General features: G+C 44.7%; 2 protein-coding genes across 2 annotated transcripts; both read right to left on the reverse strand.

The window, feature by feature from the left end:
- Positions 1-2,122: 2,122 nt before the first annotated feature.
- Positions 2,123-25,904, reverse strand: SNX31 (sorting nexin 31). The gene is given in 9 exon segments (XM_061995894.1): positions 2,123-2,199; positions 2,771-2,926; positions 3,609-3,701; positions 4,063-4,132; positions 5,945-6,070; positions 9,945-10,105; positions 16,995-17,059; positions 18,158-18,272; positions 25,800-25,904. Coding segments are annotated over 9 exon segments (912 nt in total). The 3' UTR covers positions 2,123-2,178.
- Positions 25,905-29,559: 3,655 nt separating this feature from the next.
- PABPC1 (poly(A) binding protein cytoplasmic 1) lies at positions 29,560-45,395 on the reverse strand. The gene is made up of 15 exons (XM_061994520.1): positions 44,639-45,395; positions 39,770-39,963; positions 39,552-39,667; positions 37,525-37,664; positions 36,368-36,462; positions 34,751-34,888; positions 34,575-34,670; positions 33,857-34,129; positions 33,576-33,669; positions 33,279-33,389; positions 32,280-32,434; positions 31,822-31,906; positions 31,516-31,646; positions 31,248-31,343; positions 29,560-30,000 (listed from the first exon to the last, which is right to left on the reverse strand). Exons 1-14 carry the CDS (start codon positions 44,829-44,831, stop codon positions 31,251-31,253), a joined length of 1,914 nt encoding a protein of 637 aa, XP_061850504.1. The 5' UTR covers positions 44,832-45,395; the 3' UTR covers positions 29,560-30,000; positions 31,248-31,250.
- Between the last annotated feature and the right edge of the window lie 26,531 nt (positions 45,396-71,926).

Consider the following 71,926-nt stretch of genomic DNA (forward strand, 5'->3'; position numbering starts at 1 on the left):
ATGAGCCAGCAATGTGCCCTTGTGGCCAGGAAGGCCAATGGCATCCTGGGATGCATCAAGAAGAGTGTGGCCAGCAGGTCAAGGGAGGTTCTTCTTCCCCTCTGCTCTGCCCTGGTGAGGCATCACCTGGAGTCCTGTGTCCAGTTCTGTGCTCCTCAGCTCAAGAGGGACAGAGAACTTCTGGACAGAGTCCAGCACAGGGCCACCAAGATGATCAGGGGACTGGAACATCTTTCATATGAGGAAAGGCTGTGGGAACTGGGGCTGTTTAGTCTGGAGGAGATTGAGGAGGGATCTTATTAACATTTACAAATATTTAAAGGGTGTCAGGAGGTTGGGACATCCCTTTTTTCTGTTGTAGCTAGCAACAGGACAAGGGGTAATGGGATGTAGCTGGAACACAGAAAGTTCCACTTAAATATAAGAAAAAACTATTTCACCGTGAGGGAGCCCTGGCACAGGCTGCCCAGAGGGGGTGTGGAGTCTCCTTCCTTGGAGGTCTTCAAGACCCATCTGGACATGTTTCTATGCGACCTGATCTAGGTGAACCTGCTTCTGCAGGGGAGTTGGACTAGATGATCTCTAAAGGTCCCTTCCAACCCTACCATTCTATGATTCTAAGGTTAATCAAATGTGGCACTACCAGCATCAAAACCACTTCAATAAGTGAAGCAAACTGGAGTTCACAGGCACTCAGCATTGCCAAAAATCAAAGCCCTGGTCATTATAGGGCTGCAGCTGTTTGTAGACCACCTCAGAGTCACACCTTTCAGAGCTAATATGAACAGAGCAGTATGCATTCTTCCCACATACTGGGCATCTGGCAAAGGTGCCTCAGAGAGGAGTGGAGATGTTCTTAGCTCCTTGTGCTGTCTGATGGATGTGCACAACTCTTAGGGTGATGCAGCCCAGGTTCAAGACTGAAATGCACCCTGGAAATACACCTCACTGCTTGGTTTCTGAAGAGAAGAATCTCAGGTAGGGTGTCAAGCACCAAGAGATGAATTCAAGACAAAAATATCCTACAAGATCAGTAGCAGAAGGAGAAACTATCTCTGACTAAGCTCCAAATCATCCAGTCTTTTCATTTTCTGCAGTGGGCTCTAAGATCAAACCCTTATTTCTTCCACACAACAGCACATTTCTGGCCTTTAGCCCTTCCTCACACTTCTGCAGAAAGTGGGACACAAGTTTTCTGATCAACAAGTCTCTACATCAAGCACAACCCCAATAGATTTCACAGAAGAATTAACACTGAGGTAATTTCAGAGGTTTTTTTTGTTCTCCAACAGCAAAGAAACTAGAAAGCTTACTGCTTATGGCTCATGTTCTCACAAAACTTAAGCATGTCAGGAAATTAACACTTAGCAAATAGCTGTGTGAACTGCTTCATCACCCCAGAATTCAGAAGTCATGTGTGAGAAATCAAGCATTTTGATTTTACTTGAAAAAACTCTTCTCTGCTGCTAAGTGGGTCTCAGACACAGAAGCAGTGTACTTGGAACAACAGTCTATCCTCTTTTTATAGAGGCTCTATACCTAAACTGAGATGAGTGCTGTCTTTGATACTGCACAGCCTAGATTATTTGCTAGGCAGCATAACCACAGATGGATGACTTGAATTCCTGGATACTTTTCTCTTTAAAGAGCTGCCTGAAAATAGTGGGAGGAATGCCACCCTACAAATAATTCTTAAATGAGATTTTACATTTAAAAAAAAACCCAACTGTGATGTCACATACTCACACTCTCCGTTAACCTGTGTTAATATGGCATATATTTATATTTTAACAACAGGATTTTTTAATGGAAAATGGAGTGCCCTTGACCTTTGGTGGGCCTGACCAATTAATGACTTTGGATACTTACTGAGCCCAGAAAGGCTTGCCTGCTAAGTGTAGACATTTCTCTTTAATGGGAAAAAAAAAATCCTCTTCCTAGAAACTCAAATGCTTTTCCCCAGATAACTGTCCCCAGGATAACCTGCTTGAAAGCATAGCCACTGCTTTCTGGTAGAGATGCAGTAACCACTTTTGAAGATCCCCTATGGCTATAAGATTACATTTTATTCTGATCCTTTCTGAAAAGGACTGAGAACTAACCTGTTTTGTGTACAAAATTATCCACTGTCATGTGCCCAAATTATTGCATTCAAATCTAAGCTCCAGAGTGTCTTCTTCACCATCTTTTGTAGCATCCCTGAAAAAGAACTCAAACAGCCAATGAACAGAAGAGACAGCTAAAAACAGCATAAAGGTATTCAGCCTTAAAGCAGAATTAGTCAATCAGGTTAATTTTATACAGTATATAAATGAAACAGCTGAAGATCTGTACCAGAACACTTATCATGGGGGATGGAGAAAGTGGGAGTCAAGATGGGGGAGTCTTTATAAGCATAAAGCTGGCTAAAGCCATGCTTTTGCTCACTCCCACACAAAACTGACAATGACAACTTTAGTTCCAACAGGAATGGAAAGGGGAAGGCAAAGTATGACATGGAATACCAGGGAAGGAAGAAAACATAGCTGATTAAGGCTAGATGGTTTGTTGTGGTAAAGGCTGCCAAGGGAATATGTTTCTGGATAGGTTTTGGAGGGGAATATGGGCAAATGGGAGGAATTTAAAGCAGACCAGCCCCTTCCCCCTAGACACGCCCTTCCCCGACAGCCTTGGTTTTCATGAAGAGAAAATTATTTCAGATACAAAGTCAGGGAAGTACTTACAAGAAAAGTAACCTGCCAACTTCTTAACCTGTTGATTTTAAACTGACCTCTTTGGTTTGGTTAGTAGGCAGTTCTATGCAGCAGTGAATGTCATTATTGCCGACACAGATGTTGGCTGAGCAGTCGCCTTCTGGACAGTCACAGACACAAGGATCGAGCTGCACATAGCCATAGAATGGCATTTCTCGAATCAGCTCGAGGCACTGCACCAAAAGACAGAACTAAAGCAATGTGCTGTAATGGCAAGGGGAATCTAGTGATTTCAGGGCGGGGGGGGGGGGGGGGGAAGACTACAAGACAGATCTCTCCAATTGCTAATACACCTTCTGCTGGGAGGACACCAATTCACGACAATATGTCAAAGCTTGACTCAGAATAACACTTTACAGTCCACACCTAGAAACTTCAATGTTGGGTTTTTTTTTCAGTGGATAAGATGAGCTGGATCTTTTGGATCCATCATCATATCTGATAAGAGATAAAACTCAGTAGTAAGAAATACTGAGAATAACAGTCCCAGCAGTCTGAATTTCCATCTGATTTCCTAAACTGGATGACAAACCTTTGCACCTGCATTTAGCAAATAGAGGAGAGTAGGAAATGTCTTTCTCGCCCTTAGGATCCAAGTCATTCTGTTGAGATATTTTTAAATGCTAGCAGAGATGAGAACCTCCCATTTCTATCTGGTGGTTCAGTATCTGTACAGTGGACAGGAGACTTGGGTCTCTAGCTCAAACCACTCCACAGAATTTTAATGTTTTACTTTATTTTTGAAGCCACAGTTTCTAGTATCATTACTTAAAAAACAAACAAAAAAATCCAGCAACTCCCCACCACAAAACTCACTCATTTGATCTATTTAGATTGTTTAAAATAATATTTTACCTCTGCTTTGCTTGCATTTCTTCGTAGAAACTCCAGTTCCTGTATCTGCCCTTCTGTTGTTTTAAGCCAGTTCCTCTTCACTTCCTGTATTGTCTTAAAGTATTTTTTAAAAATAGTAAAAAAGCCATCAAAAATGTTCTTCCTTTCACACACAAACACTCAGAAAGCTTTTTTTTAAAACAAGGCCTTTGATTTTGGGACAAGTTCACCCTGCTCTGTTCTTCCCTCCTGAATTAACAGTTTCCAAAGCTAGTGCAGCTCAAGACAACGTTACAGGTGAGTTAGAATTTCTAGTATGTGAGTTTGTAGGAAAAAAAATACCAAGCATGATCAACAGTTATATCCAGCACTCTTCTAAGTGCAACACAACAGTGTTAAACAGGAACATTGCAAGAATTTGCATAAAAGATTAAATGAGAAAGCTCTCAAATTTCTAAAGACCTTTCAGTTTTACCTGCATGTATATCAAATTCAGTGAAGCTCTATAATCCATCAGCAGCATATCAAGAGAAGGATCCATATACCTTTCCCTTACACGGCAAAAAAAGTAATAAAATATGAAGATATGCTTCTAAACATGGCACTTGGATTTTTTTTTTCAGCTAAATATGGTGTGTGCATGACCCAGAAATATCCCATCACCTACAGATTTAAAAAACTAGTAAAACCAAACAGTTGTGCCCTTGAAGCCTGTACTATGCTCATTCTTTACACACTGTAGCAGAATGGAAGTAAATTTGTCAGATTATCCAATCTCTCTGCTTTGATTTGGGTAAAACCTAACATAACTGTCACAATTTAGGACCAAAACTGTCCTCATTTTCTCAAACAACTCAGGGTTTGCCAACATAAAAGTAAGACTCTCAGAGCAACCAGTGTCATGCTGCAGTGCTGACATATAAGAACTAGCTAGCTGCAGTACCAGCTGCTGTAGATCTGCTGCAGGATCAGATCAGTACAGCAGCAAAGCAAGTTAAATAGTTATCCAAGTGCCATACAGCAACAAGTAGCTTGATGCATTGTAGATAAAAGCATCTTGGGAAAGTCTACCTGAGAGCACAAGTAGAGCAGCACAGGCCCCATAGCTGGTATTACATAGCTGTGTTACTCCCACTTCACAGGTGCTATGCCCAAACACTGCCATTTCCTACCTCTGTGCTTTGAAGCAGTACTAGATGGAGAAGTATCTACTCAGTCATTTTATCGTAGCTGACCACCACATGGTGCTGTCATTAATTAGGCTGTTAGGTTCTCCCATTTCTAAGGGCACATATATAAGGAAATAGAGAAAGCTTTGGAGAGGCCAAAGTCTAGTCCAGCAGGTTTAAATCAGACACATTACAAGCATCCAACAACAGGTCTGTGTACCTGTTTGCTGCCACCAAAAGGCATGATCTGTTTTTCCTCTTCTGCTTCCAACCTTGGTCCTTGCTTTGGCATTCATCTAATACAACTCACTAAGCATGCAAAAATTTATTCCCTTTTTTCTTTTTCCTTGTAAGCAGTAGACCACAACCAGAGCAGGGAGCCATTAGAATGGCTCAACTATACTGCCTAACTGCACCCTCAGGGCACTCACTGTTTGGCAAATGGGACTTTGGCACCAGACTCCCTGTCCCCAGGGTTTATCCTCAGGCACAAGTCAGCACAACTCTTTGCTGCACAGCAAACAAACCCAGGAGACTCACTCAGGACAAAAACAGGCCATCAGACCAACCAAATAAACATCCATCAACTTACTTTTAGGCCAGGTTAGCTTGCTGGTCCAGTCCACCATGTCTGCCCACACAGTTCCACCATCGTAACCAAGGAGGAGTAAATGAAAGGGGAAGAGTGCTCTGCTGCTTAAGCCAGGCCACTCATCAAAAGAAATGCTCAAGCTGTGGCTCAGCTATTATGTGTATGAGTGTATAGAAATGAGCATTTCAGACAAAAAGTAATCCAGGTCTTCCTAAACAGAGCTGCAATTTCCAACTCAGAATTCTCTTCTATATTGTTTACTGGTATATTCCCATTTGTGGTCACTGCATTATGCAGGTATAAAAATTAGTAGGCAGACAGCCACAAAGCATCTCCCTATAGATTCCAAGAGAGAGAGAGAGAGAGAATAAACAGCTAGCTGCAGTAAAGGACACTTCAGGAATGCTACAGTGATAGAATCTAAAACATGCAGGGCCAGAGAAACCACTCAATTCCAGTAACAAATTGGCCTCAGAGAAAAACAATCGAGTTGCTGAGACTTGAAGTCTTTGTAACTAAGTTATTCAAGGGATTTCTTTCTCTGTTAATAGCACTTGTCATGCATCTGGGTTTTTTCTTTTAAGCTTCTTGCTCACCACTTTCTGATCCCAAGCTTACAGTGCAACTCTTTCATGCTTTGAAGACTCACATAAGGAAGTTCAAATTCTGCCACATTTTTCACCACCAGGAAAAGAATAAAAAACAGAGACATTTGGTGAAATCTAGTAAAATAGCTCAGCTACATATCAGTTAGTGCTGGTTAGCAGTGTGCTTCTGGGGAAGAAAAAGAAGTTGAATATAAATTCTGGGGTAAAGTAAGGTGACACTTCTCACTTCCAAGTCTCTAAACTTACATAGCTCTATTACTTACAGAACGTCTCTACTCAGACAATGCTCTTGTAGAATATCCTTCTCTCAAAACACAACATCATGTTCAAACTTTACCTTCTGTCAGTTAAGAAAGGAAGCATGTCATGATACAGGAAAGTAAGTCACAGATACTGCTTATAACAGAACGGTTTCCCATCTCATTAAACTCAGCATGTGATCTGTAAATTAAGAACTGTTTTAGGTAGGTACGGCCACCTGATTAAATGCCTACTCAGAAGACACATCAAATAATTCCCACATGGTAAAGTTGCTACATCTTGTAGACTGGAAAACACACGATATTTGTATGTGAAAGTCTCACTCCTGTACCACAGTATCAATTGCCATATTTTCTTCCCCCTTGTCACTCTTTCCAAGCCACGTGGGGAGTAGGCTTGAGTGGCTTTACAAGACAGGATGGGTCGTTCAGCGTGAGCAGGCTCATGCAAGCAAGCTCAGTCACTGCAGCCAAGGAAAAAAATCCAAGAGAGGGCTAGCTTAAGCACCTTGTAAAACTTACCAGAGAGTGCTCCACCATCATGATCTTGAAAGAAAAAGAAGCTAAAGTGTTTTATTAATTCTCTTCATAAGCCCGTCTTGCTCAATGTAACCTTTAAAAACAAAGGTCAGAAGCTTAGCTATCCATTAGCATGAATAAGGAAGAAATGTTCAATACCTATTAATGTAACCTAATTCTATTTTAATTTTCCCTCGTCTCATTTAATTGTTCATTTAGGAGCAAATATATATTATAGCATTTGAGTTTGTGAGGAGTTTCCTAAGTTTCAAAGTTACATAAAAATGTAACAAAATAGGAAATGTTTACTGCTCCACCATGCATTTAAATATCCTCTGTCACATTGTTCCAGACCTTTACTACCAAATCCTCAGATGCTGTGATACAGTAAGTACTGTGTGCTCTGAACTTACAACACTGCTCATGAGCATCACAAATATGTATGTTTACAGGATTTGTGTATTTTCCAAGCTGATAAGAGTCCTCTTGTTTTTCTAGGAAAAATCAACAAGTCCTGCCCCTTTACTGAACGCACTTCTAGGGTTCTACAGTTCTGTGTGAAGGTTTCTGACAAGAGTACACTTATGCACTGTCAATAATGAAAGCCCAATGGAGCTCAAGGGGGAAAAATCCTATTCAGCTTGACATTTGGATTGTTTTCAGGTTGCCATGGCCCCTCTATATCACCTCAGAAAGAGGGCAGAAGTAGCACCAACAGAAAATGCAGAAATTCTTTATTTGCAGGACCAGCTGCATAATGGGATGGTGGGGACAGAAAAAGTCAGGCAGTGGTGAGCACAGAAACCACTGAATCAGATTGGGATATTTGTCTGGTTCTGGTTTTGGTTGTGAAAAGAAATAAAAGCATAAGTTCAAGCAGCCACAAGCTAAGACAGCACAATGCCATAAGAGCGTTCTGAAACTGCAGAGACCCCAGTCCACTCAGGAAAGTGGTGTGGCAACTGTACTCCTGTCATAGCTCACATGGCAGATTGTGCAATCTGATAGAGGAGTCATGCTTTGGTCAGAGAAGCCTTTGTCTCAGCATAAGGTGGAAGTACTAGTTTTCAGTCTTGTTCCAAAGGGTATCAATCCCAAAGCACTTCCAGCTCTGTCACAGTGACAGCACTGTAAATTCACTCACCTTCACAGTTTAGAAGAGTTTCCTCCAGCTGTATCAGCTAGTTTAAAAAGCAGACATGGTTTGATGCGTGGGGAAAAAGCAGACACCAAGCTAAATATAAGTTGGGAAGAATTGTTCCAAGTTCAAATTAAAACACACATTCAAGAGGTGTTCCTTATACTTGTTAATATCAGAGCTGTTACCAGAGAGGGCAGCAGAGCATAAAAATCACTTGCCTCATGCTCAGTTCAGACACCAGGTATAATGGAAAGAAAGTTCAAACACAAAAGAGAGGTGAGAATATTAGTGGCACCATCTTTCATTCTGTCTGCCTCTGTGCCAAGGAGTCCCCATAAAGTCCTTTGAGAAAGTAGCCACAGAGTTTCAACTTCTTATCCTTTAGCAGCATAATACTAAGCACACCAGATGGCATTTCCAAAGAATATCAAACACAATCTTTGATTCAGTAGAATTTTGACTTATTTTATTTCTTGGATCCAAGCACAAGCTGGTACATGCTGCCTGAACAGCAGGATGTTAGGGTGTGATGGCTGAAAAATCTACCTCTGCTGCAAAAGATCAGTGAATGTGCGAGCACATTTACAATAACAAAAACTAAGTCCTACCTCATCTTTAAGGCTACGAGAGAAGAAATGGTGTCTGCAGCATTTACAATACCACTGTTTCTTTACATTGCCACATTAACACTCAACATCTATAAATATAATATACAAAGCAACACACAACACCACTGTGTGGCCTGGAAATTACCTTGACCTGTTGCAAAATCTACAAGTTTATCAAGTCCAAATGATAAGTATTTTTAGAAGGATATTTGCAAATCCCTTTCCTTATGCAAGGTCCCTATGCATGTCTGCTATCTAAAAATGTCTCCTTGCTTCTTTCACCCTGTTAGTACCTACTTCCCTCTCCTCAAATCAAAATTGCTCTCTCCTGGCCAACCCAAATGCTTCTTGCCTTCAGCATCTCCTACCCCAGACATCTCCCTTTGCAGAGTCTAAGGACAACTCTGACACCTACCTTCCCCTGAAAAATTAGTCTCAGTATTGCCTCGGGTGGTGCAAACCCCATGGCAGAACAAAGCCAACAAGGGGTTACCCTGTGCTATCCCACTCATGGTAACTGTGCACAGATACTGTGTGTTCTGCAGCCAGCCTAACACGCCAGCTTGACTGACAAGAACGGATACCCATTCAGTCCGCTTGTACCTCTGGTCAGCTGAGAACTGCCTCCACAAACTCAGACTGCAAAGGCACAACAGAAATACAGGACACAATTTTCTGTATGATGAGAGGAATTTTCAGAATCCAATTACAAAGAAGACTGCTGGCCTGGTGGGAACAACCAAGGAAGAGGCTTCAGCCTTGCTTGTGCACACATATGTACAAGTACACAAAATATGCAGAGCCACTGCTGCTCCTCCTCTCTTGGCATAAGAAGGGAACCCCAGCTGAAAGTTTCAAACACAAGCCAGCCAGTTGTGTAAACAACGTTCGGTTGCTACTGGTTTCAAAAAGTATAACTAGCAATTGTTTACTGTATGTATTACAGCAGCTGTCACTGGCATGCCAGGGCCACAGTGCTTGAGCTGTGCCAGTCCTGCAAAGGAAGGCCCACAGTTTCACAGCAAATGCCAAGCGGCATAAAACAAGTAAAGGAGAAGCATGCAGAAAAACAAGACCTCACAAAAGTGCACCACTTAAGACATAAGCCAAGACTAGACCATCACTTCTGACTACAGTGTTGAAGCACTTTCACCCACACTATACTAAACCAAAAAGGGGGTTAATTAAGAATACAGCCCCATAAGGAATAGGATATATTTTCTCATTCTATCATAAAAGGAGGAAATTTGAACTTGACAGACAAATGCCATACAATATTAAGAAGAGGTAAATTATGGATGAATATGAGAACCAAAAAAAGCTCATCTGCAAAATCAACAATGCCCCTCACCTCCCTCACCTCTGGTACAATAAATCCCTCAAAAAACACAGAGGATATTCTTGTATGTCTTCAGTAAGGAGTTCTATTCTTTCCTGACCAAAATTATCATCATTTTTGCCCACTCCTCCTGAAATGGAAAACTTCAACACCATTCTGGAAATGCATTACTTCCAATATTTTTTCTGCAGTGTCCGATGTCTGGATGTGAAGTCTAATATTGCTGCCATCAGCACGGAAGACATCCAAAAAGGCTCTCTGGGTTTGGATGTTAAATGTATCCTGTTAGGTAGAAACACAACTCTAGTTTATTGCTTTCCATATTGCAGAAGCCCTTCTGCTCTATTTCCCAGTTTACTGAAGTAAAGTAAACAACTGAGCTTACTGTTTACTAAATGTTAAGTTACTAAAATTACTGTTAAAGCTTGCAGATGACCAAAATAACCATATGCAGAACAGTAAGTAGGAAGATACTGGAGAATGAAAGGGGGAGGTCACATCATTGATGTTAAAGATGAGCACAGGTTACCTAGTGTCTCAGTGTCTGTAGGAATGACATAGTCACTGTTATAGGAAGCAGAGACTCCAAAAAGAAGAGGTAGATAAATAGCTGCATGTGAATATTCAAAGCCACAATCTTGCCAGAAGGAAAAAAAAAATGCATCTCTGTACCTACAAACAGGAATAATGAGGTTATGGTGTCTTAATACACCAGAGTCACTGCTACTGGAACACTGTGCAATGCCAGCACTCACAGTTCAAAACCACTGCAAATCGGAAGGGGATGTGGAGAAGAAACCTGAAAGCATTTAGGTCATGAGAAACCAGACCTCAAATAAGTGACCTCAGAGAACTTTCATATGTCTAGACATATACAGGGGTAATTTGCAATCTGCAAAACTAAAGTACAGGAGTCAGATCCTTTGGCTGTCAATGATAGGTGCAGGCAAACCAGAAGCAAAGCACATGTTTCTAACAGTGAGGCTGCACACAAGAATGGGGTATCTTACACTGGTTTTATATAAAAACTTTGTATTTCCCTAAAACGATTTTCCTGAGCTCAAACCCAAAAAGCCCCATGCCTTACTACGCAGAACAAGTCATGTTTCAAGAGGATGGAGACTAGTTCAAGAACTCCTTTAGGGATGCATCTGGATGAGGTGGCAGAAACTCATTGCTGCAGCTCCTCTTGCCCTGTATCAGAAGGCAGCAATGGTCTTTCTGGCTTTTTTTCTTAATTAAGAAGATGTGCTTCCCTTGAGATTCACTATGGAGGAAGATGCTGCAATTGCACAAACTGCATGCAACATTAAAATTTAAATGTCTTGTATTCATCTCTGCTAGTCTGGTGGAAGATAGGGGAGACTCCCTGGGGTACTCTCAGTATCTTGCTGCGGAGTTTTCGTGTTGCCTGTATGAGGGGAAGAAAAGCACGATCCAAACTTTCAAGCTACTTCCAAGCAGTTTGAGTTCAAGAACACTGTGCAATGTATTAGTAGGCAGATTAATTTGAGGATGTACTAGAGAGAAGAAAATATCAGTCCCATCTAGAATGGTCACATTAAGTATCACTGTTTAATACTTAAACTAGGATTTTCTATTGGCTTTTCTTTAAAACTACTTTAATTTCCCTTATTTACTGGACTACAAGCACAGCTTCATTTCATGGTATTTGGGCCAAACTCCCTACTTTCTATCTTTAACTTTTGATTGTTCTTTTAACATGGTGATAACATAGCAAACCAAAAATAACAATGAACTGAAACTGGTGAGTTTGGGGAGTTCCCCCTCCCTCCTCCTGTCTAATGTGCTTTACCCCAAGAAGGCAGAACTGACCATGCCAGAAACTCTACATTGTTCAGCATAATAAATATTTGTGTTTAACCTCTTATCAGTGAAGTATTGTTGAGAATCACAGAATGTACCTATATGAATACAAAAGGAGGAAACACCACAGTCTGTAAGACAGGAGAAGACAGTGTTAAGAGAAGACACACAAAAACAGACACGTCCCTAAAGCAACACTTGAGAATTCAGCATAAGTTTAATACAAGTACAACGGGAAAAGCATTTATTGGTGTTAGCAATAATCCATTTAGTAAGTGCACGTGGCAACCCCAGTCACTTCCAAAATGGACAGAAAAATATTTTTGAAAGAAACTTGTAGCAAAGCATCAGAAAAGTTCAGATCTTCTCTCAGTCTGCTATTTTAGTTTTGGGAAAAGTCTGTCTTATCTACCCAAAACAGGCACCAACATTAAAAAAAATCCCTGAATGTTGGCAATAGTACATGTTCAGCAGTATTTTTCATGTTTCCTACACTTTTGGTCCTCAAATTCAGGGAACATGCCATGTAACTGGAACCGGACACTTTCTTGTATCCTTTAATACCGCTTATTGGAATCTTCCCTTAACGCTGTCACTATTACCAGTGGTACCCACTTGCCTGCCCCAGTCACTTGTAGGCTAGCTCAGTCATTAATATAACAATGTCGAATAACAGAGCTGGTGAGAGTTGGGTTTTTTGGTTTTGATGAACAAAAGAAAAAACAACCAACCAGACAAAAATCAAACCAGAAAACCAAGAAAAATACCCCAAACAACCCAACTCCAAGCAAACAAACTAAACCATATTTCTATTATATAGCTCCTCCCACAGGAAAAAACCCTCTAAATCTAGATATCTTCTGCTCCAGTTTTCCATGACAAAACTTAATTTTAGGTGATTTTGTTTGAACAAAAATAAACACCTATCTGAACCCTCAGCAAGCTCGCAAAAGATTTGTTGCTCAGCTAAGAAGCATGGGCCATAAAAGGAAAAAGGCCAAGAACATGGGCCTTTATTATAACATATTTGAAAAGTACAACAGGTCAAAGGACTGAATTGCATCTTCACATTGCAACAAAGACAAACCAGACATCTTTGAATTAAAATTGTTCAGAACTTTCAATGCCAGAAACCCTTCACCCTGGCCAGCACACAATAAAAGTCTGAAAGTATGGAAACTTCCCACATGACATTTGGATTTCTGGTCAGCTACACTTTTGAAATAGAAGAAATCCAACCTGTTTTGATATTAAAGAAATAATATTTTTAGAGCAGTGCTGAAATCATGGATACTGAGCCTAACTTCTGTTTCTACTGTGAGCTACTGTGAGGGGACAGAGGAATGATACATGTATGTGCTCCTCTGTTGTATGCACAAATAATAAGTGCATTGCGAGTGCCAAGAAGCAGAGGCTGCATGGTCAGGGACAGGGGCTCTATCCACAAAAAGAACCCCTGCAGCCTGTGATTAGACCAACTTTGATCCCTGGTAACATCTGCAGATTTCTGGGTTACATTTTATCGACACTTTCAATAGCATACATACCATAGCTCTCTTACAGTGTTCAATCCTTGGCCTCGTGCTTGCTCTTTAGAAGTAAAAACATCTCACATCAGAATCCTCTGATGAAGGACTTTTCATCTGTTCTTTCACCAATACCCAAATCCTTTTTGCTCATGCTAAAAGCCGCTGTTCACCACCAACACAGACTGGGAAAGGTTGGCCTCCTAGATCACCAACTCCAAACCTCTACTGCTGCAAAGAAATAAGTCTTGATTTTATTCATAAATGCGTAATGACTGTCCTCACAGCTGCATCCTGAATACACCACATTATGGATGCCAAATACAGAAGCAGGCTGCGATCTTGCATAACGTTTAAGGATATAGATGAGTTGCTTTAAAATAAGACTGATAGGGATGTATGCACCTGCTTTTACTGCCTTTATTGTGATGAAAAAGTAGAAGATGACACAGACACAATGGTCTCATCTTGTTCATGACTTCTTGCAAAAACTGTGCCATTTGTCTAAGGGGCTGCGGGACATCCTGAATCTGTCTGTCCAGCTTGGGCACTGGCCAAGTTTGCAGAGTTTGGAAGAGTGGAGGGGCAGGGAGGTCATGGGTTAGACTGTTCAATTCTGCTGCGTGATAGTGTTGGTAAATATTTCAGCAATGTTTGTTTTGAGCAAAGCATCCATTGTGCCAAGCTGCTTCCCCACATGCCAGGAGCCTTGCTGTCCCCAAGAATTTCTCCCAGTAGATGAGGTTGCTGGGGAAGCAGGCAGAGCACGCCTGCTGTAAGGGGCAAACAGTAACAACCTATGCAATAGGTAAAGATGGTGCTGGGCAAAATCGGGCCTGGAAAGCAGGGTTAACCTGCATGGGCTTGTCCTCACTTGAAAAGTTTGCCCTGCTAAATATGATCAGCTGTTTGGTGTGATGCTGAGTGCAGATACAGATGAGTCACACTCAACACTGTCAGGCAGCTGGAGTAAAACCACAGTCTTTGCTCAGCACTCCCACTCCAAGGACTGTTGGTCTCAGCACACCCTTCACAACCCCATTCAGAACCAAAACACAGGAAAGGACAGAAAAGGTCTTAAATTCATTTTTTTTTCTTTGTGTCTTCTATTTCTGTCAATGACAAACAAATATCTTTAGCTAGAAGCTTAAATACCGCTTTTTAAGACAAGCCAAGAAAATAAAGCAAACACTAGAAGTCAACTTGAAAGGACAGCTCTATTCTCTCATAAAGAAAGACAGAAGTGAAGGTGGAAAAAGTGAGCAGTAGAATTCCTAGGAAAAAAAAACCAACTAGCCTAGCAATCTCATTAGCTTCTGGTTTCCTGTCTTCTCATTCTATTAAAACTGAAGGTTTCTATTTATAAAAGCTGCCCTGGTTTTACTTACAGACAGATCTATGCTCAATAAATAGCTGTGGTGGCAGAAAAGTGGCTGGTTGTTTCCCATTCATCACCACCTGCAGTGACATTCCTCTGCCACTTCTTCCCCATTAGCTGGCAGGTTGCTTGTACAGGTGTGCATTAACTTCTGTCAGGTAACCAGGCTAGTCAAAGTCAGTCTATGCTGTCAACAAAAAAGGAGATGCAATTTCAGCATCTTAATTATGTTTTATTCTTGAATCTTCCATTAATCATCCTTCTTGCAACATAACAGCTGAGCAAATCTGGGGTAATGCCTGGTTTTAACACTAAGTAGCAGTAACACTGAAACCCTAACTACATTTTCACTCCTAAGTAACATGTATGATGCTGAATGCTGCCTACACATCTTCAACAGTGGAGAAGGAAAGAACAGTACAGAGGTGGGTTCTTTAAAGATGAACTTCACTGTGTCTTTGGGTGCTGTTACAGAAATTTTGTCACTCTGACATAAAACACCTCAAGTCACAGTAGACTAATAAATACTGGAACATGCACAAGGCAGCCAGTTTGCTGAGCAAGATCTTTAGTAGCCCAAATGAATACTTATTCAGCTGACAGTTATACCAATTAAAGGCACTGTGCACAGCTGATGACAGCCAATACACTCCCATCTTTCACAGTTATTTGATGTCTCTTAGGAGTTTGTACTTTACCATAATGACAGAACACATAAAGCACTACTGCCATTTGTATTATGAAGCAGTAATTTATGCAAGCACAACCATTTTAAGTTTAAATTGTAAACCAAAAAGCTGGGGAACTACTGTCCTTGCCAAGCAGGAAGCCTAAACATTGTCTATGAAAATCCATTGTATTGTGGAACACAAATTTGGGTTAATTCTGTGTCTCGAGAATGCACTGACTTTACACTAACATTTAAGGTATAAACTCCACAGAGTAACTGATTGGTTTTGGCAGCACAGTCATCACATGCCTTAATAAGTACACACACAGAACCTATAAATTAAGCATTACACATATACTTATCAAATCACCACTCTTCACCAAAAAAGCCTTCAGTAAAGAAAAACCTGAATATACAACATCATTTCTGATGGTATATGAAGAGATATTCACAATGCTGGCATGTCAAAAGACATCATCAAACGCTTCAAACATGCATTTTGAAAAGTTATTTCCTGCCAGAACTTTATAAAAAAAAGTCAGTTGGTAGTGTTTAAGGGCAAACTGGAGGCATTTGTGATTGACTTAATTTTCTTTAGTAGACCTGTTATCAGTCTCATCAAGGCTAATTAAGACTCAGCAGCAATTGCTGTGAGTTAGCTATAGGGCTCTAACGGGTATTGGATCAGAACTACAGAGAGATGGCAAGATGGCTTCACACACACACAAAAAATCCCTAATCAGAAAGGGGGCTTTCACTGGCTTAAAGACTTCACTAGATCTTAATTTAAGAGACTGTAAATTGCATCTTTTTATCTATAAAGTATATATGAAAAACCTTTTTAGAATTTGTTAGGAATACTTCCCAGCATTTTCTGCAGCCTTTCTGAACTCCCCTTACATACCTTAATTACACACAGCAAGTGAAGAGCCCTCAAGTTACAAAACTTTCCTGGTCCTTCAGAACATCCCCTCTTTCCAGAATAACTCACTGCAAGTGAGGTTACAGCAGCACCAGCAGCATGTCAAGTACTTCCCAGAAAAATAAAGCAGCATCCCCTTCCTGAAAATGCTGTTGCAGTCACACTGCACCCACCTGCTCCAATATACTACTATCCTCACAAAAAACACAGCAGCTGGACAGGAAGTAAGACAAGAAAAGGGATATATAGCACCTTGCAGTAATCAGACACAAGCAAGAGCTATCCAGGCTCTGAGCCTGCCAAGGAAAGATCATACATGTCATGGATCATATTAAAATGGCTTTCAAAAGCCATGTAGGTTTCAACAAGCCATATACATGCCAGATTCTGCCCATCACTACAGCTGCAAGATAAGAGAATGTGACATTTTTACAGCAGTCATCAATACACTCATCCACTCAAAGCCCTGACACTACCAAAAAGCATTTACATATGCAAAATCCAAGAACGTGTGTAATCCTTCTATTGAGCTCTCACAAAGGCTCTTCTGGGAACTGTTTAGAATCGAAGGATTCATCAGATATACCACAGGATATAAAAAGCAAATAGTTCTTTCCACATGAGAAACAAGTTCATACATGGACAAAACAATAGCAATACTATTATTACTGCCATCCAGGCTTCACAGAGCACTTTGTCATTGGAACTTGCTGAGCTCTGCAAGACAGACCAACACCCTAAGAACACAAGGAAAGGAAGATAGCAAAGGAGGCCTTGGAACTCAGGAGGTACGATAAGGTTTCCACTCTTTCATATAGCAAACTATTTGGATGAAAAATTCAGCTTACCTACTGCAGCTTTTGGGTAAAACCTATGAAGACATCACTATTGGTAATATTTGAATCCAAAGTAACTGAAAAAACAGGAAGAAAACAGGGAGAGAGAAGCCAAACTTAGCCAAAAGATGAAAAACATCTAAAAACAAGGTGTAGACAATATCACTGTTGGTTAAACAGTCAGTGCTACTGACTGTTTTTCATCCTTTGGTTTCTGCACAGCTACTTTTACTAATCTGTTGTTAAATCACTGAAGCTACAAGCAGTGCATGATACACGTATTGTTGCTGTTATCCCAAAGCAAGGCTACAGTAAGGTTCTTGGCCATGTAGCTCCATGATCACTTGTGCTGGTAAGTGTAAAAGGAACTCCTGAATACTCAAAGAGAAAGAGATAAAATAATCACTAAGTAAGATTTCAAAGACTAATCTCGAGTTTCTGTTTTGTAAGTCTTGGCACAAAGTATTGAGGCCAGAGGCTACAAAACCTCTTTAAGCTACATTGCCTCACACCTTTTTTGGGGTAGCTGAAATGGTTATATTTCTTTATTTCGATGTTTACATGCAAACCATGAGATGCACTGTAGGGATCTTGCAGACCTGCTTTATAACATAATACACTGTGCCCGACATTTAATTTTTCTACAAACTCTTGTTATCACTTGCACAAGTCTGCCTGAAAACCCTCGAAGGGAAGAGGTTTATGCAGAGCCCAGTTGCATATTACACTTCTGCCCATCCAAGAGCCTGTTTTTTTGTCTCCCTCTTTTACCCACCAGCCATGAGTTCCCACAGCCAGCCTTGTGTCAGCTCTGGCTGTTGTGAAGCAGCAGGGATGGGTGGCTCAGCTCACTGATCTGGAAGAGTATAGAACAGCCAGACCACGGGCTGCTACTAGTTGGACAAGTTGGCTCCAGTTTAGTGTGAAACTGCACCCTTACAGTTTGGGAAAGCTGCAGAAAGGCAGCTGCTTCAGAAATATGAAATGCTGCTGTTCTAGAGCAACTGAACTAACAGACAGAATGGGGCTGCGATGATTAGCCCTAAATTTTTAGATACAGCCTTACTCAGCTCAGTACAGAAGGTAAAGCACTCTGCAGTCACAATTGTAGACACATCCTCAAATGTTTCGGCTCTAGGTATGAAAGCTGGTCAGGTTGCTGTAGCCAAGCTTACCATTCGGAAGGCACTGCTCCAGCTGTGACTGTCTCGCATCTGCCATCGATTTGGTCATTGCCAGGTAAAACATTGGAGGGAAAGCAGGCACAGCACTCCCAAAAAGCTGCCTCAGCTGCAAAACAGCCAAAGGAAAGCTCTGCATCAGTAAAGCGTTCATAGTTTCCACGGAGCTTTCAATGATCTCTTGTTTTGACAGAGACATATGATGACATACAAAGGGCACAGGGTACCCACCCAGCACCTCCCTGATGGCCCTCAGGGCCCATAACAAGGGCACAGCCTTTGCCTGGGCAACCACCAGAAGGCCAACCCAAGCAACTTCTTTTGATGGGTTTTTCATTTTTACAGACTTACCACTTCTGAGCTCCTGCTCTAAGCCAGAGGAGTAGCACTGTATTAACCTTACCAACTAAGTCTTATACACCTCATGGACAAACAAGATACGGTTATAGACATCTTCTCTTCCCAATACATTCATACAGCATTTCTTTGATCTAAACCCACAGAACTACTTTTTAAGAGCTGGTGACTTCTGCCCCTGACTTGTACTACCTTGGAGGTTTTTATTATTTTGTCTGTGAGAGGCAGTTAACTTTTATCAGATCATCTACTATTGTCAAAGGGAAAAAACCAACCAAACAAAACCCAGAAAATCTCTCACGAACATAAGCTATCTGAAAGTTTGATTCTTCCTCCAGCTGTATCAGAATAATGTCTCAGTTTATAACTGTCTGAACAATGTGCTCACTTATAAACTAACCTGAAAAGACTAGAGAACCTCAATTACATTATCTTACAATAATGTAACGTAGTTCCAATATAGGTTTGGGCAGTAGCTGGTCTCTTGGAAGTGTAGAAGTTCTCTGCTATAGGCAAGTTGTCTCAAGTGAAGGCTGAGCTATGTTTACCTTAACAATATGCACATCACTAAACACAGCAAAACACCTGAAGTTTGCCTGGAAACCTTCCTTCACCTAAATCAAAGCAACATAGCACGTAACCAGTAAAATAAGACTCCTCTACCATGCTGAGACATTACTACTAATTAAATTTTAAGCACCAGTATCCAACTCAGCAATTAGTGTCACTAAATCCTGTGAAAGGTGAGCAGATGAGGCCAGAGGGGAAATGTCAAGTCCTCTTTCACATGACTGCAGCAGATGAAGCTTGAAGGAAAAAAAGTGTTTATTATGGCAACAACTAGCGATACTTTTTCCTACCTGTTGACCAAAACCAGGAGCATGGCATATTCTCACAGCTACACTTCCCCTATATTGGCAACACACTGCTATTCTGAGTTCTTGATGATTAGATATGTGTGAATCGCTTCGAGATACGCAGCATAAAAGTTAGATAATGCGACATGCTTTGGTCTCATGTAAAGCTAACTGTAATAAAAAAAGTGCTTTTTATCTTCAAAGCTCTTCACGTGTGTGATCTTCCCTCAGGAACTGAAAAAATATCTCTGCTCTACAGGCAGGCAAACTGGGGAGATGCAGCAAAAAAATTCGCCAGAAGTCAAAGCCAGCACCACACTGACACCAAGGAGGTCCTCTCTCTCTCCTCTGTGTTCAGACCATGCCTCACCTGGTGATCTATTATCACCAGTTTGCACAAGCCAAGACTCTGGCCTGCTTTAAAAAAAAATAATGAATTCATCTCAGTGCTGGTTGCTTGGTAAGTTTCTTGAAATGCAGTTGTGTGTCCTCAGGATTTGAGCTACAGAAAAAAGAAACTTCTCCCAACCAATTAGACTTTTTTTTCATCTTAAAGAATTAAAAATAAACATCCATAAAATTTGAGTGTGTATTGGTGTACAGTGCTGGAAGTCCACCAGCGTGGCATTTCACTCTAGCAGAATGCAACTAGTCAATACTAGTCTTCACAAACCCATCAGCCTAGGCTACCTTTAAAATGCACGTCAAGCACACTGTACCTGGTAATGCCAAGTGCCAACTGCCTGCTGCCCTGCCAGGCTGACACTACTGCAAGGAATGGATCCCCTTCCCAAAACCTGCTCCTGACCTTTTTTATTTTTATTATTATTTCAAGGCTCCAGGATTGTTTCTGCAACCTACAACTCCTTCACAAGAAGGAGTGCACCAGTATAGGCTGGGGATTGACCTGCTGGAGAGCAGCTCTGCAGAGAGGGACCTGGGAGTCCTGGTTGACAATACATTAACCATGAGCCAGCAATGTGTCCTCGTGGCCAAGAAGACCAATGGCATCCTGGGGTGCATCACGAAGAGTGTGGCCAGCAGGTCGAGGGAGGATTTTCTTTTTTCTGTAGTGACCATTGACAGCACTAGAGGTAATGGACAAAAGCTGGAACACAAGTCTCACTTTAGGAAAAACTTCTTTCCTGTTAGGGTGAGGGAGCCCTGGCACAGACTGACCAGGGAGGGTGTGGAGTCCCTTCTCTGGAGGTTTTCAAAACCTGCCTGGATGCATTCCTGTGTGACTTCATCTAGGTGAACCTGCTTTGGCAAGGGGGTGGACTAGATGATCTCCAGAGGTCCCCTCTGGCCCCTATTATTCTGTGATTCACAAGAAGACATGTGTCTCAGTTCCAAACTAGGGTGCCCCACGTGCTGCTGTTTTCCTTTGACTGGACATACTTGTCCAGATTGGTACTCCAAAGCCATCCCACTCCACAAGCTGTCCAAGGGGAATACTCCCATCCTTTGGCCTCTCTGCTTACGTGACCAAGCGGCTTCTCTGCAGATACTGTGTGCAGCTCCTGTCAAGAACATGCAGCTGCCTGGGCCTGTCCTGCTCCACAGCTCACAACCCAGCACCAAGGCTGGGCATGGCTCCACCTGCCACTCCCCACCCCAAAGGCAGCTTCAAGAGCAAGTGTCAGGAGAGCCCACAGGAGACGGGCTCAGAAAAACAAGCTTAAATCTGATTGTGCTCAAAGCCCAGACAGGATGTTCCACTCTTCCTCCAAGATTTCCACCTAAAAGAGATAGAACAGTATCCCTAAATATTACAGTTTTAAGCTCTAAGAACTTATCTCCCCCAAAAAAAGGAGTAAAGACAAATGCCATAGTTGGTGTTGTTTCTTTTTTGTCTTTCTGCAATGAATATTCCCCTCTTCAGCAGGAGGAATCATCAGTTTTAAAATGCAGTCAGACAGCATTAATCATCTCCACTTAGTCTAATTCCATAGGTTTGTTTTTTGGTGTCAGTCCTGCCTTGTGTTGCCCTGACACACTATTTCATCCAGGACCATGCTGTGGCATAGGTGTGCAGATGCAAAAGTCAGACAGAGCATCAGGAACAAAAGTGCAAACCTAAAAAAATAGAGCAGCATTATAACTGTAGAGTTATTATGTATGGACTATATACAGAATCAGCAGGCCTCTGGGCATTTCATTTTCAGTTACTTGATTAAATATTTAAAAAGAAAGAGACACCATTCTAAGATTAAAAATGTTTAAACATGTTAAACGTGTATACATAAACTGTCTAAGCAATCAAAGGTACGAGACTATTCTGGTACGTGACTGGCTAAATTAGGTTTTAAAGAAACATTTTCTATATTTAATTCCTTTTTACCAATTGCTTTATCATGATTAACAGGGGGTTTAATAGAACTATTTTCCCAACAGTCATTCATACCAATCACAGATGCTGCTAACTGACTTAGCAGAGGCTGGCATCGTGACCAGCATCCATAAGTTTTGCATAGAGGATGCTTCCTATTTACTCCCTGCCTTGAAATAAACCAGTGAATGCTCCAACAATTGCAAGAAAAAATCTGCTCCTTTCAGTCCTACAACAGAACAGAGATTCATTATCATTATATTTGTTTAGAGAGGGACATGCTAAGCAGTTGTCAAAATGAAAAGCCAAATGCAAACACTAAAACATTACAAAGGTGGAAACCGGGGAAAGTCTGTGTCTTCACAACTGTTCGATTTTGAGGAAACCCAGTAACATTTCTAGTGCACAAACCACTGTCCAGGTTATCTCTATCCCCACTCTAGAAGTTGTATTTTGTATATTTTTGCAAGAGAGCCTTGCCTCTCCATAAGCAGAATAAAGATCCACAGCTTTAGGAGGAGTGCTCTGGTCAGTATGCAGTCCCCACAGAACTAAAGCCAGAGGAAAACATGGCTCCAGTGCAGAGCACACAGTGCACTGCCTCGCTGTCCCCATATGAATCTAGGCCTAAAGATTAGCTCCTTAAAATACACATCAGTCTGCCACCAACATTCCTGCTGAAGCTGTTCCCAGCTATTTGCAGAGAATGGTTACACAAGTCTTAGTTCAGCAACTGCAAAAAACAAACCTCGCCTCAACATGTAATGGCATTCATCCTGAGCAAAGGGAGACTGCTCCTTCAGCTGTCCTTCCTACTGCTGATACTTTCCCTAAACACTCAAGACAGAGGAGGGAACAAAGCCTGTATTTCCAACAATTGAATGTTATAGCTCCCAAAAGAAGGAGTAAAAAGGGGAAAGGCAGAGACACCTCTTTTACACCCAAGGTAAGCCTGATCTCCCAGAGGAAGGTCAAGGGAGTAAGTCCTCAGAAGGGCACCTTATGGCAACTCACAGCCAATTGCCTACTCCATAATAGAAGAAAGGGCTAAAGCTGCACAGCTCTCCCCAGCATTTCTGTCAGCCCCGACTAAGCAATTCCTTCTAGCAAGATCCCTTTTACAAAATCATTCTTGGTTGTTCACCTATACCATTTGCTTGAGTGCTTAAGGCTGAGAATCCCATTTGGAGGCAAAGAAATGTTGCTCAGGGTCAGTATATCTGCACCTCCCCATTCAGCAGTATCCAAAACCTCATACGCTCCCCCACACTACACTGCCTCTGAAGAGTTGCTCCTTTCAGACAGCCCCTTTGTGAAGAACAACTGCTCTGGGAGACAGGGACAGAGTTTGAGTGCATCTAACAAGAGAAGCATGCTCAGAATATAGAGTGTTGGGGATCAGGAAAATGCACAGCAAGATAAAAGGGGCAGGTAAGGCACAGCATCACAAATAAAAGTCGTGCCCTGATCTTTTATTACAGGTTAGGAAAGGAGCTTGTAGAGGTAGAATAGCAGTGTTTTAGAAACTACCACCCTGAAGGAGATCAGAAGCATCACATGCAACAAAGGTCAGAGGCCCATCCTCCAGAGTGGTGTTTAAGAATTACCATCAAGTATAATCATGCAGAAGTCTGCCCATGGAAGAAGCTTATTTCTAATTCACATCCTGCATCCATCACAGAATTTTTTTGCATCTATGGAGCTTCATGGACACCATATATTATCTGGTCAGGAGGGTGAAATTATTGTATCTTGGAGTTTAAGCCTTTCTATATGTGTGCATTTTTCTACCTTGAGTACTTTAAGCAAAATTTGGAGAACAGGATCTAATAATTACAGACAAATAGCCTCACATAAGTAGAAGGAAGACAATTAAGGGACAGCAGTGTAGCTGTAAGCTTCAAGATCAAGTATGGCAGCTACAAACAGCAGGAATGGAGGAATTAAAATAAAAATCAGCTAACAAGTTGTAAAGCCCAGCAAGAGGTGAACTGTCAGCTACAGAAGATGCAGAGAAGAGAAAGATTTTGCTGAGAGCATTAATGAAGTTAAAACTCTTTGAGCAAGAAATAGTAAGCTTTAAAACAAGTAAATACATAAGCTGGTTTATTACTTTAGATATGGTATCCAAAATGCTCCATTAACCAAAGTAAAATATTACTGTGAGAGCTCCCACAGTGAACAGAATTGCAGAGCTGGGGCATAAGAGCACATCTCAGCAAATGCTGTTTCCCATGGCAGTGCTGCTGCTGACTCAACTGCCTTTTAGCTGTGCTGCTCCAACTGCTTGTGCAGTCACATAGAGCTGAGAGAGACAGACCAATTCCCATTTGGGGTTACCTGGCTGAAAAGCTGCTCCAGAGTGGTCCCATCATTGCAACTGCAATTGCACAGCAAGGAGGCTGCCAAAAGGAGCATCTGCCTAACCCACTGCCATGAGAAGTATTCATCAAACAGGGCCCTAAACCAGAGTTGTCAAGATAAAATAAGGCTGCTCAGCAGGGATGACAGTGTGCACCTAGACTGATGGAACAGCTGGGAGAGATTTTGGAGCCAATGACTATCAGAGGCTAGAGAGATTGAGCTAGCAAAGAGAAGGCTGGTGGACTTCTTCCATGGAAGAGTTTCATGTCACATGCTCCCTTTTATCTTCCTAAGATGACCAGAGGGGAAGGGACAAAGGCAACTCAATGAGAAACAAAGCAAAAACAGAGATAAAACCAAAGATTCACCCTGAAATAATCCACTTCAGCTATGAGGGGCCCTGCATTATTCCCTGATGCTCACTATTCCTTGGACACCTTCAGGCTAGTGTTCCAGCTGTTTTATAACCACCTGGTAATTGCCTGTGTGGAAAGGTTCATTTCTGAGGTATGTGCTTAGGTAGTCTGGGGCAAAGGATCCAACATTCGGTTAACTTCCAGCTTGTACAAAAACCCCTCTAACTGTGCAACTGGCCTGGACTGATCGTCATACACTGTCTAGAGTTGACCATGGGAATAAAGACCTCAACTAAACAGTTTTACCTCTGAGGGGCCAAGGAAAAGAGGCACTTGGAGCTCACAAGCTGCTAGGCCACTTTTTCCCACTAAGCCAGTTTACCATAGTTCTGCTACATCCCTTGGACTTCTTTCTTCATTTGCCTCTCAGTTGCTGCTGGATTTCACCCTGCAAGCAGGGGGGCCCTGCAAGCAGCAGCTTTGCCCTGCCAGGTGCAAGGCAGGAGGGCAGGGCAGGGATTGGGACCAGGCCTATCCTCCCCGTGGAGTAGCATGAAGAAAGGATTTACCAACACGCGTTCGGACTGAAACAACTCGCCGCCCCTCTCCCATACTGGGCCTGGGAGGGCCAGGAGAAGCTCTCCTGCTCCGCAGCCCTCTCAGGAGCCCGGCCTGGCACTGTCCCGGTCCGCCCCGCTACCCGCCGCCCGCCCTCACCTGCGCAGCGGCAGAGCTGGCTGCCCCGCGCCTTGCCGAGCAGCAAGCCTTCCAGGCACGCCGCGGAAAGCACACCGCCGTCAGACCCGGCCCCGCCGCCCCCTCCCCGCAGCCCCTCGGCGGCCGCAGTGCGGAAAGGCAGCTTCATGGTGAGGCGAGCCGAGACGGGCCCGACCCCTCACGGCAGCGGCGGGATGAGGCCGGCGCAGACGGGAGCGGGCGCGACGCCAGGGGGCGCTGCCGCGAGCCGGCCCCTGGGGCGCAGCGCGGCGGCGGTGGGGGCGGCTTTGATACCAAAGCCTGCAGCAAAGGGCCGGGGCGGCGGGGGCTACGCGGGCGGACATTAACCGTCACTGAGCGCCGAACGCTGCCCGCGGCGGCCCCAGCCTGGCCGGGAAGGGCTGCAGGGGGCAGCGGGGCGCTGGGGACTCGATGCCGAGCAGGGAAGGAAGTGCGAGTAGCGCCGGGAACGGGACTACGGGGTAGTCGGTATTTTTGAAGGAACGAGAACCAGGAACCGCCTGGTAAATGGGGTATGCAGCAAGCTTCTAAGAAAATAAAGCCCTTCACACCGTGCCTCGCTGGAGGTCAAATGTAGTTAAAGTGGCAGGCTTGTATTTATTGCAGATTACCAGACAATAAAGACAAGTTACCCTTGCTGTAATTTCATGGCTTTCTTGAGGGTATTTCTGGTATCCCTGAGAGAAAGGTTCTGCGGCGCTAGGCCTTCTCACATGAGTCACTGTGGAAGTCCTCATGGTCTTAAACAATCAGCACTGCTGGGGAAGGGAAATGAGTTCATCAACACGGAAATAATGCAACTGAAAAGCTTCCCTGCAGACCAGAGCCTGACATAAGTGCTGTACTCTGGCCTCACCAAAAAGCCCTTCATCAGGGGAAGAGAATTATTTTAGGAAGGCTGTAATTCACTGAGCTGGGGAAAACCCCTTCCCAGTGGAACAAGGTTTGTACATATTTTTTCAAGAAACAGGATTAACCACAGGCATTCTGAAGAAAATGGGGCAAGTAAAATAACATTGTGTAACATGTTTAAGAACTTGATTTGGTTTTCTTCTTCATCTGTGCAACCAAATATAACCAGTCTGACAGCTTTTGGAGCACCCATACAACCACCTTCTTATAGAGCCAATTTTGTAGCTCCTGGTGTCACAGCTGCTTTCTTGTTCCTGGGAGATAAGGCACCTGCACTCTGGAGAGCTCTGGAAGCGCTTTCCCCTCCTGAGCAAAGGCCCCTAGGTACATACTTGTTTGCACCCCAAGCCACTTTTCAAGTCCATATCTCCCCTTGCAGCCTGGGAGGCTAAGCAGCTGTAGAATGAATTTGATAGAAAAATGTGAGGTATAGGCAGAGATCTACACTCTCAGTCACAGGCAGGAATTTTACACTTCTGCTGTCGTTCTAGATTGGTGATCTCTCATCTGCCTGAATCTGTTTTCCCTCTGGAAAATTATTGGAGGGGAAATCAAACTACCTTTGGTGGCAAATGTTTGTAACAGTGCCATGCAGGATTAAGCAAACTTACATTTACAGATGTGACAATGCAACATGTCTGTGGCCCACTTTTTAAACTCTAGTATCTGTTTTATGTCATCTGCTGGCTTCAGGTTTAATCTGGACCATGTGTAATGCAAGGTCCAGGGTACTGCAATGTGACACAACCAATTAGCCTGTCCAGGACATCATTTTTGTTCTCTGAATGCTCATGTATCGTGTAACATTTGGAAGTGTGCTTAGAGCTATAGAAATGTTACACCTCTGGACAATTACTGCTAGTTGAAACATCACTTGATTAGGGAAGTTTCTTTAGCAGGTTCCTTGTGAAGAAGACAACTCTTTGGCATAGATAGACTGCTCTTAATACTTAGTGCGACAGGCCCATTTTGTTGGCCTAGCTTGTCATTTCCTTTTTTGCTTACTTATTACATTCAATTCAAATACAAATGAGAAATCCAAGTATCTTTTTTTTTCTTTAATTAAAACATTAAAAAAAAATTAAAACCTACTTTTTGCCCAAGTCCTTCAAAGGGAGCTCCAATTCCACATTACCTTGTGGTCTCAGCGTAGCTGAAAACGTTCATTGCAAATGCATATTCACACCAGATACTACATCCTAAGGGTCTGTAGCCCTGCCGGCTGCGTATTTGTATGCAGCTAATACCCATCGTTACTGACCACATTCTGCAGAAGGTAAGAGGGACTAAAAGCTTTCCTTTGCAGAGGTGGTTGTACTACACAGACTCGCAGTTGCCTGAATGAACAGCATTTAGGCTGCTGGTGTGCTGAAATCTCTGCCTATCTTGTTGAGGAATTGTATCTTAGGGTTTTTTTGTTCAGCCAAATTGCCATACATTTCAGGAGCAGGTTTTTTGCCACTGTCAAACTGTGGAGCATTTGCTATGGTTAGAATGGAAAACAGGGAAGGATTGAAGGAACAAAATACCAGAGGATCCATCAAAATCAGCTTAGCACTGGGTGGCTGCAGAGGATCAGTGTAAGCCTCTGACACATCCCAGAGAGAAGCTGTGGCAGAAGGAAGTGACTGCCAGTTAGGCTGCCTACTGACCCAAGGGAACAAAGCTCTATCACTGCTCAAGAAACTGATTTTTCTGTGGTGTATTGTTTTACAGTAGCAGTTTAAATTCAAGATGTTGATAAACACATTGCTCACCAACATTAAAAAAAAACCCCAAACAGACAGTGATTAAATAGGTATTTGGGCTATACAGTGGGGAATATACATATAATCAAGTGGGGAGAAATAAATCCAACCAACCCAGGGATGTGTTTTCTTAAGCTGTCATGATTGCCTCGGCAGAATTGCCTCATTCTTTCCTCATCACAAAAGTATCTAGTATTTACAGCTGGTACAGATGCTGGTCTTTGACACACCCATAAAACTCTTTCATATGAAGCTGAAGAACCCTTTTTTTCCTTCTTTTTCAGTTTCCCCACATGCAGGAGGTTAAATAACTTGCACATTCATACAAAACATCAACATTAGTTTAAGTTAACCCCAGCACACTCACCAAAGACACATTACTTCTTATTCAGGGAAACAAGCCAATTGAGGTGCTCTCTTACTTTCCTGCAAGGGCCTTGAAACTCCTGCAAATAGTTTTTAGATAATTCTTGAGACTTTCCATTAAATCTTTAATATAATCTAATTCAACATTTTCTATTATGGTCCTAAATATTTTTAGGTCTTTAAACCTATCTCCAAAGCTTTAATGTTTTTATAGTTATTACATAAAAGTAAGGTTGTACATTTAACCTCCTATCATGTACATGTCTTGTCTGAAGCACCTCCTTTGTGCAATTTACCATTTAATTTCAAAAGTTCTTAAAGACAGTCATACACTTCAGCAAGACTGCAAATTACAGAGTAACCCAGTCTGCCTCCATCAGTACAGGACGAAAGAGAATTGTACAAGCTTGACCTAATGCTTGTTATAGTGAAGTAAGGCATTTTAAATAAGATTCATTTACACCAGATCAATTTCACCTCTCTATGCTAGGCTTGTTTATCAGCTTCACTTAACAGAAAAAATACAGACTGAAGATCTTTGCACAAGGGGAAAAATACAGGCACTCTTGAATAGTCTTTTGAGGGACCTTCAGACTATTTACAGGAGGGATTTCACGTTGCAACAATAGGTCCAGAGAACACTAGCATTTCCCCCTGAAAACAGATTCCAGAGAACCTTCCAGAAAGAACTCACTAACCCCTTCCCATGATTCCATAGAAATGGTATGCTTTAAATACTGTGTAAAAAGTATCGTCTTTTGGTTACTATACATTACATTTATAATACATTCCCATTCCAGCCTCACCTTTTTTGTTCTAGGAATGCCTTGTGTTCATACAGTTGCAACTATGTAATTTTGCAATGCTGTCTGTTGCAGTCAATCCTTGCTCATTCCCTTACATCCACAGGCCTCTGCCTCCACCTCACGGTTCATTGGCCATGCATAGACACAGCCAGAGACCTATGGACAGACCGTTCCTTCCACCAAAACCTGTGAGAACAAACACTGCGTGCAGGTAGTCAAACGGGATTGTACGTTGGTATGTTCCACAATTCCAACCCAGACCCTTAGTAAGAGCATTTCTTACATCATCTCAATGGAGGGTATTTAAAAAATCTGTTTCCAATTAGACAGCAAGAAAAGCTCAGACATTATGCTATTAAAGATTTAAACCCCAGATATAGATCCAGCCGTTCTCATTTGTTTTAATGCCCAAGTTTACATTACCAGTAACAAGTGGCTAAAGGTAAGCTAATCTTCCATATAAACTGCAAAAACATCCTACAAAGTGAGATTCTAACTTAGCATTCTGAATTACAATCTTATCAGAAGCACGCTGTACAAAAGAAACCACCACAAGTGAATCAGTGTTTAAGGAATTTTTATTAAACCAAGAATTTTATAATCCAAATTACGTTTCTTTGCTCAGCTATCAATTCTCACTGTCAACTAAAACAGTGGTGATATTCTGAGCTTTTCCACAGTAAAGAATTACAAAATTAAAGAAAGGAATGCTTTAAATTTTTGTACTGTGCTGAAAATTCTTTTCCCCCGGGTTTATAAAACATTAATTTGTATTTTTTATTTTACTATTTTTTTAAAATTTTAAATCAATAAGTAATCTAGGGCCAGCACTTGTTTTGCTAGCCCCGGCGTTGCTCTGTACATAAGCTTCAAAGTTTCCTTTCCTTTTTTTATTTATTTTATATTTTGCAATGTTTTTCTCAATATTTAATAGTTTTTCCATGTTTAGATTTTTTTTTTCTTCGGTGAAGCGAAGTTCTAGATTGTAGTCCCGGATCTTTCTGCAAGCAAAAACAATGCTGTTAGGTTTTCAAATTCAAGCAGCACCTTATGTTTTCTGACAGGCTTTCTCTGCAACTGTAAGCCTGGCAGTACACTTTGGGCTTTCACAGTATCACTCATACCAAAATTCCTCACAAGTGGTATATATCAGAGGTATCCCCCACTTTTTAGAGCCATGGAAGTTAAGTATCCCAAAGCCTGTCATACTTGGTTAAGACAAGACAGAGTCTAGAACTATGCACTTCTTTGCACTGCACAGCCTGGGACAATAGCTATGCACCGGTAATTAGTTACTGTAGCTTGCCTGCTCTTAAGGCCAGCATACCAAGGCTCATCCAATAACACTAGCAGTATTTTCCATTTCCAATTACTAAAACATCATGTAGCATACACAGTAATGGTCTCAAAGTTTGGGCATTTTAGTTTAGAACAGACAACTTATTCAGCACTTGTTTATGTCCACTGTGAAAGGGCCACTTGAAAAAAAAAGTACAGAAAAAACATGAATCCAATTTTGCCTCCGAAATGAAAGTTGCAGAAATTAAAAGACCAAGAAAAAAAAGAGAAAAATTTTACCGGATCAAATGTTACAGCATCTTTAACTGATGGCTCTAAATGTGGAAAGAATTCATAGACAGGCAAAACCTAATAGGACTGAATAGACTCCTCAACTCCACAACGTTTTCCCCTTTACAGCTGTAAAGATATCACCTTTTGCCTCTCGTCATGCAAAATTAAGATACTAATCCCACAGAAGGCAATAAAGAGCATCAGCATTTCATTGAACTGAAGTTAAATTTGCTAAAAAGTCAAGACAATATGTAGTTTAATTTTTAATACAGGATAATTTTAGATTTTAGCAAGAATATACAAATTACAGTTTAAATAAGCTATTTAATTTCTAAGTTAAAAATAAGGTTAGAGTATCTTTCTAAACTTACTTCTATTCCACAAGTTGCTCTTGAACAACAATATGAACAGTAGCGTTTGACAGAAGTGCACATTGCTGCCTGTACATCTAGAATTAATTTCAGCTAAACACCCAAGACAAAATGTTTTCATCATTTGCTAACAAGAGCTACAGACCTGGACAACAGGCCTGAGCACCAAATCTGTTCATACATGTGACCATAGCTGCTGCTTTCTGCATCTAAGTGATATAGAGCCAGAAAATATGCTGCTTAGAAAGCCATGGACTAAGGAGAATTGCCCAAAACTATAAAACTATAGTGCTCAGAAAACTTACTTATTAAACACTTGGAACCCCAGTGGGATTATTAACTGCCTTTTGAGCAGCCTCTTTAGCTTGGTGGGCTTGTAGTACGGCTACAGCTTCATCAACCTGTTAAGTAAAAAAGAAAAATTAAGGGACTCTTTAATTTCTGTACATTTATTTTAATGAAAGTTAAAATCACACATATAAACGATGCTTGCACTGTGCCAGCATAAACACTGGTCAAATCAGTGTAGACTGAATTCCTGGTAAAACTCACGGGTGGCAAAAGTCCACTTACCTTCGAACGAAGAGACTCAGGAGACTCGAGCATGTGGAGGAGTTCAGAGTTGTCAATCTCCAACAACATCCCAGTGATCTTACCCGCCAGAGTAGGGTGCATGCTTTGAATGAGGGGAAATAGACGTTCACCTACGGAGAAAAAAGTTAATCAGCATGACAAATCTCATCTGACACACACAGCTTATAGTTAAGGGAAAAGGGAAACACCTTGTATTATTGATAAAACCAATTATTCTACATTTTAACATTGGTAAGAGTACCTTGTCCTTCTGCTACAAGACAAAGAAAGTTATCAAGTACATACCTAACATCTGCTTTTGTTCTTGTGGAGGGGCAGAAGCCAGCATGGAAGCAGTCAAGGGTTCCTGACCTTGCACATGGACAGCAGGCTGCAAGTTAATTTAACACCATTTTAAAAAGAGTTCCTAATTAGGTGTAGCTTCAAATATCCAACGTTCCACAACTCAGCATAAACAATGCCTAAACTGTCAGAAACATGGAAGAAATTACAGCTAACTCAATTTAATCAAATCATGCTGCTTAGAGCCAAGATGCTGGAGATTCCCACCAACCACTCCATTGTGGAGCAAATGCAAGGGGAATTCAAGTCAAGGTATCAAGCAACTGGAAAATATGGAAAAACATAGGATTGCACCCTGTTCCAGGTGTCCCCTAGTGCAGAGGGGGGACAGAAATCGTAACTTCTCCTTCCTCTGCAAAAGCCACCAGCAGAAGCATGAACCAGTTCCTAAGACGACATACCTGCTGCATAGCAACCTGTGGCTGTGTATTAAGATGTTGCTGAGGATTGCGAACACCTGCAGCGTACTTGTATTGCGGTACTGTGCGTACAGCAGGAGTAGCTGCAGTGGCTGCTGCTGCAGGACGTGGACCCATTGTTTGTGTTGACGTATTAGCTGAAAAAAAAAATAACAAGAGTTCCATATGTGAACAATTCTCTTTTTTTTATTTAGTCTACATTACGAGCTACAAAACCCCCAAACCAGCCAAAACCGGATACCTAATGTTTAGGTATTGTATTATAGATTCATCTCGGTAGTACTGTCAATCATCACATCAGTGGTCATATCTGAAACTTCAAAGCTCAAAGTTCACTGGATATGTTATTTCTAGTCACTTCACTAATGAATTGCTTTTCTTACATGCTACTGAAAAAAGATCTGTGAGAAAACATTCACTTTGGTTTACGATCACTTTAATTTCATTCTAACTTCAAAGGACACTGGATTTCCCGGGCACATTATGTCAACAGTTATCTAAAAAAGGCAATTTCATGAAGTAGGTAGCTAAAAAATACTACTGCCTAATACATTCTGAGAGAATTAAGACTCCATTACAATCAATTCTGGTTCATTTGGTGATTCTGCATATACAAAACTGGCTCACAGTATTCTGTGACAAAACAATAAGCTAAAATTCTATCATTTCAGTATTTCTATGGGCGACATTATTACAATTGCCACAATGATGTTTGCAAATGTCAGTAGCTGTCATATACTATTATTAAAATGCACACTGAAAATGAATGTTTCATGCTAAGAAAATGAGAAAACAGCAGGAGTCTTTGCTGGGATGAGGTTTGAAACAACTACTGGAGGGTGATGCTAGCTTACTCATTCAGTAAAACACAAAAAAAGTAGGGAAGTGCTACCACATGTGATCCTGTACTTGCATGTGCTTTTGAAAGATCATTCTGAATAAGCAAAATTAAAGAAGGAAGTTTACATAAATGAAACTCACCAACACGTTGTGTTGACATGACTCGTGGAACTTGTGAAGAAGCTGGTCTCATGGTACTAAATGGTGGTCTGGGTGCTGCTGGGCGGATAGCACCAGGCATGTTTTGGAATGCTACATTTTAGAGAAAACATAAGTTACATGCTGGAACACTGAGTGGTGAAAAGAGTTCAGAAGTAATATCATTAATGTGACAAAGAAGACCGATACTGCAATGTCATGACAATGTATTTCAAAGTGCAAAGGTAAATGCTATGGAGTTTACCACAATCACTGCAAAAAGGTAAGGAAGTGACTTACGATGAGGTCTGGCACCCTGAGCAGTCCAGCGAGGACTAGGTCTAGCAAGTTGAGCGAGTTGATTAGTAGGATAGTATGCAGCACGGTTCTGAGTCTGTCAGAATACAAAAGCATTGTGTAACATTGTTATCTTTGAAGGGCATGCTGAACAGCCCACCACCCCCCTGCTAGGACATCAGAATACTGAAATCGTGGACACATGCTAGCAGTGATACTACTCTTACATCTACGTGGATTTGGTACACAGTAAAAAGGATTCAGTTCCTCATATCTGTACATACCTGTGGGATAGCTGCCATGAAGTAACCTGAAGGAGGTGCTGGTTGGTACGGGTTGATTACAGGATTAGGTACTGCTCTTACACTTGCCATCCTCTGCATATACTGGTTGGTGAGATGAGCTTGGCGTTCTTCTTTACGCTGGGCTAGAGCTACATATAATGGTTTAGTAGCCACAATTCTACCATTCATTTCTGTGACAGCTTTGGTGGCTTCTTCCGGTGAGGAAAAGCATACAAATCCAAATCCTTTGCTGCGGCCACCTTCCATCATGACCTGTCAGTACAAAATGTAGTTTTAAAACCAACAAATGTTGTCTCTATTCCATGCACGTGAGTTTCTTGTTTCAGCTTACTAGAAGTGAGACCACAGGTTTTCCTGAACTGATGTATAAAAAGAAATATAATTGCTTAATTAGTAGCTAACTGTTCACTGAATACAGATGAAAATCTCAGTGAAGTAATGAGCACATTGTTGTGCTGAAAAGATTTCATTTTCCTCACATTAACAGCAGTACTCAGTTTATTCCAAGAAAGGATGATCATACGTGTTTAACCTGACATGTACAATAACCAAGAAAGCAGATGTCCACATATATAGTCTACAGCAGTAGCGTTGAGTGGGTCACATCTGTTAGTCAATGAAATAAATCACTCTTCCTTGAAGGATCATTGTTCATTTTCAGAGGAAGGACAAGCACAATCTAGAAGCTTTACTTTACCTTTGCACTAGTGATTGTACCAAATGGTGAGAATTCTTTTCGAAGACGCTCATCATCAATCCCATCATCAAGATTTTTCACATAAAGGTTTACTCCCTAAAAAAGAAGTCAAGTTATTTTTCTAAATCTAAAAATATCATAGAATAAAGTTAGTCCTTTTGAATTAAAAACTGAACCTGGTATCTGGTGATCCTGTCCTGCTTCATTTGTTCAAACTTGCGCTTCAGCTCCGTCTGTCTTTCCACCTTTTTCTGAGCTCGGCCAACATAGATTTGTTTCCCATTGAGCTCTTTCCCATTCATCTCATCTACAGCCTTATTAATAAACAAGAGGTTAGCAGTGCTTTTCAGATATACAAAAAAACAGTCCAATCCATCTAAAATATCACTGCCTGAAACAAAATACCCCAATACTTCCCTACTCAAATTAAACTGGAAATTGCTTTCTGGGTGTGCTTCTGTCCAGTTAAAGAAAAATCACAAGGGATGCAAAAACTTCTCTATATGTACAGCTGGGAAAAAAAACTCCACCAAATCACATAATGAAGAACTATTTCTCACCTTATCTTGCTAAAAGCAGAGAGAAGAAAGCAAATGAAGTTGAGAAGATCTAATTCACACATCTGATTTGTGTTTTTAAAAGTAATGTCTGAAATTAGTGTCTCCCAGATTTTCCTAACACCATATTAAGCTACAGCTGGCATATATATCTTTAAAAAAACCCCAATCTTTCATTGAGAACATATTTCAAAAGTATGGACTTTTTAACTTTAAGCTGGTTTGAGTTACAATAGTTAAGATGTGAAAACTTTGGAATAGATGTATTCAACTGATTTTAAACCAGTTTATTGTATATCTTCATGATCAAAGCCATTAAACACATTGTCACTGAGATAAGAGAATTTTACATTTTTTTAGATCACCCAATATGTGACTCTGAGTACTGTAACAGAAATAATTTTTCAGAGAAGGTATGTAAGGCTGAACAATGTAGACGTAACACAGACAGGATTTGTTCTAATCTCTTGCTTGTATACTTGCAAGTACTGGCAAGTCACCAAAATGTCTTTTGAAAAGCAAACTGTTACCCCAATTTGTTTTGCGAGGAGTTTTTCTCCTGATGCCATGTCTCTACTGCCACAGTAAACTGCCACATCAAAGCAATGAGCTGACAAAGAACTAAGTTATTTAGCGTATTAGCATGTTATAGACATGTACATGAATTAAAAGGACCTTTCTTCCAAAGTTCCTCTTCAGAGTAAAAGCAACTTCAGGCTCTATGACTATTTCCTTACAGCTGTGCCAAGCATACTCCATAAAACTGAGAGCTTTCCTGCTGACTTTGCAGCACTGAAGTTTGAAAACACAATTCTTTCTGCCTTGCACAACTGTTTTGTGCAACCAAACTGGATCCAACGATTTATCTGGGTTTTGCAGAGACATGCTAATTTACTACGCTTGTATGTTCCCAGGTGAAGAAGTCCAAAACTCAGAGACTTTTAAGCCTAACTACAAGTTATTAAATTATTCAAGATTCCCTATTTCTACTAATTCCACCTGTCTCAGAGTACCTTGACTTAATAGGCTCCTCAAAGAAACAGACATTTGGTCACAAAAAAAGTACTCTAAATTACAGAAACTATGGAAATTTATTTAGGAAGCAGGCATCAGTTTTTACAGTGTCCTTGACCAATTAAAAAACCTTACTGAATTCACAAGACTTCCAAATACTCAATGGAACGTGTTATTTGGGTCTCAGTTCTGGAATTCGTAAAATTAAGTTCAAAAGCTTACTTTTTGGGCATCTTCATGTCTTTCAAAACTAACGAAGCCAAAGCCTTTGGATTTTCCACTCTCATCAGTCATAACTTTCACACTTAAGGCAGGACCTAAAAAGAGAATAAAACACTGACAGAATGTACTCTCCTCACGTTTTGAGCATCCTGTTTAGAAATCTTCATATTTAGTGTTTAACCTGTACAAAGGACTCTTGCACCAATAACAGTATATAGTAAACATCTACCATGAATACAAAATGGCTAATTTGCCCTGATGCTGAACTTCAGCTATTAGGGATGAAGTCTGTCCATGGTGAATTTCTTTCCTAATGTATTTTCAACCAAAATGGGGAAGGAATTTCACCTCAAATTAAATAAAATTGTTTTTCTCATTAAAAATTATGACTCAGCTTTCATCTTCTGAAGCAAGTACTGAAAGCTGAAAAGGAAGCCTTTCGGTTAGGTATGTGCTTCACTGTTTAGCCTGGTGAAAGGACATCCCAGTTCAGCAGTTTCAAACCTTTGAAAAATTGCAGTTCACAGACTCATTTGCAACAGATATTTAGCAGCCAAATTTGCTACTGTTTCAACTACAGATACTTCAACAGCAGAAAGGAATTTCCTGTAAATACTGCTTAGGGTTGCTATAGAATCTCAAGTACAGGACTTTGTCTTGCTTTACACGATATTCACTGGAGAACAACAAAAGCACAGAGGAAAGAAAACACACTAAAAAAGCTGAGACTGAACATAATATAGACGTGTCCTATAAAGCGGTATAAGAATCTACAGTTGGCTTAAGGACTTTGCAATTTCCTCTTGTGATGGTAACACATCATATATATTAATACACCAACATCACATGTCTGCTCTAATTTTGCTCTGTGCATAACCCATTAAAAAGACTATTTAGAAACATTATTTTCAGATTATTGGAAACAGTTCCAATGGCAGGATTATATCTGCCATCATGCCTACTTAAAATTCTGCAGTGGATATTACTGCACTTGGAATCTGAAATTGGAATTCAGGACCAATTTTTCAGTAACTCTTTTTATTTTTTGAAATTGACAGCAACTAGACAGCTGTGTCTGTATACTGTAAGACACTGTACAGGTGTAAGTAAGCTGAAGTTCACTCATGTTTATATAAACTGAAAGTTTAAGACATTACCAAACTTGCCAAAGAGTTCCTTAAGTCTCTCATCATCCATGTCTTCTCCAAAATTCTTGATGTAAACATTGGTGAATTCCTTTGCTCTGGCTCCAAGCTCTGCCTCACGTTCCTTGCGGGATTTAAACCTTCCAACAAATCTAGTTACAGGAGAATGGTGTAGATGAAAACAAGTTTGTCAAGGTTTAAAAAATAATCTTAATCCTCTGGCATCATATTTAATTCTTAATCGGTCTCATTGGTCACTCATTATAAGCATGAAATTCTTTAGATAAAATATTTACAATAAAACTCCATCAGAAAAACAATTTGGCAATCCTTCGCTACATTACTGTGCACATCATAGCTACTAGCATAAAAACAGTTTCGAGTCATTGATGAGATTAACTTATAAAAAACAGCCTTTGACAATATGAGCTAGACAATTGAACAGAGTACTAGGTAAAGGGGCTAAACAGAACTTCTAGATACCAGCATAATCCCTTTGCCATACTGAAAACTTGTCAGCCTTCAAGCAGTTACTGTTCTCTGATCCAGTTTTTAAGCAAAGATATTTAACAATCCCCCACCACCACTTCCTTATACACCTTTCCCAGCCTATATCAAAGCAAGACTTGCTTGGCTTGCTTTGAGTGAGTTTTGTTTGTCTCATTTTTTAAATAGACATAAGGAAACAAATAGTTCAACTTTCTCTTTAGTCAAACACCACTGCAAATTCTCCAGGAACACCAAAGATCAGTTCATGCCACCAGAGAAGGAAAAGAACACAACACTGCAAAACAAGGAACTGCTCTGGTTCAGACGTTGCAAGGCTAACACTGACTTCTGATAGACTTTTGCTCTTTAATTTTACGGTATTGTCCGATCAGATAGTTTCAAATCTGACAATCTGAATAAGGTAGCATACAGTAATCCAACATTTTCTGACAACTTCACATGACTTATAGTAGCTAAGGATTGTAAGACCAATAGTGCAGTGTGTTCAACAGATCTGGTCATGAGTGAAGTACTTTAATTCACTTTTAACAGCCTATTCTGAATAGAAAATCAAAGGAAAATTTACTCTCATGACATGACATATTTACCAAACAAAGTTTATGTAAATCATGTCTCATGATTACATGCTGGTCTTTTTTTAACCAATTTTAAAAGGTTGTATAAAGATGGAGGCCGAGTAAAAACATCCACAGTATGCCAATCAAGTCCAGAATAAGCAGGAAAACTGAAGTTTCAAAACATATGTTATCCTTGTATGTGGCTTGATCCATCCATCTCCACATCTAAAAGTAATCCATGATGGTAAATTGATGCTGATTTCTGTTATCCTTTTTCCAAACCCTCTCAAGTATTTACAGAGCAATTCTTTTGTAGCTATACCAAATACCATAATGAACCTTTACGTGTGGCTGTGAGGCACACTCGTGTCCCATCCTCATTCCTCCCACAGCCTAGAAATTACTAATCAAGTAGCCAAACTACCTTCTTTCCACAGTACAGTACACACTGTTGATGTTTAAAGCATTATGTTCCTGCAAGTTTTATTTTCTACTCCTGTTTCCTAGATATGCCTATTAACAGACATTCACATAAATATATTAGTGTAATCTGACCACTGTTCAGGACGGAGTAACTCTAGAGCTTAAAGTTTCATCTAAAAAATGGATAACATACCTATCTCACAAGTCTTATAAAGGAAGTATTATTCAGAAAACTTGATGGATGGTATTTTATCTCAGACTAGTAAGATAAAAAAACCCAGTTCTTAAATCTTCATTACAGCACTGGATTGCAAGATAACTAACAACAACTTTTTCCCTAGAGTCCATGACTAGCCTTTCCTGAACTTGTTCTGCCTTTAGAATAGGTAGGTGATACAATTCATAGCATTCCTAGCACTAAAATTCTGAATCTTCTTTAAAATTAGAAACTTCTAGAAAAACTTGTCTTTTTTAGGTAAGCTTTAAGTATTTGTCCACTGTAAAATGAATCCAGTCTGTTGATTCCCAATTCTGTATTTTTGTACTTACACTTTGCGGTCATTAAGCAGCATACCATTCATTTTTTCAATAGCTCTTTCTGCAGCTTCTTGTGTCTCAAAATGTACAAATCCATAACCCTTGGATCCATTTTCATCACATACCACCTATTAAAGAAAAACCCTGTTGTAATACCCACGGAATGTTTCCAGAGCAAATTGAGAGATTTTGTGTCAAACTATTTAATGCACCGATAATTTTCCACTAACCTTACAAGACAGGATGTTTCCAAAAGCAGAAAACGTGTCATACAAAGCTTTGTTATCAATTGATTTGTCCAAGTTTTTGATGAAGATATTTCCTACGCCACTTTTGCGTAGAGATGGATCGCGCTGAGACCACATGATGCGCACTGGTTTGCCTTTAATGACATCAAAGTTCATGGTATCCAAAGCTCGCTCAGCTGGAAAAACATCATGAAATTAGTAGGAAATGCTAAAGTTATCTTAATAAGCACATAAATAGCATCTGAAGTACAATTCTTCACAGATTTTTTCCTAAAGTCCAGTACTACCAAGATGCAAACCCAAACCTCCCAGAACCACAGTTCTATGCAAGCAAAAATTCAACAAAAGCGGTGCTTCAGGGACAGGAAGGAGCAGAAGTCAGCTGAACAAGCTGTAGAAATCCCAGTAGCCTCAAGAATTGGACCCAACTATAAAAAGATGGTACAGTGACAGGAGAAAATGCATCCAGTGATGGCAGGAGGAAAAGTGTAAACACTTGTGAAAGTCAGCTGGCCGCTCACGTCACAGATATATCAATTCAAGTCCTTTCGGAGGTACAGCCCATGCTTGTTATGAGGCCTTCTGCAAACATTAAGAACCCTGTTAAGTGTTAAAATGTCTTTGCTAGGTGGAGTTCAAGTCTAGTTCAGCCAGTTGTTCTGCACAACTCCTTCCTTAGTGACAAAAAATGATCTGTGGTGGACTCCAAGGCAAGGGGCAAGTTAAAGAGATTCATTACTTCATTTAAAAACCCTGAAATTACATATATTAAGAGCTCATGATGAAATACACACAAGCTCAGTGAAGGAGCAAGCACCTCAGCAAAACTAAGTAACATAAACCAGATTTTGTTACTGCAATGGAAGCCTGAATTTAAGATCTCCATGTGTTTAGGTAGGGAGGTATCAAGACTTCTTCAGTTTTTCTATGTGCCTTCAAGGCAAACAAGACATGACCATGATGCTTCAAAACAGCAAGGTTTTTAAGTGAGAAAGAGCAACAGTTCTCAAGCAAGTCGGACATCTTTTATCACTTCCTACTTTAGCTCCTTTTTGTGGAAAACCACTGAAAAATGTCCCAATAAATACTTGAAGTGACAGCCTTTGCATAAAGCAGGGCAATGTAATGCTAACAAAAATGAAATTGCTTTAGTATTAGTTTAAAAAGAAAAACTATCAGACCAAGGGCCAATCACATTGAGAAAACCCTTATGTTTTTGTTCAAGTGCTGCTTTTATCTTTAGCTATGTTGTGGGTTGCATGGTCAAAGAAAATTTTCAATCAGCCTCTGGTTCAGCTGAGACATCAAGATTTATATCCTTTCCTGTCACCTTTTCAGATTACAAGTGAATCTGAAGATTGGAATCTTTGAAAGACATCTGTAGAAGGTAACAAGACACGTAGCATGTTCTTGTAAAAAAAACCCCATCTATTACCATTACTATTACCATATTCACATAACAGCAGCAAGTCAACAACTGACTTAAAAGCTGAAGCCAGAAAAAATGTAAGCATTGGCAGTCTTTTAAGTAAGTTAAAGCTTTCACAAAATAATATAAACGAAGCAGAAAAGACAACCTAGATACAAATAATGAAAAACAGTTAATATTGTATGGCTTTATATTACAAAAGTTTAAAAAAAGACAAGGCCAAAAATGTAAGAGCCATGGATATCAGACTTGCCACGGTAGGAACATCTAACCCTGGAATTGTCCCGAATTGGAATTATTACTGCCAGCACCAGCAAAAAGTGCCAGCAACAAACAGTTCATTTCCAGAAGTAGTAACAGGGCTTCCTTTACTAGAAAAGAGCCTTTTCTATTCATGCTAATTGCTTCTAGAATAATCCAGACACTCCTCAAAAATGTGGACACATCTCCCAAATATCTGACTCAAAGTGGTCCATAGTAGACTTTGCAAACATCACCACTCTCAACAACAAGCATATATCTTAGACTAAAATCATCTCTCCACAAAGACAAGAACAGCATGGAAAGTCTTAACAGCTCTCCTCATCTCTTCTATGGAGCAGAAACATAGGAAATATAAAGATTTCTGCTTAACTAACACTTCACTATCATTCCACAACACATTTTAAAACATCTACTAGAATATATCTGTACCCAGGTACCAGCTACTCTCATTAAAATTCACAATCAGGAAAACTGGCTGAGTTTCCTTACATTTCAGCCATAAAAACTAGCTGTGTGCTAGTTTGCAGGAGGCAATTCCACTCAGCAGTTAACTTGTTACTAAGTGGACACACCTACCCATGCTGTCTGTACTTTTGCTGATTCTGCTGGAGCTTTCATTGAATGAGTCACCAGTTCCCGTTTTAGTCATGAGTAACTGGACAATCCACCTCAGTAACAATTTCAAAATCATATTGAATATACATCTAATGCTAAACTGTGCTAAACATAGAGAGCAATAGCTATAATATAAAATAAAAAAAACCCTCTGGAAACATAACCATTCAAAAAAGAATAAAGAAGTGCAGTTTCAGATTACTCAAGAGTATTTCCAGTCTAGTGATGAAACAAGATTGTCTGGGTTTTACTCTGGACTATGACTCAAATTCAGAAAAGTCAGAACTATGAAATGTGTGCATACCTCACAAATGTGTCATCAGGCCTAATTAGTTTCTGGAAGAGCTTTTGAGATCCCTCATTTACAGACAGCTGGTAATGTCAAACACACCTTCAAAGACATTTCTTAAAACCTGAGCTAGTTGTTACTAGCTCTTAATAAGCATAGGTCAAGACGTAGCTAAGAATTAGGATAAACCAAAAAAGGCAGCTAGTCTAGGATCCAAGTGAAACCTGTATTACTGTAAGAATAACCACTCATCCTCAAAGCTCCCATTTCAAGGTTTCAGTAAATGAATAGAATTATCTACAAAAAAACCCCACATCAGCAAATGCTCACTAAGTATTTACCAAAACCAGGAAATTCTAGCGAAGTTGCAAAAGCATAATCACACAATTATCATTTAAATATATTTAAGGTGCTTCCAGATACAAGTCTGATACAGATGAGATACCTTCAGGTGAAGGTGTATGTAGAATAAAACATGTGGTTCCCAAAGTCTGAAAAATACTTGTAACATTTGGAGAAATGGCATTTTTATGAACTCTGAACACAAGCACTGCTCAAGTGAAAAAGTTGTATTTGTTCCCACACTTGACAAATTACAAACTAAGTCACAAAATGTAGAGTTGAACAGGTTTCACAAGTCATGACTGTGATGAAGTTGGCCCTTCCAGAGTTCTGTCATTACTAAGGAAGAGAAGCATTGGAATCACCTTCAACTTCTGCCTTGACATTGCCGTATCACAGTACTAAACTGTGCCAAACCCTTATTTTTCTTCTTGGAAGAGTAAACTGTACCATAGTTTTTTATCAAATGAAAGCAAAGTATGTTAAAACAAACATTTAAACCACCTCATCCTAAGCAATAGCTGAATAAATTTAAAAGCTCTCTGAATTGAGAACATTGGTAACAGGCGAAATACTTGCCTATTAAAAAGATGAGACAGTAACTTGTGCTACTTACATACAGATATCATCAGTACACCCAAGTCTGATCTGATAATGGCTATACACTAAAGCCAATTTTGAAAGCCAGTTAATCTAATTACTTGAAAAAAGTTTGTAATTCAAATCTCTCACTTTCATATGCTTGAAAATAAAACCATTAGAACAGAAAGCTGTTAACTGTACTTGAAATCAAGTATGCTCTAGCTGGACGAATTCATTTCTCTTTTACTTGGACTTCACAAGTCTTAGAACCAGTCACATTCAGTTCTTTGGTCGAAAAAGCCTGCAAGTGAACAAGCTGGTTTGCCAAACTTGGAACTAACATGACTAGAACTACATGGAAAGTTTCTTCAGCGATGCAACTTCACAGGTACCAGCAACACATCGTGTAAAACAAGTTTAATAAAAACATAACGTGAGAGACATCACGTCAGGGAGTTTACTGCAAAGAGAAATGGATCAGCATTCAGCTTTTCTGCTTGAAGAGCAAGCAAAGGAGGCCCAAGTAATTTCATCCTCTCCTTACACGTGACAGACCTGCTGCGGTGTTTTAACAAATTAAGCTTTGGCCTGTGCTTTGACTGGACATCTACGAAACTACTAAACCACTCTGGTACGTCCTACTTCCTTCTTTTGGCCTCTTAATCACGCATACACACCCAGCTGCCGCGTGGTTATTAAAAGGTGCTAATAACTATGATGTTTTCTTCAAGCTACCCTTCATCTCGGATTCCTGATGCAGCCGCGTATGGACGTGCCAGCCTGGAGAAAAGCCGCCTGCCCACCCACACCCACGCCCTCCCCGCGTCCGCCGGATCCCAGGAGCCGCAGCCGGCCGCCCGGGGCAGCTCCGCCGGGCCCCAGGGCTTTCGGCGGGGGCGCCGGGCCTTTCTTTCTCTCCCCACCCCCGGCCCGCCGTCGAGGCCCCGCGTTGCCTTTCGGTTCTCGGCGGCGGGGCACGGAAGCGCCTCCCCAGCCCCAGCCCCCCCTCTCTCCGCCACGAGGCGCAGGCGGCCCCGGGCCGCGTGTCAGCCGGCGGCGGCCCCGCCGCGAACTTCCACCCGCGCGGCGCCAAGTTTTCCCGCGTTCCGGCAACACCGACGCCGGCCCCGGGAGCGCCCGCGCGGGGAAAATGGATGCGGGGCGGCGGCGGCCGGGGTGGAGTGGGGGAGCACGGCCGCGCCGAGCCCTGGTGGGGGCGGGGGAGAAACATGGCTTCTCCGCCGGCGGCCGCCTCAGCTCTCCCCCCTCACGCCGCCTCATCCGCGGCCCCCCCGCGCCCTCCTCCGCGGCCCGGCCCCCGGTCACTCACCGTCGGCGGGCTGCTGGAAGTTGACATAGGCGTAGCCGAGCGACCGGCGGGTGATCATGTCCCTGCAGACGCGGATGGAAAGGATGGGCCCGGCGGGGCTGAACTTCTCGTAGAGCATGGCCTCCGTCACGTCGGGGTGCAGGTCCCCCACGTAGAGGGAGGCCATGGGGTAGCTGGGGGCGCTGGGGTTCATCCTGCCGCCGTCTCCCGGCGAGGGAGGGCAAGGGGGGGGCGCTGACGAGGCGAGGAGGCCGCGGCGGCTCGGCGGTCCGTGAGGGCTGGGGCCGGTGGTGGCGGCGCGCGGGGTGGGGGGGGCACTCCGGAGACGGATTCGAAACTTAACGGGCGCGGGAGGCGGCTGCGCGGCGGCGGCTGCGGGTGGAAGGGGCGGGGGGGGGGGGTCTGGCTCACTCCGTGCCGGGCCTGGCGAAGGTGGCGGCGGCGGCTGCTGCTGGCCTCGGCGGGGGTCGGGCTCGCTCTGTGTCTCCTCTCGGCTGCGCCGGGTCCGGGGGCTTCGCTTCACCGGGTTATTTTATATCAAACCGGCCGTTTGCAGAAGGTTGACGGGAGATGGAAGAAGGGAGGATTTTTTTTTAAAAGATTTTTTAGGATTTTTTGATTTTTTTTGGCTTTTTTAATATTTTTTGTAATAAATGGTGCGGCGGGGCCGGGCCGGCGTGTCCGGGTGTCCGGAGCACACGCACTGCGCACACAGCTCCGACGGCGGCCGGGGGACAAGGGGGAGGCCGCCGCCCCGGCCGCGCACTATATATACCCGCCCCGCCCCCACCCGCCCCCACCGCGCCGCACGCCACGCACCGCCAGCCAGCACCGCGCACGCGCCGCCGCGGGGCGGGGCGGGGACACGCGCGGCGCCGGCGCCCGCGCCCGGACGACGCGGGTGGGGGGCGGGAGAGACGGGCACGGCGGCTCGGGCGCATGCGCCGCCGGGGGCGGGGGCGGGGGCACGGCCGGCGAGGAGCGCGCCTGCGTCACCGGGGCCGGCGGGGCCTCGGCGGAAGCGCGCAGGCGCCTGCGGGAGAGCACATGTGCGCGGCGGGGAAGGGGCAGCGAGCTGGCGGGCCGGGTCAAGGGGCGCGTGCGCACGGGGCGGGTCGCGGCGCGCGGGGTTAGCGGGCCCGTGCGCATGCGCCGCGCGCGCCTCGGGCCGCCCGCGCGGAGAGCGAGCGAGGAAGGTCGCGTGCTGGCCGGAAAGGGAGGGCGCGGGCGGCCCCACGGCGCATGCGCGGCGCGGGAGGGAGGGCCGCTTCCGCCCGGCGGAGCGTGGGGCCGCGCGGCACCGCGCAGCTGTGGCTGCTCCGAGGGGCCGGGCCGGGTCGTCCCCCGCACCAGCCCACTTGAAGCTTTCGAGTTGCTTCTGACTTCCACTATTGATTCGTTTTGACAAGGCTGGTTTGGGCGTGGGGGAGCGGCGTGAGCCCAGCCGTGCCTTTACTTGGCCTCCCGAGCTGCTCCGACCAAAGAGCTTCAGCTCTTCGGGACGGTGGGGTTTGCTCAAGAAGCAGTGAAAGGCTGGGGGAAAACTCCCAGCTCTGTGTCCGGGAGGAGGATTGTCAATAGACCGGCAAAACTGGTTTTGGCGTAAACGGGGCATTTAGGGACTGCTGTGTTTGTTCTTTATCGTGTTTGGTTGCTGCATTTCGTGTAACGGCTACATTAAAGTTTTATATCGAGTACCGTTGGGAATTAGCTGACCGTCTTTTTGTAGTTAACGCCTGTGTAAGGCATCAGCCATTATTCTAAGCAGTTTGGGGGGTATAAGGCAATCATATCTCTTTAGGAGCTTGTGTATAGTGACATGCCCCATAAAGAGTTTTTTAGAGAGAAGGAGCAATCCGATGGATTTTATAAAACCTATGACAAGCTCTCTGCTCATTTATTTTTAGCTAGCTTTTCCTGTCCTAAAAAAAAATGAAGGCTTTCACCAAAAAAGGCACCAATTTTCTTATATTTTAGGATCCCATGGGTTTTTATTCCTAATTAATGAAATGTTTTAGGTTCTTATAAAAGAAGAAAATCAAATCAAACGTGCTTCATTCCTGCTAAGCAAATTACTACAAATGAAAGAAGCTAGACTTCAGATTTGAAGAAGTCTTCAAACAAGAATATAACAGCTCTTGGATGTTTTTCTTCTGTGTGGGGTTTTAATTTTTTTTTTACATACTTTAAATAAATCACAGAATCACAGAATGGTAGGGTTGGAAGGGACATGATGATCACCCAGTCCCACTCCCTACTAAAGCAGGTCTACCTACATGAAGTCACACAGGAACATGTCCAGGCTGGTCTTGAATGTCTTCAAGGAAGGAGACTCCACACCCTCCATGGGCAGCCTGTGCCAGGGCTCCCTCATCCTTACAGTAAAGAAGTTTTTCCTTAAGTGGAACTTTTTGTGCTCCAGGCTTTTTCCTATCACTGAACACTACAGAAAAAAACATTACCCCATCCTCTTGACATGCACCTTTCAAAAACTTATTAAATAGCAATGAGGTTGCCTCTCAGTCTCCTCTTCTCCAGACTAAACAGCCCCAGTTCCCACAGCCTTTCTCCATAAGGAATATGCCCCAGCCCCCTGATCATCTTGGTGGCCCTGCGCTGGACTCTGTCCAGAAGTTCTCTGTCCTTCTTCAGCTGAGGAGCCCAGAACTGGACACAGGACTCCAGATGAGGCCTCACCAGGGCAGAGTAGAGGGGGAGCAGAACCTCCCTTGACCTGCTGGCCACACTCTTCTTGATGCATCCCAGGATGCCATTGACCTTGGCCACGAGGGCACGTTGCTGGCTCATGGTTAGTTCACTGCCAATCAGGACTACCAGGTCTCTCTCTGCAGAGCTGCTCTTCAGCAGGTCAGTCCCCAGCCTGTACTGGTGCGTGGGGTTGTTCCTCCCCAAGTGCACTTGTCATTGTTGAACCTCATGAGGTTCCTCTCTGCCCAACTCTCAAGCTGGTTGAGATCCTGCTGAATGGCAGCACAGCCTCTGGGGAATCAGCCAGTCCTCCCAGTTTGGTGTCATGAGTGAACTTGCTGAGGGTACACTGTCCCGTCATCCAGGTTGTTGATGAAGATGTTGAGCAAGACTGGCCTCAGAACCCATCCCTGTGGAACTCCACTGGCCACAGGCCTCCAACTCGATTCTGTGCTATTAAAACATGAAAATTATCTGCATTTTCATACCTGGTTTTATTTTCTCATATTTTGTATCTTGTTTTATTTTTCCTTCACCATTTTGCCATCTTGGGTTTAAACAGAGCTGTAGGAGGGAGTACTTGTGGAATTTTGCTGTCTCAGCAGCTGTTGCAGTTTACAGTTTTTGGAGGTCACCAAACCCACGGCAGAACTGGCATCTCCCCATTTGTTTCACCACAAAGTTTGACATCTTCATTCAACACCCCCACCCTATGCTGGTGTTTTAAACTGACATACTGACTTTGCATTTGAAGCAGCTGACAAAGGAACACATCCTCTTCTGCTGGCCCTGCTATAGCAGTGGCTGCTTCTGTGGGATAAGGCAAACGGCCAGCGTCAATAGTATCTTACAGTCAGGTCTAATGTGTTGATTAAAATTTAATCTGTATTATGTCCTGTTTCTGCTTTCTCCATTACCTGGTTCTGTTCTTCAGTGCATGTCCTGTCCCCATGTGGTCCTTTTTCCTACTGCTGTTTCTTTTGCACTTCTCTGTCTTTGGTACCTGGACATATTCTTACATATTTCTTCTTGCCTAGACATGTTCTTGCCCTTTCATGTGTGTTACATCACTCAGTCCTCGGTGCTCCTGGGTGATGGCAGGAGCCCAGAGTGTGATAGGGCATTTCTTCTCCCTTGCCAAACATGTAAGAAAAATGTGCAAGTTTTGTTCAGCAGTGAGAGGACTTTTCAGTGATCTTGCTATTAGCCTCTTAATGACATATGACTTCAGAGTTTTCTAACACTAAATGCTGTTAGGGCAATAAGAATGTATCCTTATTCAGAAAAGTTCAAACTTGTTCAAAAGTGCTGGAGCTTTTTAATTGAACATGTCTACTCTTCTTTTGGCAAAAAGAATATACTTCTTGGGTCTTGCCCTCATGGGTTGCACTCCTTTTGCTTTGACTTGAAGCAAAGATGTAATGGTTAGTGTAAGTTTTGCTATCTGCTCCCCCCACCCTCCCATATGGTCACCAAGTGTTAAATAGGAAATTCAGGTACGCTTTATAGGAGAAAAGCCCTTCACCATAGGAGGTAGGTATTAGTTAGCTGGTGGTGCCCCAAATAATTATCTTCTCCTGTAACAAACATAATAAACTTACTTTTCAAGATGTGGCCTAAATGTTTTAAGGCAACAAGAAAGGATGGGTTTGTGGTCGAGGTGCAAGATTTATATTATGATGCTGACAAATTCCGCTAGTCATTTAGAATTAAATCTCATAAAGGATTTAGATACTTGCGTGCTTGGTTCTGCTGATTGCCCACCCACAACTGCAGGCCAGAGCCTTGAGTCTGGAGTTTGGGGTTTGGAAGAGATCCTGGCAGGAAAGCCCTGGTTGAATGTTACCTGGTATTCTCATCTGGGTCTCTCCAAGTTCCATTTTAGCTCTGCTATCCCCAGTGTATACCCTGTCATCACAGGTGCTACACCTGTGTGTTTCAGCCTAAAAGCTGTCTGTCTTAATAGAAACTGCTTTTTTAGAAAAATCTAAGCCAAATAGTAATTGAATGAGGGGTAATAATTATTTAATTATACACCTTTGAACTGTTTTGCAATCCAGATGGAACAGCTTACCTGGTAGACCTGTTGCCTCCTTTCTGCTAAGTGTTACTAAAACCGCCACACAGGGAGAAAGAGCAAAATTTACACAGTGTTTTTCACTAAGAGCAATTGATTAATATTGTAGACTACATAGATATATTTTCTAAAGGTAAGTTCTACCAAAGTAGAATAACATTCCTTTGCAACTTAAAGCTCTAAGCAGAGGCAAGCTTTTTCTTTTGTGCCAATGGTATTACGATTTGCCAATGCAATTGTTGTTTTTCTAGGCTATCATGGAAATAGGGAAATGTGTTCAGACTTCAGTACTTTTTTTCTCTGTTGCCTAGGAATTAAGACTTTTTGATACGTGATAGATTGCACTAAACTGTTGGAAACTGTGCAAACCCAGCTTTGTACTTAGCCACAGGAAGCATTTTAAACTTGTATCTGGAAAGTGGTAACATCGAAGATCTAATTATGTTTTTTAAAAAATTAGTTGACAGTTGATTTGAAAAATAAAGTGTATTGCTCAGAATGCACAGGCTGAGTTTCTGAGTTCAAGAACTGCATGATCTTTTTCATATCTCAGGCTTTTCCTTTTCTGTTCAGCTACAGAGCAATTGGGTTGTGAAAGGCAGAACCTTGATGGTGTGTGTAAAGAGATAAGGAAGAACCGTACCTTTTGAAGGGGAGTGCTGGAGTGCGTAGCTGATAATGCTGTTTGCTTTTGGTAGCCTACTTAGTCCAGATAGGCTTTTCAGTGCTAGATAATCTTTTCAGCAGAGCCAATCCCAAATTCTGAGTAATTTGTTTAGTAAAAAGTAAAATAACCCAAACCCCTATAACAAGACTTCAGAGCTTTGTAGTTTGAATCTTCTTGAATGTGGCCAAAAGCAGTTTTGCTTTCCTATTTTTGGAGATGTTTGATGAGTATTCTTCACTCATACAAAAAAACTTCATGTCTATTTACTGAACTTGCAAAGGAGAAGTCATTTTGGCAAGCAAGAGGGGGAAAAATGTTACTCAGGTAGTCATGACACAGGAAAGGTAATTACTTTATAATGTGCCGAAGCAAACAAAGCAACAGGTTTGTTTGGAGCGGTTGTTTTCTCTAATGCCAAGTGCAGGGACCAAGCTGAGCTTGATCAGGAACATAGCAGCATTTTTGCTTTCCTCTCCCGTCTCTGTGGGAGTATACTGTCTCCCCCTCCTCACTCCAAGAACTGGTGAAGTGTTAAGCCTTGGGAGGTGCTATCAGGGCTGGAAGGATGGATGTGCAGAGGAAGGGTTGCTGTTCTGGGAAGGCTCTGTCTAGAAGGGTGACAGTGCAGTGCAGGAGTAGGGGGAGTGCCTGGCTGTCACTGGCTGCCCTGTGTGACAGCCCCAGCTGTCCCAGGTCTGCCGCTGGTTCTCTCACCCATTCTTCCTTTCCTGAGAGCAAGCTTCATGCTGCTCCATCTCTGTACCTAATCCAGCCACCTCCTCTCAGCCATGTCCTCTGCTCTGTTTTTCCATCCTCTGCCAGAAATAATCCACCTCCCCTTGCCTAGAAACCACCAAATTGAGGTATTGTGAAAACCAGACTTAGGTTTCTCTCTTCCTCTGCACTTTACTGGCTAGAGTCAGAACTGCTTAACCCTGAGGTTTTCTCCCCTCAGCTGTAGCTATGATATTTCTTCCTTAAGAGCTGAAATACTCAAAGCAAAAACATTTGAGTATCATGCTGCTGTTCCTGAGTGTCCTCAAAGTGCCACACAGTGACTGCTAAGTGCTGTGTACTTGGGGAAACAGAGTTATTGCATATTTGTATGCAAACACCAAGATTATGACAGATTGTATGATTGCCGTTAAAGATGCAGAATTGGAGGTGGTGGGGATGACGACAAGAGGCAGGAAGGAGGTGTAGTGAGTATCCTATTCCATTTGCTACCCAAGTGAGAACAGTTATCATCACAACCGAGATGTTTCAAGCTTTTTCATAGAGATTCTCCAAGGATGGCTGTACAGTTATCTCTAAGGCAGTCTATGTTGGGGCATTACTCTTCTTAACTTGTAAATTATTTTCCTAATATCTAGCACAAGTTCCCATTTTTGCAGTTCTTTCTTATTCTGTCCCCAGCAAAGGTGCAGGATGTGGGGTTTTTTTCCTTTTCTTGGTGTATTGCAACTCCTTTTCTCCTGGCAAAGCCACATCTCTCTTGCAGATACACATTGTTCCTCCTGCTTTATGGTGCTGGCTCAGTGAGTGTGTCAGACTGGAGTGAGCTCTGACATGAACAGGTAATCTGTTTGAGTGGGCATTGCTGAATTAGCACTGTAGCTGGTAGGGATTTTTGTGCCAGTCGGCGTCTCTGTTCCAGAGCAAGCTGCTATTGTGCTACCATGAGCACACCATATGTGTGACGGGGTGCAGCCCTTTTGTGTTCTGGGGATTTTGTGTGTATATGCCTTCTTCAAAAGGCTGATGGTAGTAGCATAAGAGTGTGTCATCTGAGAGAAAAGATGGACCTTCACTGGACCAGCTGCAGTTTATTCATTTGCCATCAGAACCAAAAGCAGCAAATTGCAAGGGATGCTTTGGCCAATTTCTCGACACAAAGACCTTTAGCTGTTAATTATGACTTGAGATTGCCCATGTGCAGGACATATTTCCGTGTTTCTTACTCCGTGGATGATACCTTTCTCAAAACTTTTCTCACAGGTCTCAGTCTAGGCCCTTTAACCCTTTAACCTGCTACCTGTGATTCAGCAGCCTGGCATATTCTAAGCCGGGCTGAAAAGCTGCTGGCTCCAGTGCAGCCCCGCAGGCCCTGGCAGCTTCTGCCTAATTGGCTCAGTTCACATGATGAGCCAGAGAAAATGCAAGGGCTGTTTGAAAGCAGTACAAAGAGGAAAAAACAAAAGGCAAAACATAGCTGAAGTAGAATATGATTCACAGACTTGCATGAAAGTGAGGCAGGGAGAGGACAGAGAGGCAGGGTGGCTGCTGGGGTGGCAGGACTGGCCCAGCCTGTGCATGGCCACACAGTGCCTCCTGCAGCCTGGTGCTGCTGCAGTGTGACATGGGAAGGATGCATGGAGACACAGCTCAGGCACAGTGTGACGAGTTGGCTGGTGATGATAAGCTGTTATGGGACCCTCAAAATGAGGGTCATACTTGAATGAGCTCCCATTGAGCCTGTGCTGGCTTGACTGAACTCTCACTCCTCAGCTTGGCCTGTGCCTATCAGCTCCACAATGCTGCACTCACCTCAGGACCTTGAGGATCTGCTTGTCAGGCTCCCCTCTCCCACTGCAGGCACAATTTCTGCCCATTGCTCACCATTCCAGGGTGACTTGAAACCATTGCATCAATTGCAGGAGGGTCTGGGAAAACATCTAGAGGAGTCAGACACAAGACCTGAGACCTGAGACAGGAAGAGACTGCATATAACAGAGAGAAGGTGCAAACAGGGCTGAAAGGATCTTATCTGCTTTTGAAGGAACAGGATAACACTGAGGATAACAGGGCAGGTGGAGACCAAGCAGGAACAGATGAGAAACTTCCAAGGCAGCTGTACAAGGTACTGTGAAACCCTGGCCTGGACATCTGATGACAAAACCTGCATAAAGCCTTGGTATAAACTAAAACCATCACAATTGTTTGGACAAATGTGATCCACCGTGAAGAGTTTATATCAGTGACTGCTTTATGTAATGCTCTGCTTTTAACCCAATTTTACAACATTTAGGTCAATTTATTGTGTCATCAGACAGTGGCACTCACTTATGAAAGGAGCCAGACAGCTTATCCATAGCATGACATGGGATTTCTGGATAAAGTTGACCTTCTTCCCTCTCCACCGTTGACACCACAGCAGTTTTTCTCTCAGTTCAAGAGGATAATATTGTCAATTAAGAACTGCTGTATAATAATGCTCTTACCTATGTGAGGTGGGTAGTAGGGTCCTACTGTTGTTACATAGTTAATAACTGTTCATTTCAGGGGTGTTTTGTGGTATCTGCAGCTTCCAATGCATTTTGGGTTACAGCTGGGACCTAACGTGGCCAGACCTGGTGGTTTTGGAGAAGACTCGGGCTGTGACCCTGCTTGGCCATCCTTTAGAGGGCACTGACTGACCATCTGTGGTTCCACTGGTGGCTGACACTGAGAGGACTGTTCCCTTTTCCTGCTCCCTTCTCTCCTTGTCCTCATGGCTCTCTCCCCTTCTCCCTTCAGCCCCTGCAGTCCTGACCACTTCCCTTGTAAGGGTTGGTTGGTTGTCGAGTTGGGTTTTGGTTTTTGCAGTGAGTTAGTTTGGGATGTTTTAGTGACTTTACATCCACTCCCAGAGTCAGAGCTGACACAAGATAAGCAGCAGGGTGCCTGGCCTGGAGACAAAGAGAGACTGTTCCAGTGCTGATAAAATGTTAATTTGCCTTAGGGCCTCCCTTGGAACTGTGTGCTTTGCAGCACAATTCTGGAGGAATAATTAGCACTAATTGTTGGTCACTGTTTTACCCATAAAAGGGGTATCACTCCTCCTCCTCCTCAGCTGGAGGGGGAGAGAAAACACAACTTGTGAGTGGAGACCAGGGCAAGGAGATCACTCAGCAATTACCATCATGGGCAAACCAATTCCACTGCAGTTTAATTTATTAACAATCAAATCAGAGTAGGATGAAGAGAAATAAACCCAAATCTTAAAAACATCTTCCCCTACTCTCCCCTTCCACAGGCTGTAGATCTTCAAGAACTGCTCCAGTGTGGGGCTCCTCCCACAGGAGACAGTCCTTCACAGACTTCTCCAATGTGAGTCCTTCCCATGGGCTGCAGTTTCTCACAAACTGGTCCAGCATGGGTCCCTTCCACAGAGTGCAGTCCCTCAGGAACAGACTGCTCCAGCATGGGTCCCCCACAGGGTCACAAGTCCTGACAGCAAACTTGCTCCTGCGTGGGCTCTTCCCCTTACAGGTTTTCAGGTCCTGCTAAAAGCCTGATCCAGCATGGGCTTCCAATGGGGTCACAGCCTCCTTTGGGCATCCACCCACTCTGGCATGGAGTCTTTCTTGGGCTGCAGGTGGGTCACTGCTCCGCTGTGGCAGGGCCTGTCTCACCATGGGCTGCACCATGGGCTGCAGGAGAACCTCTACTTGGGTGCCTGGAGCACCTTCCCCCCTCCTGAGGATCTGCAGAGCTGTTGCTCTCACATATTCTTACTCCTCTCCAGCTGCTGTTCCACTGCAGGGTTTTTTTTCCCCCTTCTTAAATATATTTGTTATCCCAGAGGCACTACCATCATCCCTGATTGGCTTGGCCTTGGATAACAGCAGGTCTTGGACATAGGGGAGGCTTCTAGCAGCTTCTCACAGGAGCCACCCCTGTAGTCTCTTGGCTACCAAAAGCTGGCCACTCAAACTTAATACAGAAGGGGAGATGCAAGGGCTGTGTTGGTGAAAGGACTGAAGAAAGACATAATGTGTCAGAGGGACTTCAGGCTCTGAGCTGGGAAGTGATCTGATGGGAAGAAGACTTCACTGACTGCCAGGAGGAGGAGCAGACCCTCCTCCAGAGCAAGGGAGATATCTCCAAGAGCTGTAAGAGATGCCTAGGGCAGGATTTAACACCTAACACATTTGGCTCCTGTTCCCTTTCTCCCCATGGAGAGACAGAGCCCAGCTGGTACGGAAAATGGCTGATGTGTCTCTGGCTAAGCACCTTGGTCTTCCTGAAGGCCCAAATTCACCTTCACGTTATCAGCATTGGCTAAAACACACTTCATTTTCTTTTTTTTTTCTCTTGTAAGCACATCAATTTATAGTCCCAGAACTGCCTCTGTCTCTTTTGCCAGGCTGGCTTCTTTCTCCTTGGGCTTTGCATGAGTCTGCAAGAGACAAAGTCAGTGAGCAGAGGAAGAGGAGAGCTGTCCTGGAAATGGAGGAACTCTCCTACCCACTGAATTAACTACAAGGCCAAGAGGCCCAGCTGAGGATGGTCCTTGACCCCTCAACAGCTTCTCCTCCCAGGTGAGAGGGACTCTGCTCCCCCACCTCATGCAATGAAAGGTGACAACTCTCTGCCTTACTTTGACACTGGGAGCTGAAGCAAATAGACTGTCATTTTCAAGCATATGTTGAACTGGGACTGCTTGAATACCCGTCATCCCTGCAGAGGAGCAGAACAAAAGCACTGGCTGCTGAGGCCCGTGGCAGATGCTGCTTGTGGGTGGCTTAAAGGCATCTGCTCTCTGCATCCATACGTCTGTGTCCATCCATACCTTCCTTGCACACCTTATAGCCACTAGTGAGAAATACCAAGCCGTCGTGATGGCATTCTGATCCCACTCAAGCTCACTTGAGAGCCTCCTGGTGAATGTGGGGTGAGGGCTTCCTCCTCAGAGCTTACATGTTTGGTGTATGCAGTGAGGAAGCTGGGCACAGGCGACTTGACCCAGAGGAGTGTTATCGACAGTCTACTGCAACGTCAGCCTTGCTTAGCCTAGGCCAGCACCAGCTGCTCATGGGTGTGATGTGATGCAACATGAGCTCTGGTCCACACCGAGCTGAGGGCTGGGAGGAGGAAAGGGCAAAGCACACATCAGAGCTGTGTGTAACACATCCAAAAGGAGACTGCAAGACAAAGAGCAGGGAGGGGATTACACCTGGCCCAGCACTGAAGGCTTAGCTCAAACTCTTCCACCCTGGTTCCTGCCACGCTCACATGCAGCCTTCTCTCCAGATGTGGACGTGCTCCATCTGAACACAGGTGACAGAGCCCCTGAGCAAGCACAGGGATGTTCCTGGCAGCCATTGAGGATGGGGAAATGTCCTACACACAAGTGACACTATAAATGTAGCTGCTGAAAATGAAAGGTGAGCCATTAAATGGCCAGTGATTCTGAACTGCAGTAGCATGAGTATGGTTAAACTCAATGAGAGGGGAAAATAAAAGAGCTACTAAAAAAATGCCATTCATTGCAAAAACAATCCGAAGAAATACATGATATGACCATAGGAAAGGGAACTGTCTTTTTATGTGCTGCAAGCTGATGCTTTTTGAGAGCATCAGGAAACATGTTGTCGAGCAGTGAAATGGATAAAACTGGGTCCCAACTTTCCCTGAGCTGCCTGGCCCACCAGGTCTCTCTGCCAGCAATGCTGGTGCTAGGCCAGAGGCAGGCAGTGCCATGGCCCCTCGAGCTGTGCCCACGTGCCAAGGAGTGACTGGTGCATCTGCCAAGTGGAGTGTCCTTTGCTATCAAACCAATCTCCTACTGGTTAACCTTGGCCTCCCATTTGTAGAATCATAGAATCATTTTTGGTTGTAAAAGGCCTTTAAGATCATGGAGTCCAACCACTAACCTCACACTGCCAAGCCCATCGCTAAACCATGTCCCTCAGCAACTCATCTGCATGGCTTTTAAGTATCTCCAGGGATGGTGACTCTACAACTTCCCTGGGCAAACTGTGCCTGTGTTTAACAACCTTTTCAGTGAAGAAATTTTTTCTAATCACCAGTCTAAACCTCCCCTGATGCAATTTGAACCCCTTTCCTCTGTTCTATCACTTGAGAGAAGAGACTGACCCTCCACCTCACTACAACCTCCTTTCAGTAGTTGCAGAGAGTGATCATGTCTCCCCTCAGCCTCCCCTTCTCCAGGCTAAAAAACACCAATTCCCTCAGCTACTCCTTCTAAGATGCTCTCCAGACTCTTCGTCATTTTCATTGCCCAACTCTGGACATGCTCCAGCACCTCAGTATCTTGTGGTGAGGGGCTCAAAACTGAACTCAAGGTGCTATTCGAGGTGCTGGGTGTCCATTCCATGGACAGGATCACTGATACAGGTCTCTCTCTTCCCTGCCCAGCCAAGGTCAGTACCTTTATAGGAAGTCCAGTATATCTGAGGTATCTCAGTTGATGTTGATGGAGGTTATCTGGGGATACTGGGAAAAACAGGCAGACAGGCCTTGGGATTATGCAAGTCTGTTGCCTTTATGAGATGCAGACTGAAAATGACTCCAGGGCTCAGAAAACTGGCGACTGACTGTGGCTGTTGCAGGTGCACCCTGTGGAACGGTAGCACTGGGCACCTTTGTCAGACATGATGCAGAGCTGGGCATGCAGCCCTGCAGGGGATGTTCAGCAGCATGGGAACAGCCACCTCTTGGGAATCTTCACTTGGGAATCTGCTGCTGCCATCTTTCCCTGGGCTGTGCCTCTTGTGAGGTGCGCAGGTCTTCCACAGGTCAGATGCCCCAGTGCTGAAAGCAGGGATGCTGAGCTTCTGCAGAGGACTTGAGTGTGAAGGTCTTTGGGAATTTGCACTTGGATTTGGATAGGCTGAAATGCAATGGCACACAACAGGGCTTTGTTAGTCACAAGGATCTGGATCATGGCTTACACATGGACACAGACTGGTTTCTACCAGGGTTCTTCTTTTTTTGTACCAGATATTTCTTTTCTCCATAAGAACAAGCCTGATTCACCCAGCTGCACCTTCCAGCTCTGCTGCTGATGTTTTCACGCTCTTTGCCCACGGTGCACAGTGCATGGGCACGAATAAGCAGGTATCAATACAGCGTGATGGCAGACTCCCAAGAGATCTGCCGTAACCGGTGAGCATGGGGATCCAAAATCATCTTCCATGTCATCTCAGCAAGGCACAAAGCCCGTGGGTGCTGCTGCTGGCAGGAGCACTGGAGGGCTGGGCGAGCTCCAGCTGCTCCATGCCTTTTGACAGCACTTTGTTCAGCAGACCCTGTGCTCCCTTGTGCTGTAGTCAGCTCTGTGTGGCAGCAGCACAGCCTCCCTGGAGTGAAAAGGAGGAAAACAACCACCTCAGTCTCCCATAGCAGTGCTGCTACAAGACAAGTTACTGATCTTCAAAAACCAAGTGTCACTGGCTTAGCTGCTTTGCATAAAAGCAGTCTCCCTCCCCATCTTCATAAAACCTGTCTGGGCAGCTCAGATTTAACAGCTCAATTTCTCCACAGAGACACAGCCAAGATGTTGCCAGATTATAAACTCAAACCTACTAAATCTAGGTAGAAGTCATCGCAAAAATCTCCACAGAAACTAAGGAGAACAGCTTCTTGGTGTCCACAGCCACACTTGGGCTGCAGGAATGTGGAGCTGAAAAGCAGGGCTGGCTTCCCAGGGGCCTTCATTCTCTCTTCCTGAGTAATCCTGACTATGTTGAGAGTGAAAACAATCCTGCTTCTGCTCCAGGAGGACCAACCTCAGTAAAGCACAAGTGTCCCAACACAGACCTGCTAATCAGCTTTGGATTTCCTGATTCTCTGTTTAATTCTATGTGTTTCCCTCATCTTCACTTCTTTGTGACAGTTGAAGCCTTCTTGCCACTGTAGCTAAATGTTGGCTATTTGGGCCTGGAGCACCCTGGAGAAAGGCTTTCTCTTCTGCATTTTCTTACCTTGGAAAGGGATTGTGCCTCCACACTGTACCTGATGTCCAAGTATCTGTACCTGTCACCCATCTCAGGACTTTGGCTTTCCTGCCTCTCCCCTTTCCACCTTTGCTTTTATTGCAGGGTTCCCATGAAACCAGCATTTTTCTGGCCTGGATTTCCCTAGTGACTCCTGCTGCTGGGGAGCAGGCAGGGGACCTGCTGTGTATCTCTGGGTTTGTCAGAAAGCAGGGCTGTGTGGTGAGAAACCGCAGGAGGCAGGAATACACAACCCACCGTGCAGCTCCCTTCCCTGAAGCAAGGAGTTTGCTCTTGCTCTAAAGAGAGCAAGTGAGAACGGCGAGGCACCCCTGTCTTTCCACGCTGCTGTCGCCCAGCGGTGCCATGGGGGAAGAAAACAGGTGGAAGGAGATTCCCTGGAGATACTGGGTCTAGTATCCTGCAGAAGTACTGTCTGCGGTCCCAGGGCCAGGAGACAGTGGAGCCGAGCCCCCCGAGTGGGTGAGCGAGCTCAGCTGGATCCTTGCTTGGCTCACAGCCGGCCTGCTCCTGCCCTGGGGCTGCCTGCAGCCACCCTTTCCTCCCCTTGCGCTGCTCACACCACAGCCGTCTGCAGACCACTTCCCTTCATTCTCTTCCCCTTTGCAAGAGGGTCAGAAGAAGAGCCCCACCCCAGAGTTTCCTGTTCTACAAGTTAACTTGTTTGGTTGCTTGTTTTGTTTCAAATTTCATTATGGGATGGCCTCTCCCTCAGCTTCCTGCCAGATCCCTGGCTGTTCACCTCGACTCTTTGGAGCCCCTCTGTTGCTGTCCCACTCTCTGCTGGCACAGAGGTTTGTGGCCAGGACGTGGTTGCAGAACATGAAGCACCAGGTCCCGGAGCCTGGCAGAGCTTCCCATTCCCCAGCCCTCCACCTGCAAGCAGCAACTGGGCTGTGGTTTTGAGCCACAGCTTGTTTTTTAAGCATTTCCTATTGTCATCGTGGAGATTCTGCGTTATTTCTTTCTCAGTCACTGAGGTAATCAGCTTTGAAGACAAAATGGAAGCAGAGGGGTCCAAGCTTAATCTTGTACTTGATACAGAATATCCCGTGTCCCATCCAGGGTCTGGAGCACACGCTGCCTCCTTGTGCTGGGCATCGGCTGGAGGGTGCTGTGCATCTGCACCCGGGGCTGACTCCCAGGCTGAACACCAGCAGGTACCGCAGCTAACATGTCAGTGAGGGCATCTCTTCAAAACAAGCTGTATCCTATATTTTTGGCCCATTTACCCTTTCTTTTCTGGAGTGGCAGGTGACCAGGCAGCCCTGTGATGTCAGCCCTGCTGCAAGTGGGTTTACACTGTTGGGAGTCCTGCTGGGATGTGCAACTGCTTCGTGTGCCTGTGGCTGTAGTGGGATGGAGGAGATCTATATGCCCATGGTTGTAGTGGGCTGGAGGAGATGAGCTCAGCACTTTTGACTAAACCAACAAGAGAAAGCCCTTACGTCCTGTGCAGGTGACCTTCATATAGGTGGTGGGGAAGAAGTTTGGCTTGGTTGTGGAGCCAAGAGTGAGTATCTTGGCTAAATACTGATCTTAGGCTAGAGATATAGAATTTGAAGCAGTCAAGTTAACGAGTTAGAATCACAGAACACAGACCTTTAAAGGTCGCCTAGTCCAGCTTCCTGCCATTGAACATTTCCAGGGATGGGACATCTACCACCTCTCTGGGCAACTGTCATGGTTTAGTGAGGAGCTGCTTTTGCTTGGTAACAGAGGCAGGGGGCTGCAGTGCAGATCCAGTAAAGAGTTCTCCGACTCTCCCCTGGCTCTGAGGTTCAGAGCCACCTTCAGCCTGGCTGGGCCAATCTGGCGCCTCTGCCATCACTGTTTAAGTACAGGAATTTGAAGTGCTTGGGAGGAAATGGAAGGGCAAGATGGAGGTGACCATGTGGACCCTGCAGCCAGGAAAAGACAGAAGCAGAGATGCCGGACCAGGGACATCTTTGCAGCCCGTGAAGAGAAGCAGAGACCCTGTGACAGGGGAGACAAGAGGGAGTGAGCAGTTCAGACCCCAACCCGAAGAAGACAAACTGAGGTTGCAGTGCCTGGTCAGAGTGGCCCGTGCAGGGCTGTCTGGTGTGTGGGAGACCCCAGGCTGGAGCAAGGGAGGGCTGGCAAGGAGCACTTCTCCTCAGGAGTGCAATAAGCAGCAAGAGACATCAGGAAAGGACTGACTGCATCTACCATTCCCTGCCCCGGCACTGCTTATGGGGAGAGGAGGTAATGACGCTGGGCTCAGGGCTCTTCCCAAAGCTGAGTAGCCTGATCTGTTTTGTCCAGGATCATAAGCAGCAATTAAGTCCTCCCTGTCCTTCGGGGGTTCCAAAGTCTGTGGTACTTAAGTCTAATCATGGTCTTTTGTCCCTGGATGGGCCTAAACCACAACAGCAACCTGTGCCAATGCCTCACCACCCCCATCAATTAAAAAATTCTTCCTTATATCAAAATTCTATCTGCATGTTTCAGATTACCTAAGCTCCCAAGTTACTGTGCATCATCTGACACATCGGTTGGGACTGATCTGCTGCTTGTGCCACCAGTGATGTGTGTGAGTGAGAAACTCAAAAAGAAGGTGGGAGCCCATTGCAACCACTCTGGAATACCAGGCTAGGTCTGGTGTCTGATATGTCTGTCCTGCATCATGAAGGTCATATGGGGCACTGCAGCACAGTGCTCACATCCATCCATGTCTCCAGCATCTTTGAATAGATACCCTCCGTGCCCAGCTTTAGTGTGAGAACCAGCCCACAGAAGCCCTCCTGGCTCTCCTGCCTTTCTTTAGTTCCACATCATGGTAATGGCACAAAACCTTTCTCCCTGCTGTGAAGGGGGATTATCCTAGCCAAGGCTGCATTACACACCATCATCTCAAGTATCAGCATAACCAGTTAAAACCAATTACCTTCTCCATCTCTGGGCCCTTCCCCTTTTTCCTGCGCTGGGGAAATCCACGGCTCCTAACAGAACAGCCTTGTTCTGTGTGGCTGTTTTGACTCAGGTCGAGTGCCAGTGTCCCAGCTGCTGGCTGCATTCCTCCTGGGCACTGGGCGCTGGGCCTGCGGCCTGCCCTGCATGGGGTAGGGACCCATGGGGAGGTTCCATCCAGCAGCTGCCCCTGCCCTCCACGTCACTGGGGACAGCAGCCAGAAAGAGGTGGCCAAGAGCCACAGGATGCAGCTCCCAGGCATTAGCACTGCTGCTGTAATTCCTCCTGCCTGTGCCATGCTGATGAGGTAACAGGAGAGCTGTTTGGCTAGGAAAGCTCTATTTTTTTTACCACTGATATCTCTTGCTTTGTCATCATTTCCTTGCTTTAATAGGAAGCCCCTTTATTTCCATGAAATACCTCACTAGTTCCTCTAAATAAGAAGGGTGAGGCACACACTGGAGCAACTTAAAATGTTTGCTGTGAAAAATGGATGTTAAGAGAGCAGAGGTGTATGGACTGGGAACTGACCATGACCCAATTACTCTGAAGAACCAAGCTCTGTGCCAGCAGTACTTGCCACTTGATGGCTCCTCCTTTACGGCTTCTGGTGGCCTGATTCAGAGAGTGCTGGCCCCTTATGTAGTCACTATAGGAATCTTCATGTGCTTTATACAGAGCATGTGAGGGTGAGGAGCACTGTTCAGGTGAGGGAGCCCTGGCACAGGCTGCCCAGGGAAGGTGTGGAGTCTCCTTCCTTGGAGGTCTTCAGGACCCACCTGGACACATTCCTGTGTGACCTGATCTAGCTGGACCTGCTTCTGCAGGGGGATTGGACTAGATGATCTCTAAAGGTCCCTTCTAACCCCACCATTCTATGATTCTATTATTCTATGTTATGACTTTGCTGGACCAAGGCAGGAGTGCTCAGTGCACTGTATGGCAGAGCCTGCCAGGTAGAACTTGACTAGTCATCAGTTTCTCTGGGAGCAACAAGGATCAGAACAATCCTCTGAAATCCAGTAACAATCCAGAAAGGAATGAGATCCTATCTCAGAACCTTGCCTGGAGATCAAAATGGAGAATTATAGTCCTATGACACCATTTAGAGAAGGCTGATACAAAAGCTTTATGGCTACTGAACGCTCCCTGTAGTTCCGTGGGCTTTGCCGCAGCGATATGCTCTTGCAGGTGGTGTATGTCCTAAGTGGGGCTTCAGGTTCAGAATCTTGAGAGTAGAGATGCAAATGGTGAGCTAATGGACATGCAAAAGTGGACTGTCCACCGAGGTCAAGCAGAGAGGATAGCTCTTCCAAAAGATGGGGTGACTGGAAATGTACCTACATTCATGAAAGCTCTGTCACTTGGCCCAAAGACACTGCCTTCTCTTTTGAAAAGCACAACTGCAAAGTACAGGCGGGATTTAACCCTCTGCCCAGGGTGGGCTGAGGTCTCTCAGCATCCTGCCATCCCCTTTATTGTGGTACTCCTGCCTTTCTTTAGTCCCCTTAGACTGCTCTTCTTTCTGTGTTAAAATGTGGAAAATGATGGCACTTGAGGACAGTCTCACCTCTAAAGCACACGGTGCTCTGGAGGGGTGTCTGAGGCCACTCACAATTGGATGGATATACCTGATTCAGAACCCCTCAACATGCTCCCACTAGTCCTTGTTCCCCAGGCATGTCCCCAAGGCCTGTTCTCTCTCTCTGCAGGCCATGGCCCAGAGCTGGGCCAGGTGCAGGCAGAGGAGAGGTTGGTGTTGCCTCTGCCATGGAAGGTGATGGGAGCATGGTGCAGAGGGGAGCAGGGCTTCTGGCTGGCTGGAGCTGTTTTTCAAGGGCTGCCTGTTGCATGGCCCCTGAACCACACTGCTGGGGACAAGAGAAGATGAGGCACAGGGACGAGGCATGCAGAGCAAAGGCAGCCTGGCTCCCTGGGCACCATGCTGCAGGTGCTGGGGGTCGGGGGCAGGGGCATGGTCATGCTCCTAATCCTGCTTGTGGCCAGTGGCTAAAGAATCCAGAGTCTATTTTTAACTTTCCCAGCACCTGAGCTCCTTTTTCAGGAAGATAGTGTGCCCCTAGGAGGGTTGGGCACTGATGAAGCAGCCACCTTGCTGGATTTCCCCTCCTGCTGCTGCTGAAAACCACTGCTTACTTCCCCTCCAGCCCCACCCCTGGCAGCCCAGTGCCAGCCATCTGTCCCAGTGCCTCTCCAGCCCCTGCTAGAAATACCAGGTCCCCATTCCATTTTCGTGCACCCCCAGGGGAAGGACGATGTAAAACAGACATCCTGGGTGGTGTGTGTTAAATGCTCCAAGAGGCCTCAGCGTGGCATGAGGTTGGGGAAATAAGGTCTCAAGGCTGTTGACAGCACATGGCTGTAGCACCTGAGTGTCATGTGGGCACTGTCAGGCCCACTCCAGGCATACGTCTGCCCATCATCTCACTTCAAAGATGATTTCTTGTTATGCTGGGGACGTGTTTGGTGGCCTTCTGAAAGCAAATACCTATGCTCCAGCGAGACAGAGGAGGGCTGCTTCACTTCTTCCAAGAAGGGGGTGAGCCCCAATCAATCCATTAGCACTGATTAACCAGGAGGAGGAGGACGACAGCTGTCTCAGATAACATAACCCTGCTCCCTGAGTACCAGAGCAGAGACTGAGGTCACGATGCTCTTCAGTCACAGCCTCAGACCCATAGGGTAAGCTGTTCCTGTCTGCTTTGAAGTAGGGAATAAGCATGTAAGCATCAGGTCTGGGTAGGGGGTGCCCTGGGGGAGTAGGGGATGAGGAGCAGGGCTGCAGGGACAGGGTCAGGCAGTGGGAGAGTCAGGGAGGCACCATCACCCCACAGGGAGCTGGCTTGCAGGGCTGCCTTTGGGATGAACCTCATTTCAGTACTCGCTGCTTCTCAGATGTTTGCACTCTGTCACCTGAATTCCCAGTTCTCAGCAATCTGATGTGCACAGTGTCCAAGGCAGTGCTGCAGCAATCCCAGGTTTGCTTGGCTGATTTTAATGCAGCACTGCAGACAGCTTCAGAGGTGCCTAGCTGCTGCAAAAACCATGGGAGCTCCTCTGGCAACAAGTCCTCAGCACAGCTCCCAGGAACCAGAGCTGCCTCTGCAGGTCCAGCCCCATCTGTGGAGGGCCACTGCATCCCTTTTGTGGCAGACTAAGGGCCGGGAGGAGGTATCATTCAACTCTAATGCGTTTTATGTGGTTGAAATTGCTGGTGTTGCTAGTGGGAAACAGATCCATGGATGAAGGAGACCACTGTGCACTCCTGAAGAGGCTCGTGCAGGAATATGGGCAAATCCACTGTCTGCTCAAACTGAGAGGCTTCCAAGAGCCACATTTTTTCCTTCACATCCCAAACCTTGAGCACAGCAGCACTCCTTCAGCTCAGAGCTTGCACACAGGATGTGTGTTTGAGGCCTTGGCTAAAGTCCAGAGCTTGCAAGAGTCTCCTGTTAATGATGGGCTCTTAAGGTGGATTCAACATTTGTGAGGTTGCATCTGGAGGACTGTGTCCAGTGTTGGGGTCTTTGAGGCAAGAGGGGGACTAGTGGATGGGAATGTATTCTGTGGAGGCCATAGACATGGTTCTGGAGCTGGAGAACAGCTGAAAGACGCAGGGATGTCCAGGCTGGAGATGGAGAAGGCTAAGCTGGCCACAGCTGCCTCCAAGGACAGCATGGAGAAGGTGGTGTTTAGAGATACATGGAGGAAGGAGAAGGGGTAAGGGACACAAGTTGTGCCAACATAAATTCTGATTTGATATGAGGAAAAAAATTCCTCAAGCTGAGAGTAGTCTAGCACTGGAAGGGGCTGCCCTGACACATGGTGTCATCTCCATCCTAGGAGAGACTCGAGACTCAGCTGAGCAAGGCCTTGAGCAACCTGGTACGATTTTGGAGTTGTCTATGCTTTCAGTGGGACATCTGGACAGATGAGCAGACAACTCTGAATGACTGAGTTTTCACAAATCTCAGCTCTGCTGGGTGCTGAGTCCCCCGAGCATCACTACCCCCACAGAGGTTCTGGACTGCAGGTTGTGGAGATGTCTCATGCCTCTTGGCCTGGGGAAGTGGGGAGGTGAAAAGAGGTTTCAAGGAGAAACTCTGGTTTTGCCCTCTGGTCAGAGCTCACCAACTGTTTTGTTGTAGATGAGATGTTCTGCAATGGCCAGTGACTGCAGAAGGCTAAATTAAACAAAGCTGGCTTGTGTTAGAGGTGAGGAGAGAAAAGCTGGAAAGGAATAACCTGGTATCTCTTCTGCAGTGCTTTACAAACAGCACCAAAGTGCTTACTTCTTTGTTGTTCCAGGGCTGGAGTTTTTTAACACAATATTTTGTCACTTCATTATTAGTGAGAACAAGATTTACAGCTACTCTTGAGCTGAGAGACTTTTAAGCCCTCCTACCTCCAGCAGAAGCTGCCTGTACTCAGCACCTTGGCAGAATCAGCCTGAGATGACCTCAGCATGCTGGGGTAAGGCTGCTCAGGGAACACTGGGAAGCACTACACAGTGTATTTGCTGCAGTATTTTAAGCATGAAGAGACATCAGGCTATGATTACCTTCCACATGGATGTGAACAGATTAAACGTGATGTAATTAGTGATTCTTACGTTAAAATTGCAATGCATGAGGTGCTAAGGTGACTGAGGACTGAGCATTGGCAGCAACCCGCAGGCCAGATTGCAGCAGGCATCGAAGTCAGAGGGATGCTCAAGGGCAGATTCCTCTTGTTCCTCAGATCTGCATAGCATTTAGTGAGGTTTACCTGGAGATGAACACCTTGCCAGCCCTGTATTTTCAGTGGGAGAGTTTGCCCTGGGCTTCCCCTGGCGTGTCATGGGGAGGTGTACGTGGGGACTGAGAGCAGGTTGCTGCCATGTGTGCCTCTGTCAGCCTAATGAAAGCCTAATAATTAAGATTGCCATTCTCTTTATTTTTAATTATGAGCTAGCACTTTATTTCAGAGGGCAAGAGTAACCCTATAATTACCTTGTACAATTACTCAGTCATTAGCCAGTCTCTGACACTGCAGACACCCAGGATAGCCCTTGGCAGTCATCGTGGGGCTACGTGGGCTGGACGGGAGCCCTGGCAGAACCCTCCTGGTCTCTTAGGCAGACCACACACAGAACCCAAGGGGATGGGGACAGCACAAAGCTCCAGGCACAAGCACAGGGCCCCTTTGGCTCAGCCTCTGTCCCCTGCACATGCACCGAGCAGGGAGCTGAGCCTGGGGAGAAGGGAGCAGTGGGGGAAGGAGATCTTGAAGTTCTGGTTATATTTTTCTCATCATCCTGCTCTGATTTTGCTCTCTGTTCCGTTCTTTTTCTAGTTGGTAGCAGATTAAACTGATCTTGTTTTCTTCCCCAAGTTGAGTAGTCAAGTCTATTTTGCTCAGAGCCATAACTGGCGAATGAGCCCTCCCTGATCCACAAGGCCTTTGGGTTTCTTTTCTCCTTCCATCTTGCTGGGGCCTCCGTCACCCTACAGTGGAGGGGTGTGGGGAGTGCTGCAGGGTGCTACTGCCATCTCAGCATAAACCACAACGATGGGTTAATTTTTCCTCTGGCTGACAAGCTCTGGATAGGTGGAAGGCCGTGCTGTCAGTGGGCTGCACCCCAGGCTGTGCCAGGCTCCCGGGGAGGTCCCTCACCATCCCGCCCAGCCTGGCCGGGTTTGCTGCTCCGGCTGAGCTGCAGCAGAGGCTGGTGGCGTTTCACTCGCCCAAGGAACCCGTAAGTGATTTACACACCTCGTGTGACTGCAGGGTCTTCACAGAGACGCAACCATGAAGATGTGTGCTCTTGGCACAGTAAGAAACAGCTGCCAAAAAAGCTACCCCAGGGTTAATGGTGGGAATCACATTGCCAGGGATGCCAGGCCGACGTTCCACCAGTGCCTGTGCGCTGCCCCATCCCATCTCAGCCCCTGCAACCACATCAGCTCCTTCTTCCCAGGGTCAGATCATGCTTTCTCCTTGAAAAGGAGCTTCTGGTCTCCCCTACTTCCAGGCGTTTGGCCAGGAGCCCTCGCTGCAGTGCAGGGCTCAGCACCAAGGCGTGTTCCCAGCCAGGGTCCGTTCCCGCTGGCATCGCCGGCCGGCACTCGCAGAGCCTGAGCTGCAGCCTGTGCCACAAGCCCGGCTGTCCCGGCAGCAGGGCCGGCTGCCACCGCCTCTCGCTGTCCTCCCACAGGCCAGCGCTGGCGAGCCCCGCGGCCCCGCACGGGGACTCAGCGGCGGTGGGAGGGCTAAGCGGCGGTGCCGACTCCCCGCGCAGCAGCTGCAAAGCCTAAGGAGGAAATAACAAAGAGATGCTTGCAAAATAGAAATGCTTTTGATGTGAATTGAAATGTTTATAATACTTGGGGTTTTTTTTCATGTAGCTAAAGCTCAGAAAATGTGTTTTGTCAAAGTGACAAGCAGCGAGCTGGAGTAGGTGTACCCACTTCAGGATAAAAGGAACAGAAGCCGCTCACTTGATGAACCTGAAAGCTTTCTTAGAATTACAAAAGGAAAAAATGATCTTAATCATATTAACTCCCGGGTGGTTGCCTGGATCTCTGTGAGCAGTGTGCATCACATCCCAAATGGTGCAGTTTTAAGCCAGCACAAAAGACAACTTCAGATGATCTCATGACTTCTTTTTCAGCAGCGCAAAATATCTCCAACATCCAAGAGGCACTTGGGGTTTCATTTCCTCTGTGAACATGTCCAGTTTGGTAAACCTCAGTGCAGGAAGACAATGGTCACCCTCGATGATGAAGCAGCTCTTTGTGGCACTGGCCCATCCCGCAGCCTCCCGTGTCCCGCACACGGAGCATCCTCTCCCGCTCCCCGCTGCTGTCTCAGAGAGGATCTGTCAGCTGATGGCTCCTGAGAGGAAAGGAGGGGCTGCAGGGGCCAGGCCACTCGCCCCTGCTCTGCGAAGGGCCCACAGGAGACACTCGTGCCTCCTGCAGCTACCAGTGCCACCAGCGCCATCCCCCACAGCTCCGCCTGGAGCCACAGCAGCTGGGCACAGCCTTCTTTAAGCGGTTGAGCTGGGACATCCACTGCTGAAGCTGCTCTAAGGCCACGTTTATGATGACTGAATACTGTCTAGAATGTACACTTCCCTCCCTGTTTCCAGAGGTGATTTCTCAGACTGCCTGCTGGCCTCAGGTGAGAGGGGCTGCTCCACTTTGCCGTACTCATCTTGGCTCTGCAGCTGGCGCCAGTCTTGATTCAGGAAAGCAAAGTTCATTGCCACAGGACTGCTCCAAATGCAAAATGAATTAGGCTTTTTTTTATCTTACTGCACATGTACTTCAGGAATTTTGGAATATTAAGAAGCCCCAGAGACTCCTTTCTTCTCTCCAGTTACCATGGTTCACTTTGACAGGCAGCGATACCCCTCCCTTGCAGGCAGCTGCTGGCAATGCCACGAGCCTTGGGGAGCAACGAGGGCAAGAAGGAAGAGGCCCGTGCTGGCTCTAAGAGGTCTGGGAGCCTGAGCACCGCAACGGGGTCGTGGGGGGTGAAGGTTTTAAGAAAACTTCATGAGGCTATGGAAACCAAATTAACTCCCTGCTCTTCCCCTCCCTTCCCCTCTCCTCCAGCTGAGCTGGTAGGAGACAGCAAACACCAGAAACTGTGAAATCCAGTTTATTCCCCCTCGATGGTGGCCATGTGTGATGGAGAAGTTCTGCAGTGAAAATGCACCCAGAGATGCCGCACCCAACATCTGTGACCTAAACTTGGTCTGAAACAACATACTGATATCTCCCTACAAACCTCGCTTGGCTTCCTTCTCCAGCTCATCACAGTTACAGCAGCGTGCCACTAAAACCATGATCTTGTGGCAGATGGTAAGAGATCTCATCAGCACATTGCGGACTGACAAGTAACACCGCAACGCCAGGATGAGGGAAACTCACTGATGTATTAAAGGCTACTGAGGCAGCCTTTACATGTATTGGCTATAAACAGACAGTTCACCTTCCTCTCTCCCCAGGGGAAAAAAAGAAAGGCAAATTAATATGTTTTTTACTGCCTAACCTAGTTTCTTTGCAGGTCTAGAAAAATCTGTGAGCAGCTTTAGACTCAGTAACTATTTATATCTTACACAGGAGTAAGAGTGCAGGGCGGGACTGGGCACTGCCCGGCCTGTGTTTCGGCAGGAGTGGCTCAGGGATGAATCAGCCCGGTTGAGGTCACGGGTACTGACAGCAAACACACCTTTGCTCCGCGGGATGGCGGAGCCGAGTACTGCACGCAGCTCTGCCCTTGGGCTGCGGGCAGAACGGTTGGTCCCGCGCCCTCCCGGGGCCAACACCAGCGGCTGTGTGCCCTTGCAATCAGGGACCACATCCAAGTAGAAAATAAAGATTAGTTTTCAGCTGAATCAGTTTTCTGATGGTGGAAGCACAGGCACAGATGCGTAGGATAGCTCAGTCCCCCTGGGAAAGAAACAACAGAACTGTAAATCTTTCCCTCCCATGTAAACTACGACTGTTGCCATGAGACTTTTGCTTTTTAGTCACAGCACATGCTTTCTGCCCTGTTGAGCTTCCAGCTCAGTTTCCCTGAAAGGCAGTAGCAAGAACCCTACTGATTTCAGAACCAGCTAATTCCCCTCTGGATACAGGGCACAGCAGCAAGGACTCTGCACCAGGGCTGCTTCCCTTCCCTTGGCAGTGAAGATGAGGTCAGGGTCCAGATGTGCACAGGTCTGCAGAGAGCAATAGTGTGCTGCAGACAGCTTTAAATTAAAGATATGAAAAACAGGCCCAGGTCCCATTTGCAGGTTTCCTGAACACTTTTTTCCTGCTTGAATACTTACTCTCATCAGCTTTGCACGTCCTTTCAGTTTAGAGCTCTGCTTCATGTGTATGACAGGTTGAAACATCCACGGTTTATTAACTGTGCAGCCCCTCTGTTTTTTTCAGAGATCATGATTTTGGCAAGAAATATCTTCTGGAGGCCCTGGGGTAGCTGCAGACAGAGGGAGCACTACAGGCAGGGCCCAGAGAGAGGCACCAGCCCTGGGAAGCATGAGAAAGCCAGGGGGCTGTGGCTGTGCAGGAGCTGCCTGCTACCGGTTATAAAAACAACAGGGTTAGGAATCTCCCTGCTCCTCGAATCATTGTCTCAAGCTATGCAGAGGGTGCCCTTCTGGGAGCTGCTTATGCCCATCAGCTCGGGGTTGCCGCTAGAGCTGCCTACTCCTGGGGACATGGAATTTTAAGCATCGATGGCCTGGTATACACGGGGGCGGGGGGAAAGCGCAGTGAATAGGGCTGCAGATGTGAAACAGAGCAGGCACGAGTCAGGACACAGGGGCAGCTCCTCTGACTATGGCCATCATACACAGGGGCTTCCTTGCCAACCAAAGGAGAGAGGTGCATCTGCAGGACATCCATTTTACCCTCTGTCTGTTATGGAGAGGATCAGTCACATGCATAAGGGTCCCTTTCTTTTCTGTCAGCTTTAGGGAGAGGCACAGGGATTACTTCCACCTGCACACTAAGCCTACTCCTGGAGGCAGGTGGAGAGGACACTCCCACTCTGCCTCCTCCATCTACACTACCAAGTCCAAAGGGCAGATATTTTACAGTTTGGCAACTTGGTCTCTTTTATGGCTTGATGCTGAGCTGCCCAGGGGGGTTGTGGAGTCTCCTTCCATGTAGGTCTTCAGGACTCGCCTGGACACGTTCCTATGTAACCTGATCTAGGTTGACCTGCTTCTACAGAGGGGCTGGACTAGATGATCTCTAAAGGTCCCTTCCAACTCGACCATTCTATGATAATACTGTTAGGGGTCTTTGTGCTCAAAAACGCTCCATTAGGCTGAATGTGGTGTTGACTTTGGGGAGTCTGACATCTTCCTCCAAATTATAACACTGTCCCACAAGCTAGGCAAAGAGAAAGATAATGGGCATCTCTGGACAGAAAACAAACATGTTGCTGCCCTAGTAAGAGAGCTGGAGTTCATTATTTACTATAGAACATGGAGTTTCAGAGCAGACTGGCAACAGCACTTACAGACACCAAGGCTTAGTACTGAGGTACTGGACAATTCTCCACTGAAGTTACATAGCAGATGGAGCTGCCAGGCAATCACGGACAGACACATGAACTCCAGCATCTCCTCCAG

This window comes from Colius striatus, chromosome 4 (assembly GCF_028858725.1).
Source record: "Colius striatus isolate bColStr4 chromosome 4, bColStr4.1.hap1, whole genome shotgun sequence".
Classification (NCBI taxonomy): Eukaryota; Metazoa; Chordata; class Aves; order Coliiformes; family Coliidae; genus Colius; species Colius striatus.

Coding starts and splice junctions, on each gene's coding strand:
- PABPC1 (XM_061994520.1), bottom strand. CDS start 44,831: ATGAACCCCAGCGCCCCCAGCTACCCCATGGCCTCCCTCTACGTGGGG. Junction 36,463..37,524: donor GGAACTCTTTGGCAAGTTTG/GTAATGTCTTAA, acceptor TTCTCTTTTTAG/GTCCTGCCTTAAGTGTGAAA. Junction 34,130..34,574: donor GTACAATCACTAGTGCAAAG/GTAAAGTAAAGC, acceptor TTGTACTGACAG/GTCATGATGGAAGGTGGCCG.